The 70,440-nt window shown below is 39.9% G+C and overlaps 4 protein-coding genes, 1 long non-coding RNA gene and 1 pseudogene across 6 annotated transcripts in view; all 6 read left to right on the forward strand.

Moving 5' to 3' along the window:
- The window catches only part of LOC110066944 (gametogenetin-binding protein 2-like), a 12,060-nt gene extending 857 nt beyond the window's left edge, over positions 1–11,203 (forward strand). Inside the window, exons 3-16 of the mRNA XM_089280083.1 lie at positions 41–150; positions 1,598–1,674; positions 3,065–3,131; positions 3,612–3,662; positions 4,502–4,549; positions 5,784–5,832; positions 5,955–6,097; positions 6,649–6,771; positions 7,343–7,388; positions 7,950–8,078; positions 8,550–8,947; positions 9,132–9,336; positions 9,894–10,004; positions 10,677–11,203. Coding sequence (XP_089136209.1) covers positions 41–150; positions 1,598–1,674; positions 3,065–3,131; positions 3,612–3,662; positions 4,502–4,549; positions 5,784–5,832; positions 5,955–6,097; positions 6,649–6,771; positions 7,343–7,388; positions 7,950–8,078; positions 8,550–8,947; positions 9,132–9,336; positions 9,894–10,004; positions 10,677–10,847 — 1,728 coding nt within the window. The 3' untranslated portion in view covers positions 10,848–11,203. The remainder of the gene's footprint in view (positions 1–40; positions 151–1,597; positions 1,675–3,064; positions 3,132–3,611; positions 3,663–4,501; positions 4,550–5,783; positions 5,833–5,954; positions 6,098–6,648; positions 6,772–7,342; positions 7,389–7,949; positions 8,079–8,549; positions 8,948–9,131; positions 9,337–9,893; positions 10,005–10,676) is intronic.
- Positions 11,204–12,755: 1,552 nt separating this feature from the next.
- On the forward strand, positions 12,756–27,997 carry LOC149097042 (uncharacterized). The gene is made up of 3 exons (XR_016204259.1): positions 12,756–12,908; positions 14,983–15,025; positions 27,935–27,997. It is a non-coding gene; the product is annotated as an uncharacterized LOC149097042 (long non-coding RNA).
- On the forward strand, positions 18,741–24,699 carry LOC110066184 (E3 ubiquitin-protein ligase RNF181-like). Its single transcript, XM_089279999.1, has 5 exons — positions 18,741–20,461; positions 20,829–20,859; positions 22,497–22,578; positions 22,903–23,018; positions 23,706–24,699. Exons 1-5 carry the CDS (start codon positions 20,424–20,426, stop codon positions 23,745–23,747), a joined length of 309 nt encoding a protein of 102 aa, XP_089136125.1. The 5' UTR covers positions 18,741–20,423; the 3' UTR covers positions 23,748–24,699.
- Positions 27,998–31,477: 3,480 nt separating the features above from the next.
- Positions 31,478–53,052, forward strand: LOC110066953 (glutathione hydrolase 1 proenzyme-like). Of its 2 annotated transcripts, XM_089279532.1 has the most exons (11): positions 31,478–31,711; positions 34,108–34,150; positions 37,823–37,882; positions 41,559–41,725; positions 42,482–42,778; positions 43,857–44,055; positions 44,764–45,068; positions 45,676–45,812; positions 48,485–48,675; positions 49,531–49,771; positions 50,652–53,052. In XM_089279532.1, exons 2-11 carry the CDS (start codon positions 34,131–34,133, stop codon positions 50,916–50,918), a joined length of 1,884 nt encoding a protein of 627 aa, XP_089135658.1. In that variant the 5' UTR covers positions 31,478–31,711; positions 34,108–34,130; the 3' UTR covers positions 50,919–53,052. The 2 variants fall into 2 exon arrangements, with proteins under 2 accessions (XP_089135658.1, XP_089135657.1); XM_089279531.1 differs by lacking the exons at positions 31,478–31,711; positions 34,108–34,150 and adding an exon at positions 37,440–37,644.
- A 2,905-nt stretch (positions 53,053–55,957) lies between these two features.
- LOC110046320 (BTB/POZ domain-containing protein 6 pseudogene) lies at positions 55,958–57,880 on the forward strand (annotated as a pseudogene).
- Positions 57,881–59,479: 1,599 nt separating this feature from the next.
- LOC149097043 (uncharacterized) lies at positions 59,480–62,704 on the forward strand. The gene is made up of 2 exons (XM_089279831.1): positions 59,480–59,542; positions 59,827–62,704. Exons 1-2 carry the CDS (start codon positions 59,480–59,482, stop codon positions 60,748–60,750), a joined length of 987 nt encoding a protein of 328 aa, XP_089135957.1. The 3' UTR covers positions 60,751–62,704.
- The last annotated feature ends 7,736 nt before the right edge of the window (positions 62,705–70,440 follow it).

A 70,440-nucleotide genomic window follows, 5' to 3' on the forward strand; every position in this document is an offset into this window, starting at 1 on the left:
GTGAGGAAATTGTTCTGATCAAATTTCGTCCCATCTGCAGCGATTCCAGTGTCTCAGTCCCGAAGATTTAGCTGTCGCTACGATGGTGCGGCAAAAAGATGTTCTCTCGTTCCTCTCCCACTCCGTTCCGTGCGTTGGTTGTCGGAGAAGGTATCAAAATGTTTCTATTTCCATCTTATTTCCTCATCGCCTTGAGATTAATTATTCACTATTCCAAACGAAATCTCAGTAACGTTTACAATTGATTTCCAAATATACATGTTGTTAAATGGTTTCATTTAAACCTGCAAGTGTTGTTTCCTGATTGTACCTGATGGGTTTTGTTTTAAAAAGTGTAAATATCTTGTTGTGCATGTCTGAAAATTGTAGTTGAAAGATTATGATATTGTGCCTTCGTTTATATCCAGCAGTTTTTATCAGCATTCAATTTATAACGTCTTATTATGACAAACACATGATATCCTGTGATTTCTGTTTTGCAGTAGTTTGTCAAATATATTTTTTCTGTTAAGGTCTAGTCTGTCTCACTTGTAAGAATAGATGGATGTTACATAATATGGTAACATTTTATTTGGCATCATCCATACTAATGCATTTTCAGAATGAAACCGTTTCAGTTATGTTTTCCCATACTGAAAATGCATCAAAACCTTTGAAGCCATACTAAATGTGCTGTTTTTGTAGCATCTTTCTCATTCAAATGTAAACACTTGAAAACGCTGATTGGCTGTGTGGATAATACAAAAGGCTCTATTTTCAATTGCTTTTCCTCTGGACAGCATTTTCTGATGTAATTAAGAAATAGAAAACGTGTTGTCTATTGAGTTATGGAAACAAGTGGACATTTGGGAGAACAAGAAATGCTGTGGGAACATGAGCTGACAGGCAAGTGTTTCCACATCTTTTTCAAGGTCTCCCAAACTTTCATGAATGTTTAAGTAACTTGATAGCATCACAAAGAAAATGTTTTCTATCTTTTTTAGGAAACAGCCCAAAGAAAATAATGAACTACATGACCATGATAAGTTTTCAGTGTTTCTATCGGGTCCTGGTATAATCCTACTATAAGCATTCTAGATCTATCACAAATGCCATTCTCTGATTGGAAATCAGGCTTCTACATGTGTGTGTAAATGTTGTGGTGAAAGTGATGCAATTTGCATTTCTTGAGATTGATGTATGAATAGTCAGCGCAAGAAAGATGCGACATTGAGGAGATGCTCAATCTCCCAGGCTCTATCTGTACTCTGTATATATGCCATTCTGTGTTTTCCAGAGTGGAAACAAGGCTTTGAATGGCCTTGTGGCTTTATTTGCATAGTATACAGAGAAGATTTTTTAGTTTTGATTGGCTGGTAAATAAGTCACAAAGCCAGTTTTCCTCGCCATCCCATCACTCCATAGAGCCAGGTTATGTTATGGTGACTCTGCAATGCCTCTACTTGACTAAAGGACTGTGTTTATACTGAAACAATATATGTGACTTGTGAAATATTCAATGGTATACCCTCAAAAGCATTGGATGAGTCAGCAGGGTGACTATGAAATTCCCCTGGATTGGTCATAATCTTAATCTTTTATAATCTTCCCTACACAGTGTGGAGCGATTGTACAACCAGTTAGTCGAGTCAGGTCAGCCAGCACTGGAACCTCTGATTATCACAAATAGTGGAGGTGAGTGCAGTCTTTCATTTACATAGAAACCATCTGACATTTTAGTAATAATTAGGTGACATTTTAGTAACAAACTTGTAATGGTGACTGGGATTGGAAACACCCCATGGAAGGAATAATATTATAATTGGATGGTCAAGGCTGTGGTCTAATTAAGAAATAGAAAACATGTACTGTGTTTCTATCTAGTTATAGAAACACGAGTGGAAGTTTGGGAGAATGAGAAATGTTGTGAGAACATAAGCCGCAGGCGAGTGTTTCCACAGCTTCTCCCAGAGTTCTCCCAAACTTTCATGAGTGTTTCTATAACTCAATAGAAACACAAAGAACATGAACACCGCAACGAAAAAAAGAAAAACAGCTTGTTTACTTTGATCATCAAAATGTAAATTCTCTTTGCTCATGCCATCATTATGTCAACAGCTCGTGCTAGTTCTGTGTTTCCATCGAGTTATAGAAACACGATTCTTAACCAATCAGCGCACATAGTTTCTAAGGACTGTATTCTAAGAAAAATTATGAGGAGCCCAAAGGTTTCTAACCACTAAGCTTACATGAGAAAAGTAAGTTTTTCCAGTCGCCCAAAGGCAAAAGTTAGTCACCTGCGGTACCTGGGTGCTTCTAGAGCTCTGCCCTGATATTAATAACTAAAGATTGGGTTGAATACAATATTACATATTACATTAAAACCATCAAGTCTTAACATCACAGAGATTAGCTTTGCAAACATATGGTTTTTGATCAATTTTGCTTAGAATAATGTGTTTGAAATGTCTGCACTTGCCATAGTCTGTGAAATGCAATCTTTTACAGACTGTACATGTGCATCAGTTTAGTTTTGATATCTGGGAAATAAGCATGCCTTTTATTATTTTAATTTCTCCCTGTAATCCATTCATATTTTGTGTCTACCACAACATAAGTATAAGGTTGAATATTATAAGTTTGTGTGGAACTACAATAGGCACTTTGCAGGATCCGGTCACATGGTACTGAATTAATTACGCTGGGGCGCAAGTTACACAGTGGGACTTCCAAAACAAAGGAAAGTCGGGCTGGACTGGTACAAGTTCCTTCGTTTTGGAAGTCCCACTGCCTAACTTGCATCCCAGCATAATTAATTCCGTACCATGTGACCGGATCCTGCAAAGGGCCTCTTGTTTGCCAATCTCTAATCAGATAGTACTTAAATATCTTCTCCTCCAGTATTTTGCTTAGAAGTGGAAAGTTTGTACATGCTGGTATAGAGCATCATGTAATGGGTGGTTGAGGTTTTAAAAAAATGATTTGAACCCTGTTTTCTGCTGGGTCACTCATCAAGTGATTCATTTTTTTAGAAAAAAAAAATGATTTAATGTATCCTAAGTTATATTTCATGCATTTTCTTCAGTTTTGACAATTGATGATCACTTCCTTCAAGACCCAAAACTGGTGTATGCTCTGTTCTATGTACATGGGTAAGTATTCAAATTTACTGTATGTAGCATTAATTTGATCAACTGATCACTTGTGGAGGTATTGTGGTGTTGATAAGTTTAGAGGATTCAAGATGAGGAGATTTTGAGAGCTCAGTCTTGGTCTGATGCCTTGTGAAGATGTGTTTGTGGTAAAGACACATCTCATAGTCCCACTCTTTGAGTAGCAATTGAACCATTTCAACAGCCTGACTACGTGGCTGGCAACTGATAGCCTACAACAGAAAAGAATTTGAATTCAGGCAGAGTTGCAATACTTGCTGGTACAGGTAGCTACTTGCTGCAATAGGCATTCCCCATTACTGGCAATGGTGTGCTTTCAGGCTCATCCCACTCTTAGAATTTTACCAGATTTGCCTTTGAAGGAGGATCTCTTGTCCAGAACAGCTCCTTAAATATGTTTGTTTACTGTTGCTTGCATAGATATGAAAGAACTTTTATTAAATTGCACTTACATTCTAGATCCAGACTAAGTGAGATGGTGGAGGCAATTCCTAAGTGCAGAAGAAACAGGTATGAATTTTGATGTTACTTAAAACTTGTACCCAGTTACTGTGACATTAATGGAGCTCAGTCACAGTATTTTAAGTTACTTTTGCCACAAACAAAATTACCTTTAAATGGTAGGAAACCTGTTTAATAAGATAGAAAAATACCAAAGACATAGTGATAAACCATAAAGGAACAAGGATGGCTAAGGATGGAGAAGATTAACACGGATTACAAAGGACAAATTTAAAAAATTGAGGCTAAACTTTTCAATATGTGCAAACCATGACCTAGCTCCTTTAAGGGTGTTGTCACTGTGCAATGAAACTTTACCATCTGGCTTTTGGAGGTACCAGTGCCTGTCTATAAAAGGTGACCTCTGAAAAATTTACACATAACTGACAGTTTTGCTTTGCTTTGCTGTCAATCATAGTTACAACACAACCAATTAACCTTGACAAGAAGAAGCACACAAAATAGATCTAAAGTAACCAATGACAGCCCGCAGAAGTAACAATGATTTTAAAATCATTCAAATGGACTTCTGTTTCCTGTGAGGTCCACTCTGATGACTGACAGCAGCAAAAAACACAACTGTTGATTCAGCAGGGTTCATATGTTACTGAAAGATGCAAGTGTTAAATTATGCTTGCCCTGGGATGTCTGACAAGACCTTCTCTGGTTTATACTGAAGGCTAATCTCAATAAAAATTAAGCTTGATGCAAGTTCTTTAATGAGATTCGTCCTTCTATCATGTAAGATAGAAAAGTGGATTCTTTTGTTACAGTATTTCTATTTATAACAGTTGTAAAGTGACTGTCTTGTCTAGTGGTAATTTTTTGTTATCTGTATTATTTTGTAGAAGGTGCCCTTTGCATTCCTTGGAAACACACAAGTCAAGACCATCAGGGTAAATCTATGTAAATTAATCTCCTGCAATGAAATAATTCAATGAGTAAAATCAGTCAAACATTCCTTATTATAATAAAGAACTGAACGTTTTAATTAAGATTTAATTTCATTCTGCTTTCTTCAAAATATATAGTATTTGATGGGTTATTTAATGTCAAAAATAGATACATTATTTTGTTATCTAAACACCAAAGAAATACCAGGTGAGCTTTTGCATGAAAACATGATCTTTCACATGTGAAAAGATCACCTTGCTATGGTAACATAATTATAAATTGCACCTTTCGCAGCAAAAGTTAAATGGTTTGTTATTTCATTGGTGTTTATATAATAAAAAGAACATTACATGGCCACTTGAAGATTAGCTTGCGAACAGGCTCCTGGCGAGCAAAGCGATCAGGGTGAAATAGGGGAGTCTGTAGACTTTGTTTTTGATTTGCCTATCTGCTCTTGGTGATAATATAGAGTGCAAGTAAGTAACATGTTCACAGAATATTTCAAACTTTGTCCCTCCAGAGCCAATACTTAGAGAGCTTAAAACATATTTTGTAATACTGAATTGAGCCTAAAGAAATTATAAGCACAGGATAGAGGTGTCAGACACTGCAAAGCGACATGCAATGAAAAGCAGAAAGTCTGGAAGCCATGCCTTTGACCTCTAAAAAATTTGCTCTAGCACAGCCCAACGGCTCCACTCTACTAGTTTCCACTTAAAATTCCTCCTCATGAGAGAGCATAAAGTACCCTTAAGAATCACTTGTGAAACAACAAAAGGTTGAGAGACCAAAAATTAAAAGAGAACGACAAATGCACAATATTGCCACGAACGTGTAGGGCGGTCGACCGCATTTAACAAAGACCTGTCAAGTATTTATCTCAAAGATGTCAACAATCATGGATTTAACCAATCATATCATGATACCAGGAGCTGGTATCATAGAACAGTGGCATCAATAGAATGTCTACAGGCTCCCTCGCTTCGTTTGGGCTCACTACACTGGGAGCCTGTTCGCAGGCTACTTGAAGATACGAAATTTCTCTTCTCATGTTGAAAAATATTTCGCTCATTCGCTGCGCTCACTTGTAAAATATTTTTCAACACTCTAGGTAAGAGAAATTTCGTATCTCCACGCGGCCAAGTAATTTCCTCTATTTATTGTGCAGTAAAAAGTAATTTGCTGTTTCAACATACTGTGTATTTTCATGCTGAAAGGAGTTCTTCTTATGTTTAGAAGCTGGATAGATGTGTGGGATTTATTGTCTCAAGAATGCCGTGATGAGGTATGGTATACAGTTGTAGTATGACAGCTGTATCAATATTAAGTAAGTTTTTGTTGAACCGTTTACTCTCTTTTGTTTACCACCTAAAACTGTACTGTGATAACATCTTGTTTTCAATTTAGGTGGTGTTGATTGACTCTGATTCTCTTCTGGACACACTAGAGAATTATCTAAGAAAGCACCGATTTTGCACTGAATGTAAATCAAAAGTTCTAAGAGCTTATAGTATTTTGGCTGGAGATTTAGACGGGCCAAGTGAAAAAGGGTGAGTAAAAATATAAATGTAGTGTAGGATTTACATGTATCATATTATGGCTTTTACACAGTGGCCACTAAATCTGGTGCCACTTAGATGATGACATTCATCCAAGGCATTGAAGAAGAAAAGTAAAATCATATAGCTTGCATGGGGTTTAAATGGTTATAGTTGCACATCTACCAGTTGACTTTCTGTTTGGTCAATTAGCAAAAGTTGAGATGCTGAATGAATGTTAAATTAGTTCAACAGTGATAGTGGCTTTTGTTGCTTTAGTATTGGATGCACTTGGGATGTTTGGAGTGTACTCAAGAAGCTAGAGTTGCTCTTGGCTATGCCCCAAGCAACTTGAACTCTAACGCTTCTTTTGTGCTCTGCAGACTCCTGTTTGTATCCATAATTTGATAGATGCAGCTTTAAAAAAGTGTTGATTGTCAATAAAAAATGATGATTTTGTAAATTCTCTTCCTTCATCTGCTTGACAGTGTATTGGTATTTGTGATGATAATTGAATAGACCTAGACGTGTAAAGTTTTCTGTTCCATTCATTTATCCTGCAGTTATTGTGCTGCTTTGTATGATGGTCTCAAGAGCTGTCCTCAAGAGCGGCATATCCATGTACTCTGTGACACAGACTACATTGCGCATTTAATTGGACGGGCAGAACCGGAGTTAGCTGGAGGGTGAGCAGTGTAGCAGTTGCATTCTTGTCAAGTGAAAGCTCTACGTGCTTCATTCAGGGGTTTCATAAGAGCTGGGCACTGGGCAAATTGTCCAGCGATGAGGACGATTTTGCTCACATGGTTTGACCATCTAGCTGAAAGTTTTCTTGTAATCAAGTTTAGATCAAAACGTTTTGCCCTCCTGTGAAAACCAGTGTCCCTCCTGCTGTAAACGTCAATGAAAGCCTTCGTATGTGTAGGCCCTGTACTTGTATCTCTAACAATTGTGCTAATTAAGGAAATTGATTTAGCTGAGTTTTGGTATGGGTTGGAGTGTTAGAACAAATTGTGCCAATGTTTTTCTCCAGTGAATTAAGACAGAAGTTAACTGGATTTTTAAATAACTTAACTTGTTTTATCTTTAAATAATTAAATCTCCTCGCCATGATGACGGCATTTGGTATTTCACTACACCCACTGATAGCTTATTAAAGGGTTCTTTGGCTTATCTCCAGGTCATGGGTCTGATTAATTTCATGTATGTCTTGATTTATTGCAACCTGACTGCATTTGCATTATTGTTTTTCTACAGGAGAAGAGAAAGGCATGCCAAGACACTAGACATTGCTCAGGAAGAAGTAAGGAAATTCTGCTTTAATTAAATGTTAATTGATGTGTTTATCATGTTTACTATTCTGCTTGGACAGAGGCGAGAGGGCATCATCACATGCAATTGCTCTATCTTCTATTAGCCAACTCGAAGAGAAAGAGAAGGAATTTTCTACCTTGTAGGGTATACGTTGGCAGCCCCCCACCCCACCCCCACCCCCCCCCCCCCCTCTCTCTCTCTCTCCCCTTGCTACCTTTTGGATTTCTCCACTAGGAACAGGCGTGACACCAGACCCAGTTTTTTGTTGTGTGAAAATCGCAAGATGCTGGCTAGAGGCTGATGGGAAGGAGCCAAAGAACACCTCAAAAATACTTCCCGTCACCTTTTGAGACTTCATTTTATCGCAAAAGATGACTGGAAACCACTTACTCTCTTGAAGCGAAGGATGAACCCAATGGAAAAGTTCATTTTTTTCCCCGATTGTTACCAGTCCTTGGTTCCTGGGAGCACGTGAAGGTTAAGGTTTCACTACAGTTTGTTTTGTGGCAGTACTGTATGACATTTGTTTCGGTTTGTGTGAATTTTTTAGGTGTTGACATGTCTTGGTATTCACCTGTGGGAAAGACTTCATCGGTTGTGGCAGAAACTGAGAGCTGAGGAACAGACCTGGCAGATGCTCTTCTATCTGGGAGTTGACGCTCTTAGGAAAAGTTTCGAGGTGAGAAACTAGGCGACTACAACTTTGTTGTGATTTTGCTTAGGGATAAATATTAAATTAGAAAAAAGCTTGGCACTGAATGGGAACCCATTAAGATGGCACAAAAAATGATGAAAACCTGAAGACTTCAAGAGGTTTTCAATTGAGTGTCGTAGAACCAAAACGAAGAATCGCATGAAAGCTCGAGCAAATAAGAATTTACATTACTCTTGGTACCTGAAAATTCTGTTAAATCGCACTCGCCTGGAGACTAAATTTAGTGAGATTTTCAACTACCACTCATAGTGGAAATCCTTAATTGCACTTGGGCACATTACAATACCCCCAGTTCAATACAGTGATTTTAGTATTAGTATTTCTCAACAGGGAATTTCAATACCTATTTACATTCGCGCGATAACCTAAACTTATCGGCAGTTTACAGATACAATGTTTTGTATACATGTTATTGAGTATTGTTCCACTTCACAGGTGGCAGTGGAAGAAAAACAAGGCATTTCTCGGCTCGAGCAAGTCGTGGAGGAGATATCAGAGGCAGAGAGAGCCAAGGAGCTGAGGAGAGAGCAGAAACGGTTGAAAAAGAAAGCGAGACGTAAAGAGAAATGTAAATGCGATTCACAATCGTTAACAATCTCCACGAACATTGAACTGAAAGAAGAGGAATCTAGAAAAGACGAAGAGGAAGCAGGGGACGTGGTGTGTGTAAATGGAAGCGTGGAAGAGACGGAAGAAATAAACGGGCACGGGGATAGCTGTGAAGACGATGATGACGATGGAGATAGCGGCGGTTCACCCTGCAGCTGCGAGGAAAATGGCAAAGATCGGGAAAGCAAATGGAAAAGATTGGCTTACCGAAACGGGGACTGTGGGTGAGTGTTTCTCAAAGGAGCAGCAGCTGCCTCACGGTGTGCGCATCTTGAAAAGTTTAGCCTGAATTTTTCAAGTTCGTCTTTTGTAATCCCTGTCAATCTTCTCCATCCTTAATACCATTCTTGTTCCTTTACGGTTTATGGTTTCATCTTTTTGCGTTGGTAACACCTTGATCTCTTCCAGATACGTTGCAGAACACAGTAAATGGACCGGAATAGAACACAAGGATGGGGACACTTGTAATCATGTCAAAGATCCCTCTACAATAGGGACTGAGGAAGAGGACACGTGCGCGGACTGTTTGTCTGGGAGCCCCAGCAGTGGAGGTTCCTCACAAAGTACTAATAAGAAGGGGAAAAAGAAGAAGGGAAAAAATAAAGACAAAAAGGTAACCAGCGAACCGCTGTAAGGCCGGTGGTTAGTGTCCTGTTGCCTCGTGTCATAATTGTCTTTTGTCTCATTATGTGCAATCTTTCCTCTTTTGGTTTATGTAATGTTCCCCTTTTGGCTCGTCACGCAATGTTGTTTTGTGGCACGTCACGCACTTTGGTGTATGTTGTCATTCAATATTTCCCTTTTTGTTCGGCGCGCATTTTTACCGCCTTTACTTTACCTCATCACTCATTTAACGCCGGGCTTTTCTCGCATTCTTTCCTTCTTCTTTTCCCTTTTGGTTTTCATGCTGTTTTTTTGGCTTATTGCGGAATGTTTTGGGCTAGTCACGCAATGTTCTAGGGAGGGGGGAGGGGTGAAGTGGTGTCGATCGTTTCTATTGGTTTATCACACAGTGCTGTTTCTTTTACTAATTTACGCAGTTGTGGCTTATTACCCAGTCCCATTTAGCTTAAAGAGATCGCGTGGTAAGCCAAAAAACACTCCATTGTACCCTTCATTCCACTGTCTGCAAACTGTGAAAAATGACTAATGATTTACCTGATTCTACAGCAAAATTCACCTAGGCACGAAAAACAAGTTAAACCTGTGGAACGTATTGACGATGAGGAAAAACGACTGTTGAAGTTAATGGGATGGACGGACGGTGGAACAGAGTCAACGGTAAGTTTTTCCCCCTTGTTTTCTTCTCCCTCTACGCAATGGGAATTTTCGTTTTCTTCAGTATTGCCTCCTAAATATCTGGCGTCTGTCACTCATAACAAGCATGCAGACGCTATGTTTCCCAACTTCGTACCCGGACTCTTCGTTCCGCTTGACCAGCAATTGAGAAACGCGCGACCCTGGAAAGTCCGGAACTATCGGACTTTCGGTTGAATTACGCATGCATAACGGTCAAAATCAAAATCCATCCTTTAGCGGAACTCGCGAGAGTCGCTAGTTTTGTCAAGCTTGGGCAGTAACTAACAACCTCTCAAAACTCGTACCACCAGAAATGGCCAAAATTGACACTCCATTTCTGACCTAAACGGCCAAAAAGCATACCCTTTGGGGCCGCACATACCTATATAGCCCATGTAAGGGAATAACTCCCCCCCCCCACCCCCCGCCCCCGCCCCGGGAGCTCGCCACGCAATCAAGAAAGAATGCGTGCGCAGTCGTCACGCAACTCTTCCTAATTGCGCGTGAGAGGATCCCTACTCTGGACTGTGTTTGCATCCATGACGCCGCCCATCTTGTGTTTTGTTCGTCGTCGACGACGATGCCCTCCCTCGCGTTCCACGCGTCCCACGCGTTATATGCAACTAAATTTCTACCTTACGTCTCCTTCCTCAGGAGTGTATTTCGTCAGAAGAAGAGCTGTGCATATCAGAGCAGGACATTCTGCGGTTCAAGGCGAACCACTCATCCGTGTCACAACAGCGACGGAAACTCAGAGAGAAACTCCGCCAACAGTTTGACAATATGACGCTAAAAGACGGCCTCAATGTAGGGGTCGTTCACTAGGGGGTGTGGTGGGAATAGATGATGGTTATTATTGTTTGTTAGAGTGACTTTTCAATTAATTTTTTACTGGGCGGAGAGCACGCCCCGACCCGACCCCCATTAGGTCAAAGAGGTTTAACGTGGCTGAGGTGAAGCAAACAAAGAGTCGGGGATGTTTGGAATTTGGCTGTGTAAGGCTTGAAGTAGGCTCCTAAGCAGACATCTGCGTAGGAGGCTAGGCTTGAAGCTTTGCGTACAGTTGGTAAATGGGACTTTTGAGGTCTCCCTCATTGAGTTCAGTGAAGTATTTTACATCCTGTTATGCCTTAAATCACAACGTATGTAATGTGAATTGAAAATAAACCTCTGGAATCATTGTACGGCGACAATATATTATCTAGTTAACATCGTTATACGAATGAATGTCACACAACGCTTATCTTATAATTTTATTTTATTTCCTGACCGTTACGTGACCATCTAGGGGAAAATATTTTTTCCCCTCAACACTGCCGGTTCCGAGGAGGTATTCAAGAAAGAACTCCTGGGCTACTACTGTATTTGCTTCGACGAAACTGGACGAAAAGAAATGTAAGGAAAAGTTCAGTCGGGTTATTGAATATTTGGTTGGAATTCTTCAAAGCTGTGAACCTTTCCAAGCACTCGCCTCTTGCTTGCTTCGGCCTGATGGCCTAAAGCGTTTGATTTGTGTTACTTCAAAATGACGAGAACTCGTCAAATTCAAAGCGTCAGTGTTCATGAACAGTGATTTGGTGATATTACATGAAGTACATCGTAATCATCAAATAACAGCTCTTCGCAAGAAAGTGAAATAAACTGAATTCGAAATCACGGGCAGAAAATGGTTGAATAATCAAAAAGCCGCCACTGTCTATTTTGCTTTCTAACCGATCTACACTCCACCCAGTCCTCCGATATTCTCGTGCTCCGGGTGTTTTTAATCCCCTACACCTTACTCCGTAAAGGCTTGGCACACTTTCAGCCTATGCTGCAATCTGTAGCAAAATAGACCGCTTTCGTATTCTCGGTATTGGACTGGAACTAGCTTGCAACTGAGGCTAATGCGGGGGGGGGGGGGGGTCTTTTCAAATGCAAATGACATTGATCTCTTTTTAATGGTATTCCCTGCGTGAGCCTCCATTGCAAGCCGAGAATACGAATATTTATAAAACCAATTGAAAGGCTGACCGCACGGCTGAAAAGGGTTAACTTAATGAATATGACCTGTTACAGGAGAAGTGATTTCCGCGAATGTTCTCTGGTTGGGCTGACTGCCTCGGAATGCCGGAAACCCCATTCCGGGAACTTCAAGTTTAAAACTTGTTAGGAGGAGGATGCCCCCAGAGCCCCCTACAGGGGACCGCCTTCCGTGGTCCGTATCTCGAACCCCCTTCTCCAAAATCCCCCTGTATCCGCCCCAGGAAGGGAAGGCGACTGTTTTCGCAGTCTCCGCTCGCTGCGCGATTGGGCAACCTACACTAGGAGGCTAAAATATCAGAATTAAAAGAAAACAAACAGCAGTTACAAACATTACAAATAGTCAACGCAACTTGACATTTTGTATGTTACAACATACATCTTGTAATTAACCGCTGTTTGTTTTCTTTTCCTTCTGAAATTGTAATGGCCCAAGAACAATAATATTTGTGAGGTTAATATATGTTGGCATTCTTGAGCTAGAGGTAACAGAACTAACTGGCTAAAAAAATATTCTCATTTGATCATGCATAAGACTGCTCAGACCAGAGAGAGCTCCAGAGCACAAAACCCAACCTTGTCCCCATCCCAGGGGGTTTTTGCCTTCAAATGATGACATAAGCCCCCTGGGTACGAGTTGCCGGGGTTGCACATTCCCCGCCTGTAGCTATGACTCTCAAACGCAAGACGCAAGTGACTACATGAATGTCTAATCAGCCAATCAGAATGTCTAATCTAATCTTGGCCAAATGACAGAGCCGGGTAGGTTATACTTGCCATTGTAAACAGAAGTTTCGAAACTCATCGACGGTGGTACTGCGAAGTTGGGAACCGAATACGTCGAATCGCTGCAAGTAGTTTAAGGTAAGCAGAGGCATCGAAGTTACACCGATTTGTAAATCCTTGTACTGTTAACAGGCCTACTTGTTGCATCATTGTTATTTGTTTCCACGAGAAAAGTATAACAGGAGAACTAGCTCTCGGCTTTACATGTAAACACGAAAGTGCCTGGTGAGTCTGGAACAAAAGTTCTGCCGCAAACATCACAGATTGGGCATGTTAGATCGACTCAGTTTTAAACCGAAATGGGCTAATTAATTCTCATAATTATTTGCTGTAAATGTCGACAGGGTTGGTATTCACAGCTGTGGTAACCGCGTCAATTCCCAATTTATCCTCAGACAATATGCGTCTGAAATGTGGCGTACTTTTTCCGCATTACTTATTTGGGAAGCTTTTAAAACCCATTGCAAGGCATCTTGTGTGAATCGAGTTCACCGTTTGGTTACTAATATCCATGTCATTCAGAGAAGTGTTCGATGAAAATTAATCCCATTACAAATATTGAATGGTATTTCATGAAAAAAATTGTCAATAGTTTTAAAGTGAAACACGCAATTTTGAAGAACATTGTTGCAGACCCACCGGAAAGCGCAGATCAGGACGTCACAAATTTCCAATCGTTTTAAAGATGTTAGCAGACTCGGCAGCTTTCCCGGAAAGGTGGAATAATAAAATTTTACTGCCCGATATTTGTCCTTGAAGCATTCGTCTGCTGAAAGCGGATATGTCGTTTGAAACGGATCATGTACGCGCTAAATCACGCTAACTGGGTTTACAAAAGCAGAAAAAATGGCTGTAACAATAAAGAAAAAAGAACGTGTTGAAAACGTTTCTTCAAGTCGTTATTTGCGCGTTTCTTGCAGGAACCTCTATTATCATTATATTCGGTCGGCACTGCAGCCATTGTTGTTTGTTTGTTTTTTTTTTTTGTTTTTGTTTTGGTTTGTTTTTTTTTTTCTTCTCAGTGTTTCTTTTTATTAAGGGTTAGGGTCATCCTTGTGTGACGTGTTACATGTTGTTCTTTTAAAATATCATAAATAAAGCTAATCCCAAGCCGTTTCGGTCTGAGAGTTACGTTAAATGGGTGATTGCGGGCTCTCTTCATCTTTTTCGGGCTTTTTGTCTAGATACTCACAGGCGTTAGTTTGCCAGAAAACGAACAGAAAACATAGTTGAACCGTCATGGGGCAGACCTCACAAGACGGCGTTGTTGAGGGGCTGCAGCCACCAGATTTTATTGATCGGTGTATATAATTGAATATAACTACAAACGTAAAAAAGTATAAATTGGTGCACGGACGGGACAAAAACATTCTGACCGTTGTGAAGATGTGGTCGATCGTTAGAGAGAGTTAATGGTCGTTAGTGGAGGTTTAACTACAATTAAACCTCGCCTTGCGGATACTTTCATAACATGGACACCTCTTTATTGTGGACTCTTGTCTTTGTCCCAGAGAAACTGGCAGGTCCTGGCATCCATAAACAGTCGGATTTCGGACACATCCATAAAATGGAAACTTTTATATATATATATTACAGACAGTTTACTTCGTCCTGCAGAGAAACTAGAATTAGTAATTAGTTACCTCTATGGTGTAGACCTCCTTAATACGGACACTCAGCCCTGCCCCCTTAGTGTCCGTATAACTCCAGTTTACCTAATCAACAAAACAAATTACAATGGAACCTCGATTTCACGAAGGGCCATATGGACTGGCAAAAATTGTTCGATATAACGAGGTTTTGCTGTACAGTGGAACCTCAATTTAACGAACCACTATGTAAACGAAGTCCTCGGTATAACGAACGATATTCCTCGCCCCAGTGATAGTAAAATATATAGAAAATAGCCTCGATACAACGAAACCTCGTTATAGCAAACATATTTTGCCAGTCCGCTGGCTCGTCGTTAAATCGAGGTTCCACTTTACCGGCAGCGAGATAAAGAGGTCTAGAGGCAAGGCGGTTTGTCAAGTTCGACTGCAAACCTGCCAGTGAATGAGTTACGGAATAATTCGTTAAAAAAAGAACGGTTTGCCTGTCATTATCCAGTTTAACATCATTAAAATGCCGGCTGTTTTGTGTTTTTTCTTAGGTTTGAGTCTGTTATCTTGAATAATGAAGGGCGATAAGTCAAGGTAAGAAGTCAATCCTTTGTAGCTAGTGTTTCCGTACGAATTAGACTTTTCTGTATATCGCATTGCGCGAAACATTCTCGTCCCAATTGCGCCCTAAAATGCGGAAGCTCTTTAATTTCTACGCACGTTATAAGAAGTTATGCAAGTTATAAGAAGTCCTACAACAACATTTGAGCCAAATATCTTCTAGTTTTAACTTTACGTAGGTAGATTTTTTAGGGCTTCCGATGACATGGATAATGTATGAATTTTACCACTTGAAAGTAACAAAACGGCAGAACAGTGGCCCTAAGGCTTGTTTCAGTCTTAGCCCGGTTTTTGAGCCCTACCACTTTCAAATGGTCCCCGCGGTCCGTGAAGTGAATCAAAGTGTTAAAAGCCCCACCTGTATCTTTCTTTAAGAGTCAAAACCCATGAGCTTACATTCGGAGGGGAGGGGTGGGGGCTATAAAATATAGTATTACAGTATTTAAACAGCTGCATGGTGAGGGTTTTCACCAGGGACGGGTGCCAAATGGGAATGAATGAGCAGGTTCAGACAATTGCTTTATAAATCTTGGTACATTTCCCTCGTGTTCTCTGCGAAACAGCAACGTGAAATGGCCGGATGCTTGTCTGATGGAGAAGGTGAACCTCTAAGGTAATTTGTTTTGCCCAATATTCAGCTACAGGGTAGTTGTGGACTAAAAGACAAGTTTAATGAATGGATAGCTCGCGCGAGAGACAGAGGACGTCTGCGGTTTCACGCCGAAAGATCTCGTATTTTGCAAATGGTAATACCCAACTTTATTAGTTAATCATGTTTTCTTTATCTTTAACCGCTGTTTGTTTTCTTTTCCTTCTGAAATTGTAATGGCCCAAGAACAATATTTATGAGGTTAATATATGTTGGCATTCTTGAGCTAGAGGTAACAGAACTAACTGGCTAAAAAAATATTTCCATTTGATCATGCATAAGACTGCTCAGACCAGAGAGAGCTCCAGAGCACTATACCCAACCTTGTCCCCATCTCAGGGGGCTTTTGCCTTCAAATGATGACATAAGCCCCCTGGGTACGAGTTGCCGGGGTTGCACATTCCCCGCCTGTAGCTATGACTCTGAAACGATCTGTCTCCTGTGTATTTAATCCCTCGGCGGTGTGACCGGGCAGTCGCTCCAAGGGGAATAAATTATCCTACAAATCTGGGAAACACTGGAAATATACCGTGACTAGATGAATGTCTAATCAGCCAAGGGTTATACTTGGGATCGTAAACAGAAGTTTCGAAACTCAGCGACGGTGATAGTGCGAAGTTGGGAACCGAATACGTCGAATCGCTGCAAGTAGTTTAAGGTAAGCAGAGGCATCGAAGTTATACAGATTTGTAAATCCTTGTACTGTTAACAGGCGTACTTGTTACATCAGTGTTATTTGTTTCCGCGAGAAACGTACAAATAACTAGCTCTCGGCTTTACATGTGAACACAAAAGTGCCTGGTGAGTCTGGAACAAAAGTTCTGCCGCAAACATCACAGATTGGGCATGTTAGATCCACTCAGTTTTAAACCGAATTGGGATAATTAATTCTCATAATTATTTGCTGTAAATGTCGACAGGGTTAGCATTCACAGCTGTGGTAACCGCGTCAATTCCCAATTTATCAGACAATAGGCGTCTGAAATGTGGCGTGCCTTTTACGCATCACTTTTTTGGGAAGCTTTTAAAACCCATTGCAAGGCACCTTGTTTGAATCGAGTTCACCGTTTGGTTACTAATATCCATGTCATTCAGAGAAGTGTTCGATGAAAATTAATCCCATTACAAAAATTGAATGGCATTTCATAAAAAAAAAATTGTCCGTTAGTTCAAAGTCAAACACGCAATTTTGAAGAACACTGTTGCAGACTCACCGGAAAGCGCAGATCAGAACGTCTCAAATTTCCTATCGTTTTAAACATGTTAGGAGACGTGCTCTACTATACTCTACGCTACACAGTACTGTGCTACACCCTCAAACCATTTAAACGCCTTTATTACCACTCTAGCTTACAAGCTCTACTATACTCTACGCTACACATTACTGTGCTAGACTTTCAAACCATTCATTAGGAGAACTACCCTAAAGAAATACTTTTAGGTTAGTTTTGATTTCCTTCTGTTTAAAATATTACAATGAAATTGTTGTTCACCTCGGACTCAACGCACTATAAACGCACTACTGAGCACTCATTTACAAATTTCTCCATTACTCATTTGTAAACTTTATTTTTGTCATAAATCATTAACGGAAACACCGAGTTTTATAAACCTTGTATAAATCTAACTAAACGAGTTTATAATCGCTTTTTTATTCCAAATCGTCTAGTACTGTTACTTTTTAGTTCCTTTACACTTGGGGCATGTGTATCCTTTATGTTTCAACTCCGTAAAAGTTTTTCCCACGCACTTTGCATGCTCCCACTGTCCACATATTTTGCACTTTACGTGGCCTGATTTTGTTTTTGTTCCGCAAACATCGCAAACATCTTTCTTTGTTCCTCGTCTGGTCTCTTTAGTATTCTTCTTTTTTCTTGCCGGGACTTTTTCCTTCACTTCTACACGGAATGGAATTCCTGTAACTATAATAGAATTTAAACGAGTTTGTTTTCCTTGTTCAATCTCTTCTCTTACTTTTAATTTGCTATTTCTTATTCTTTAGATTTCTAACCTTTTTTCGCACGCTCCAGTCCACTTTGAATAAAGGGAATCTCTATCGATCCTTCGCTGGATTCTCCTGCCGATTAAGCGTATAATTAAAGGTTATAACTGCATTTATTCAGGTTCAATCTCTACTTTGGGCAAGTATCATTTTTAAAAGATGTATCACCTCCCTCATCTTCGCCATTGTTATCTGTCCGTCCTCTCTTTCTACCTCCGATGCTTTTCCTACTTCTTGTCGTTTTTGTTCCTGCCTTCTTTCTGCATTTATCAAATGAAATCAAAATTTGCTTAACATGCTATTCCCTTTTTCTTACTCATTTCTGCTGTTTCTATCTTTCCATTCTCACCTACTGTCTCTTGCTGACTTTTTCCTTCCTCTTCTTCATTTTCCATTGATTCTTTTTCCGATTGTCTCCTTACTGCTAGTAAGTCACATGTTAATTCTATGCAAAGGATACCATTTTTTTTTATTTCTATAAATGTAATGTTAGGATTTTTTCATATTTTAATTTTTCATATGCTTGTTATTTTGTTACCTTCTTCTGCATCGCTGCTTCCCACAACACAGCTTTGTTCTTTCCCCCTTTCTTCTTCTTGGCTTTTATTTCCATCTTCATTTCCTCTTTCTTCTTTCCCTTCTTTTCTTTTTCCTTCCTCTTCATAACCTTCCATTGATTCTTCTTCATAGTCACGTTTTCTTTCGGCTACTAACATCACTTGGTGTTTCTATCCAAAGTGTAATGTGATATTATTGTTTTTTTGATTTAATTATTCATGCGCTAATTGATGTTGTTACCTTTATTTTCCGTACTCTATACCAAATCTCTCTTTTTCCTTTTTTTTTTTTCATCCTCTACAGAAGACGCCATACATACAAAAGACGCCATTACAATTCATCTTCTTATTTTTCCTTCTTTTGAACCTTGTTAAATTCGTTGATTTTTTCTTCATTCTATTTATTTAATTTATAATTAATAAGTAATTGAATACCTTCGTCGCTCTACATCTTGGGTTCTTCTGTTGTTTTTTCGTCTTGTCCATCGTTGAAATCTGTTCGATACCAACGTATTAATATTAGGTAGTTAGACAGCATATTTTCCTTTTTATTATTATTTTTCTTCCTTCTTGTCAATGTCATTGCCTTTTTACCCTTTATTTTTACTTCTTCTTTTTCACTGTTTTAACTGTCTTAAATGTCCTCTATGCTTTCGTGCAATTTACGCCATTGCTCTTACTATTTTTTACCTACCATTTGCAATGGACTCTAGAATTCCAGGTCGGAAAAGCTCTCTTCACAGCATGACACATCCCTTTGGCATATATTTCTGCTTCTTAGGTGAATAGAACTTCTGCTGACCGCTTCTTTTTCCTGCATGATTATAAAGAAATTGTCCCCCTTGTTATTTTTTGGCTTCCTTCTTTCTTCGTAACATTTTTATTAGTTTCTAATCTGTCACTTACCTAAATCGAATTTTTCTATGCAGTCCCTTATAACCTTTCCGGGCTTTGTGTTCACTCCTTTTTTTTTGGCATAACATTTCCAGATTTGCTAATCGCACTGCCACTATTTGCTGCTCGCCATCTTCCATTTCCGTTGTCCTTAAAGACATCACCTGTGATAACTACTAAAACAGGTTAGCCTATATTCCTTTAAATCAGTATGAAGTCTTAAAACTAAACTGTTCATTTTCCATCCCTTTTAAAGCCTACTTACCTGTTAAATGAAGTTTTATTGATATTCTATATCATTACGTGAGAAGGCGTCAGATTAAATGCTCTACACTGTCACACCCAGCCTCTCTTAGACGACTTGGTTCCCCGTCTATTTTAATTTTCCTCTTTTCAGTCTGCATACTATTTTTTTCTGCACCCTCTACGTGGCTTTTAATTATGACTTGTGTAAGCCAAGCGCCGTGCTATCTTTCTTGCAGGCTTAGTCCGTAGTTAAGGTTCAAGGTAAAATATGCGCTTCTTACATTCTTAGTTTCATAGGGGCACTTTGAAATTAACACGTTTTTCTCTGAACACAACTGAATCATAGACAGGGCTTTAACCCATACAGCTTCATTAAGAATCAAGCGCACGAACGATTAGCCCACCTCGTCTACGAGACGTATAAATTAACTACCTGTTTTTTGGTCAGGCCCTCTAGTCCCCTTTCCAACATGTCTGTGAACTCATCGATGAATTCTTGGCCTGCTTGAAATTTTTCACGGAAGGCTCTTGGGACTTGAACTTTTTGATTGCAAGTTGGAGATATGTTACTGTCTATGCCAGCTGTAAGTTGTGTTTCAATTACGTATGGGGCCAGAACGCCAGAACTTCTTTGAAGTGCTTTACAACCTCTTCATCTTCAACGGCAGTCGTTGCTTGCGCCTTCTTTAAAATAAATTGTCAGTTTTTTTATAGTCTCTTTTAACTGCTTTCCAGAATGAAAATTTTAACTTAAATACTAACTTAAATACTATTGACGACTATTCGTCACTATTCGCCACTTTTCGCGACTGTTCGCCACTATTCGCACTATTCGGGACTATTCGCTATTCGCTATTCGCGACTAATCGCTATTCGCTATTCGGGTTTTCCAGACACCCTCCAAGTAGCCGTTTACAAAATGGACTCTAGTTAGCAGAATAAAGGGAAAGAGTTACTAGGCGATGAGTAACTAAATTAATAACTAAGTGCAACGAAGAACTAAAACAAACATTTCTTTTCAGAATGGAGGGTGTGACATTAGAAGAAGAGGAGGAAGAGGAGTAAGTGGTAATTCTGGTTAACAATGATGAACCTGCCCAAACTAACCCTACGAAAAGGCCAAAAAGATGTGATTCTGTACATGGCGAAATAGAACAGAAAATAAAAAGTGCTTTTATTAATTTCAATTTATTGAGAAACTTTTTCTTGATACTGTTTCAATGAAATTAAAAAAACACTCCCTATAGTGTGCAAGATCTTCTAATAGCAGATCGAGTAAAGGCAAGGGATTACTGTTTTGTAGAAGTACTGAGTGTAGCACGATATTACAACCAGCGACGGGCAAGAACAGTTATCTACAACTAGGGGATGAGTAACTAAATAATTAACTAAGTGCACTGAAGAACTAAAACAAAGATTTCTTTTCAGGATGGAGTGGGAGACAACTGTTGTGGAACAGGTTAGTAAAAATTGAATTGCACCATATTTCCGTACACGAGGCAGTTGTCTCCATCATATGCTACGAGCTGATGTTGTGAGCTGTTAGGAAGAGGAGCTTAGAATGGGAGCTTTCGTTAAGATCTTTAGGTAACATATTGTCTTAAACAAATAGTGAAATTTTCCTCTAACTTCGGGACGTTGCTTCCTTTGGAAGCGAGGGAGGGGGAGTGCAGGTAGTAGTTAATTTTGAATCTTTACGTTTTATCTACACTTTCTCCCTGATTGCATGTAGGTCTGCCTACGGGGATATGTTAGCGATTAAAGAGGCGCTGTATGAAATTGTAGCCGTTGTGTTAGGGACAGTTGATAACCTTGTTGGGAGTGTAAAAGTTTATGGAGACTGACCAATTTGTGTGGGTGTAAATTGTGGATTTTAAGAGGTCAGGGAAAGAAATGTAAACTGGGTAATTTACAGCGTATGGTTTCCATATCCCTTAGGAAAGTTATAAATAACTTAAAAATTTTGACACTCCCCAGGCTGGATAGGGAGTAGACTTGGTAGGGAGGAGGGATTGGGGGGGGGGGGGGTGGTGGGGGGACAGTGATACATGTTTAAATCTGCGTTAACGAACTCTTGAACAGAACAAATCATCCAATCCTTTCCTTAGCTCTTTATCTTGTTTTTAGCAACTGAATTCCCGGGCTCCACCAATTGCAATGAGTTCGATGGGTGTAACGTCTGCAGCGACTGGCAAATTCCAAAACGGGACGAAACAAAACGAGCTCTAGGCGTGTCGCGACAAACTAGTGGGTGGGACCACTTTACAGGTCGTCTTCAAGGATAGACAAGTAAACCACGGAAAACCAAAGTTGACGGTTATCGGCGATTTATTGCATCAACATAAACGATCGTAAACTGAAATAACAATATGTAACGAATTTCTATCAATTTAGCGAAAAAGTTGCGTAACAAATAGTCAAAACTTACACGAGACAAACTAACGATTTGGAATCGATAACATAACGAAATTGAATAACAATACATCAAAAAATAGCCAGCGTAAATACTACGCTAAGATACTAAATAAGATTCGATCATAGAAGTACACAACAAAAGGAACTAATTAACAGCTCAATGCTTTCGAGCCTAAAAGGTGGGCGTTCACTCTAGTAACGTTCAGAACACTTTCTAATTTAGACGATTATAAATCAACTAACATTGTACAAATGTTCCTTTGTATTCCTTCACCCATAGCTATCAAAAACGTAACCTAATCAAAATGACAAAGGTACTCACATATTGGTCCCGCTTGAGCCAAGGGTTAGGAAATCAAAAAGCATCAAGAGTTTAAGGTTGACAAGACCACGCGAGATGGAAAGAAAAACTACTTTAAAGGGACGCTAACTAAGCTTTTATATGCGCGTGGTGACGCTTAAAGGTCCGATTACAAAACCAATAAAAAAGAAGAAAACATTGTAACTACGTTCGTAACTAAGATAAAGAGACAATTATTAACTAATCAAAATTGACCTTTGTCTAGTGTCCTTAACAATGGGTTTGGCTCGGAACGTGAGGCGAGTAAACAAGGAACATCCCAAAGACTAAGTTTTGTACTGATGTATTTATATTTTAAGTTTTTTACCGCTCATCCCCAGGACGCCAATGAGGGTTCCCGTCCAGCTCTTCCGGAGGTCATTGCTTCTCTAGTAACAGTTACAATGACTCCAGAAAAAGTGGGTGAGTCTTGGCTTTGTCTGCTGAGATGACGAAGTAGTTCTTTTCTCTCTTTTCACCTCTTTTAATTGATAATTTGCTCCAAAGTTTAAGAGTTGTGGATACAGTCCTGTCATTTTCTGTTTATTAGATAATTGTCTGATCCACCTTGATTGATCTGTATGTTTGCGTTAACAATATTTTTGTGGTCACTTCTAACCGTTAGTGAAACTCGCAACCTTTTCCTGTGTCGTTTGATGGTAAATTTGCGTACTTTAAAAGTAAGGTTGTAGAAGGATGTTTTTATTTGACGTTTTCACTGATATTTTCTGGTTAAATTACCTACAGCTCTTAAGTTATGCTGTGCGGTGTGCCTGAACGACTTTCAAGAGGGTGAGCAATCAACCCAACTGCCGTGCAGCCATGGATTTCACCCTCACTGCATCACAGAATGGCTAGAAAGGGTAAATGCAATAATATTTGCGTAATTAACAGACAAACAGGCAGACTGACAAACAGACAAACAGACAGACAATTTATTTCAACACAGTATCTCTTCAATTGCAAAGAATTAAAAAAAAAAAGATGATTATTACTCGGAAGACTTGTTACAGTCAAGTTTTTAATTGTAACATTTCCTGACTGACTGACTGACGACGAGCCACTAAGCTAGTTATATTTGTAGCCTTAAATTTTTTTCTTGAAAGAAAGCTACAGTCGATTTTGTGCATTCTCGTGTAAACAAGTGAGGCGAAATACAACCCTTTCGCAGATTATCAACAGACTATTTGAATGTAGTTTGAGGTTCCTTGGCACTGTGCGAGGTTTATATAAATTAAGTACTAAAATAATGTCATGCGAAGAAAGTAGTGTTGATAAGGCACACTGAAGCGGCGAGTCTTAACTTTGTGGCAAATAAAAGTTGATTAAACTTTTTGGACTTTTGTTGTCAATACAGTAAGTGTCGTCTCCGCCGCTGTTATAGCGGGAGCATCTATTGTTAAAACTCCTGATAACGGCCTTTTTTCGTGGAATGTAGCGGAAAAAAAGTTGAAGGACTAGACAGGGTAAAATTTCTGATGGCTCCAAATTCAATCTCTATAAGGAGGAGAGTTGTATTTAAGATTAAAGATGCTTTCTTTTCTTTGTAGGACGCCACTTGTCCAACATGCAGACACGAGCTGCCGCATTGAAGATGAATTGTAAATTGTAAATTGTAAATAATGTTAGAAACAACTGTAAATTGTAAATAACGTTAGCATTGCAAGTTTTGTTAGTATCGTTAAATTGTAAGTTACGTTAACATTGTAAGTAGTAGGCAATTTTTGTATGTAATATAATGTAAGCTATTGCATTAATAAAATTAAAAAAAAACTGTAAATTTAATTTTAACTGTAGTTTAGGAAGTTAGTTAAAAATTAAAGTACTAGAAGTAATCATAGATTATGAGTGCGTTCGTGTAAAGGTGTTTAGGCAAGGTTGACATTCTGGTCTATTGGAAAGGTGTAGAGGTACATGCAAAGCTAATGAATTTGGGTAGGCCATAGGAACAAATATGTTGTGTAGCATATTTGCATATGTTTACTTTAGAAAAGGGTACTGTTAGATTAGTTTAGCTCTGGTTCGTCATTCGTGAGGTACCACGTGTAGTTTGTTTTGTGGTAAGTTTGTCAGGGTATATGGCAAATTGTTGTACATACCTGAAAGATTGTTATAAGGACAGAATTGGTTATTAATGGTAATTGTAGAAGAGCAGTTAAGACAATTATCACAGTCTAAAAGTGCAGTTAACGAGTATTTTTAATTGTGAATTTGAACTTGAACTGAGCAACTTAAACAAAATAACGAACTGTAGAGTAGTTATCACTGAGGGTGAATTCCAAAAGTATTTGTATAGTTTACATTGAACTATGACACAACAACTTCAACAAAACAGTATGTATTATGTTTATTTTGTATGGTGGAAATTGACTTGTTGACAAGTCAGGTTTAGTTTAAAAGGTAGCAGAGAAACCTTTTGCGATATATAAAAGTGTCCAATGAATATCACTGTTTGCTTTTTCTCATGATATGTAGTTGATGCAGGATAAATAATTGTACCATCAGGTTTATTAAAATTTAAAAATCAGACTCAGTAACATGAATGACACATTTGTGTGAGTTTGCTACTGCCTGAATAATTACATTGTGCCTGCATTTGACATTTGTTTTACATAATTTTCCCAATTGTCATCAACAATACTTTCAACATACAACTTTGGGTGATTAATTGAATGGGCTATTCCTGACAAACGAATTTGAAAGTGTAAATCAGCAGTTCCATAAAGCTGATAAGAAACTGATTTGAAAAAACAATCACCACTGCCACCAACATCACGTGGCATTAAACTGATGTGTTTAAGTTTATCAGATAGATGATCCCAGGGCAAGTTGCCTCTAACATTCTCATCGGGAAAAACACCTCCTTTTAAAGTAGACGTAACTGTCGAATTGACATGTAGCTGTCAGCAGCGTTTTGAAATGCTTGTGCAGCCTCCATTCAATGTCCACTAGAGTGCTTGAAGCTAACTTGCACTAGACCAACAGGATGTGGTTCGTCTGTCCTGATCTTATACGCTCTAAAAGAGTGCTGTAATAGCAAATCAAAAGTATGTTAAATTAATTATTATGAAATATTGAAGCAAGTAAAAAACATTAAATGCTTTAAACCAAAATTGCTTCTCTCTCTCGCGAGATACTGGGCCATTTTTTTCCCTAAGTTTTTTTTTTAAATTCAAATTGTTTTCTTGAATTTTAGAGTAGAGTAGAGAAGAGTAAAGTAAAGTAGAGTAGCGCAGCGTAGCGTAGCAAACGTAGGGTACCGTAGCGTAGCGTAGCGTAGAGTAGAGTAAAGTAGAGTAGAGTAGAGTAGAGTAGAGTAGAGTAGAGTAGAGAAGAGTAGAGTAGAGTAGAGTAGAGTAGAGTAGAGTAGAGTAGAGTAGAGTAGAGAAGAGTAGAGAAGAGTAGAGAAGAGTAGAGAAGAGTAACGTAACGTAGCGTATCGTAGAGTAGAGTAGAGTAGAGTAGAATAGAATAGAGTAGAGTAGAATAGAGTAGAGTAGAGTAGAGTAGAATAGAGTAGAGTAAAGTAGAGTACAGTAGAATAGAGTAGAGTAGAGTAGAGTAGAATAGAGTAGAGTAGAGCAGGTTAGAGTAGAGTAGAGTAGAATAGAGTAGAGTAAAGTAGAGTAGAGTAGCGTAGCGTGGCGTAGAGTATAACAGAGTAGAGTACAGTAGAGTAGCGTAAAGTAGAGTAGCCTAGCGTAGCGTAGGGTAGCGTAGCGTATAGTAGGGTAGAGTAAAGTAGCGCAGCGTAGCGTAGCATAGAGTAGAGTAAAGTAGAGTGGAGTGGAGTGGAGTAGCATCAGTACAGTAGTAGAGTAGCATCAGTAGAGAAGAGTAGAGTAGAGTAGAGTAGAGTAGAGTAGAGTAGAGTAGAGTAGGGTAGAGTAGAGTAGAGTAGAGTAGAGTAGAGTAGAGTAGAGTAGAGTAGAGTAGAGTAGAGTAGAGTAGAGTAGAGTAGGGTAGCGTAGAGTAGCATTTAAGTACAGAGGAGTACAGTAGAGTAGAGTGGCGTAGAGTAGAGTAGAGTAGAGTAGAGTAGAGTAGAGTAGAGTAGAGTAGAGTAGAGTAGAGTAGAGTAGAGTAGAGCAGAGTAGAGTGGAGTGGAGTGGAGTGGAGTGGAGTGGAGTAGAGTAGAGTAGAGTAGAGTAGAGTAGATTAGAGTAGAGTAGAGTAGGGTAGAGTAGAATAGGGTAGCGTAGAGTAGCATCAGTACAGAAGAGTACAGGAGAGTAGCATAAATACAGAAGAGTAGAGTAGAGTAGAATAGCGTAGCGTAGCGTAGAGTAGAATAGAGTAGAGTAGACTAGAGCAGAGTAGAGTAGAGTAGAGTAGAGTAGAGAAGAGTAGAGTAGACTAAAGTAGAGTAGAGTAGAGTAGAGTAGAGTGCAGTAGAGTAGAGTGCAGTAGAGTAGAGTAGAGTAGAGTAGACTACAGTAGAGTAGAATAGAGTAGACTAGAGTAGAGTAGAGTAGAGTAGAGTAGAGTAGTGTAGAGTAGACTAGAGTAGAGTAGTGTAGAGTGGACTAGAGAAGCGTGGAGTAGAGTAGAGTAGAGTAGTGTAGAGTAGAGTAGAGTAGACTAGAGAAGCGTAGAGTAGAGTAGAGTAGAGTAGAGTGGACTAGAGTAGAGTAGAGTACAGTAGAGTACAGTAGTAGAGTAGAGTATAGATTAGAGTAGCGTAAAGTAGAGTAGCGTAGCGTAGCGTAGGGTAGCGTAGCGTATAGTAGAGTAGAGTAGAGTAGAGTAGCGTAAAGTAGAGTAGCGTAGCGTAGGGTAGCGTAGAGTAGAGTAGGGTAGAGTGCAGTAGAGTAGAGTAGAGTAGAGTAGACTACAGTAGAGTAGAATAGAGTAGACTAGAGTAGAGTAGAGTAGAGTAGAGTAGAGTAGAGTAGTGTAGAGTAGAGTAGTGTAGAGTAGAGTAGAGTAGACTAGAGAAGCGTAGAGTAGAGTAGAGTAGAGTAGAGTGGACTAGAGTAGAGTAGAGTAGAGTAGAGTACAGTAGTAGAGTAGAGTATAGATTAGAGTAGCGTAAAGTAGAGTAGCGTAGCGTAGCGTAGGGTAGCGTAGCGTATAGTAGAGTAGAGTAGAGTAGAGTAGCGTAAAGTAGAGTAGCGTAGCGTAGGGTAGCGTAGAGTAGAGTAGGGTAGAGTGGAGTAGAGTAGCATCGTACAGAAGAGTACAGTAGAGAAGCATAAGTACAGAAGAGTAGAGTAGAGTAGAGTAGCGTAGCGTAGAGTAGAGTTGAGTAGAGAAGAGAAGAGAAGAGAAGAGAAGAGAAGAGAAGAGTACGGCTCTGCTGCTCTGCGGCTTTTTTACTTACAGAGTAGAGAAGGCAGTGATAAATGGACGGAGTAGAGGCTCTAGAGGCTGAGAAACTCTACGCTTTTAGTCGATCATTTTTTTAGGACACATTTGGTATTACAGTATTTAAACAGCTACATGGTGAGGGTTCTCACCAGGGACGGGTGCCAAATGGGAATGAATGAACAGGTTCAGACACTTGCTTTATAAATCTTGGTACATTTCCCTCGTGTTCTCTGCGAAACAGCAACGTGAAATGGCCAGATTCTGGTTTGATGGAGAAGGTAAACCTCTAAGGTAATTTGTTTTGCCCAATATTCAGCTACAGGGTAGTTGTGAACTAAAAGACAAGTTTAATGAATGGATAGCTCGCGCGAGAGAGAGAGGACATCTGCGGCTTCACGCCGAAAGATCTTGTATTTTGCAAATGGTAATACCCTACTTTATTAGTTAATCATGTTTTCTTTATTTGCAGGGAACTAGAAGATCCCGTAGAGGTCGGAAAGCGGGACGCAATGTTTAAGAATAGCAAGTTGTAAGTATCTATAGATTCACTAGTTATAACAGCACTGCTTTGGGTAAACACGTGTTCTTGGTATAAAAGCGATTTAATTTACAAGTCTGAATTTGTGGAGAGAATTTACATGTGAGCCCAGTTAAAACATTGCGCCTTCTTCTTGTCGAATGTAAATCTATAAACTGTATCATACTCGAATAGTTAGTTAAACTGGTTGTCGACAGTTTATTTTAAGTCTTTATCTCAAGTTCATTGTCGAAAACACCGTCTGGAATAGCATTCACTTGCAAATTACTAGGAACAACCACCAGCCTTTCGTCAGGTTGCACATCAATTCGCTGGTACCATTATTTTATAAAATACTACTTTGTGGCAAGGGCACTGTGTAACTTAAATGTCTTAAACAAGAGTATAAGGCAAAGTTGTTTTCGAACTTGTGTCACAAGCAATGCTGTTGTATCACCTGGCGTGCCAGGTGGTACCCTAGGGCCCTGTCCACATTACGCCGGAGAAATTTGAAAACGGAGCTTTATTTCTACGGTTGAATCTATCGTCCGCACTAATCCGTGACGAAAACGGAGCTTTTCGAAAACGCTCTTCAAACCGGAAGAATTTGAAAACGCCGGCTTTGCGTTTTTGTGTGGACGGAAAACGTTTTAAAAATGAAGCTTTTCGAAAACGATGACGTCACGATAATCGTGATATTCCCCTGCCCGAGTATTCCTCAAACAGAAATCCACAACGACCGGGCATTGTTACGTTTTCAAATTTCTTCGGCGTAGTGTGGACGGCCGGAAAACATTTGATGCGTTTTCCGAGTGAAACCTCCGTTTTCAAATTCGTCGACGAACAGGCAAGATTGTCCGATAAACTCACAGCTCACCGTGCTTGTTAATGACATTGGTATAGCCATGAAAAGGCTGGGCTACGCTTTGTATGGTGGGAAAGTGTACAAGAAATGCGACAAGGCAAAGTACACCTATTCCTATAAGTGCGAGGTGGAGGCGTTAGTTAATAGTTTGGCGGCTAACGAATCTTTCAAGGCGCGACTTCTAAAGGACATGAAGAAAGTCATCGATATCCTAGCCAACTCGCACTGCGAGGTCATTCGACCACTTTGCGTAGATTATAATTTGATTGAGGTTAACGATGGCAAGTGCTGGTCAATCAAGGAGCGTCGCTTCCTGGAGAATGTGATCGCGGACAAGGACATTGGTCATGTTACACCGCGAGCGTTTCCCCGCACGATCCAACAAGAGAGCCAGAACCGAAGTATTTCAAAGAAATTTTGGAAAATAGCCTCACAGAAGCTGAAATTGAAGAATTTTGCGAAGATTTCTTGAGGCTCTTGAATCACAATCAAAACAGACACAAAGACAAAGTTCCTTGCCTAATCGGTCCGCTAATTGTGGAAAGACGAGTTTATTTCAACCAATTCTAGGCCTGGTTCATCATGGCATCACTGACGCCGCCCAGCCTGTGTTTTGCTCGTCGTCGACGACGATGCCCTCCCTCGCAATCCATACGTCCCACGCAATCTTCCTCCCCAAATCATCCTCGTGGGGGAGGAAGATTGCGTGACAAGAACAAAGAGCGTCTGCGTAGGAGACTAGGCTTGAAGCTTTGCGTGCAGTTGGTAAATGGGACTTTTGAGGTCTCCCTCATTGAGTTCAGTGAAGTATTTTACATCCTGTTATGCCTTAAATCACAACGTATTTAATATGAATTGAAAATAAACCTCTGGAATCATTGTACGGCGACAATAGAGAGTTTAAACATGACGTTCACGGCAGACGGCAAACGGCAAAAATAAGTTCTGATTTTTTATTCTTTTCCTCTAATCCTTAAATAAATCACACAAAAATAGAAAAATGTCTCCTACTATTCACCGCGAATACAAATATTTTCACTCTACTGTACAGACAGGTGAAGACAGACGGCAAAACTTTCATTTTTGCCGTTTGTCGTTTGCCGTAAACGTCATGCTTCACCTTTCAAATATATTATCCAGTTAACACCGTTATTCGAATGAATGTCACACAACGCTTATCTTATAACTTTATTTTATTTCCTAACCGTTACGTGACCATCTTGGGGAAAATATTTTTTCCCCTTAACACTGCCGATTCCGAGGAGGTATTCAAGAAAGAGCTCCTGGGCTACTGCTGTATTTGCTTCGACAAAACTGGACGAAAAGAAATGTAAGGAAAAGTTCAGTCGGGTTATTGAATATTTGGTTGGAATTCTTCAAAGCTGTGAACCTTTCCAAGCACTCGCCTCTTGCTTGCTTGGGCCTGATGGCCTAAAGCGTTTGATTTGTATTATTTCAAAATGATGAGAACTCGTCAAATTCAAAGCGCCGGTGTTCATGAATAGTGATTTGGTGATATTGCATGAAGTGCATCGTAATCATCAAATAACAGCTCTTCGCAAGAAAGTGAAATAAACTGAATTCGAAATCACGGGCAGAAAATGGTTGAATAATCAAAAAGCCGCCACTGTCTATTTTGCTTTCTAACCGATCTACACTCCACCCAGTCCTCCGATATTCTCGTGCTCCGGGTGTTTTTAATCCCCTACACCTTACTCCGTAAAGGCTTGGCACACTTTCAGCCTATGCTGCAATCTGTAGCAAAATAGACCGCTTTCGTATTCTCGGTATTGGACTGGAACTAGCTTGCAACTGAGGCTAATGCGGGGGGGGGGGGGGGGTCTTTTCAAATGCAAATGACATTGATCTCTTTTTAATGGTATTCCCTGCGTGAGCCTCCATTGCAAGCCGAGAATACGAATATGTGTAAAACCAATCGAAAGGCTGACCGCACAGCTGAAAAGGGTAAATTTAATGAATATGACCTATTACAGGAGAAGTGATTTCCGCGAATGTTCTCTGGGTAGGCTGACTGCCTCGGAATGCCGGAAACCCCATTCCGGGAACTTCAAATTTGAAACTTGTCAGGAGGAGGGTGCCCCCAGAGCCACCTAAAGGGGACCGCCTTTCGTGGTCCGTATCTCGAACCCCCTTCTCCAAAATCCTCCTGTATCTGCCCCAGGAAGGGAAGGCGACTGTTTTCGCAGTCTCCGCTCGCTGCGCGATTGGGCAACCTACACTAGGAGGCTAAAATATCAGAATTAAAAGAAAACAAACAGCAGTTACAAACATTACAAATAGTCAACGCAACTTGACATTTTGTATGTTACAACATACATCTTGTAATTAACCGCTGTTTGTTTTCCTTTCCTTCTGAAATTGTAATGGCCCAAGAACAATAATATTTATGAGGTTAATATATGTTGGAATTCTTGAGCTAGAGGTAACAGAACTAACTGGCTAAAAAAATATTTCCATTTGATCATGCATAAGACTGCTCAGACCAGAGAGAGCTCCAGAGAACAAAACCCAACCTTGTCCCCATCCCAGGGGGTTTTTGCATTCAAATGATGACATAAGCCCCCTGGGTACGAGTTGCCGGGGTTGCACATTCCCCGCCTGTAGCTATGACTCTGAAACGATCTGTCTCCTGTGTATTTAATCCCTCGGCGGTGAAATACTGGAAATATAGCGTGACTACATGAATGTCTAATCAGCCAATCAGAATGTCTAATCTAATCTTGGCCAAGTGACAGAGCCGAGTAGGTTATACTTGCCATCGTAAACAGAAGTTTCGAAACTCATCGACGGTGATACTGCGAAGTTGGGAACCGAATACGTCGAATCGCTGCAAGTAGTTTAAGGTAAGCAGAGGCATCGAAGTTACACCGATTTGTAAATCCTTGTACTGTTAACAGGCGTACTAGTTGCATCATTGGGGAGTTTACGAAACAACGACGGCGACGCCGAGGACAACACCGATTAAAAAATGAATCATATTTTACCTACTAATCTCGCGATACTCTTAAGTCATTTACTTTGTTTATCACTGTCAAAACTATCGGAAAACTAAATTCGAAACACAGCGATAAATTTGAAATAAAAAATTAAAAAATTAGCCGTTTTGGTTCACGTCCTCCAGACAATGCAGAATCTGGTCATTTCACGCCGTTGTCTTGCAGAGGACGGCCAAGAAATGTACCAAGAATTATAACGCACGAGCACAGCCTTTGTACTGCTCATTAATTCTTTTGTTCAGTGACCTTCCCGTCGCCTTTGCCGTCGTGGTTTCGTAAACTCCCTATTGTTATTTGTTTCCGCCAGCAAAGAACAACGGAAGAACTAGCTCTCGGCTTTACATGTAACCAGAAAAGTGCCTGGTGAGTCTGGAACAAAAGTTCTGCCGCAAACATCACAGATTGGGCATGTTAGATCCACTCGGTTGTAAACCGAATTGGGATAATTAATTCTCATAATTATTTGCTGTAAATGTCGACAGGGTTGGCATTCACAGTTGTGGTAACCGCGTCAATTCCGCCCCAATTTATCCTGAGACTATGCGGCTGAAATGTGGCGCACCTTTTCCGCATTACTTTTTTGGGAAGCTTTTAAAACCCATTGCAAGGCACCTTAGGTAAATGGACTTCACCGCTTGGTTACTAATATCCATGTCATTCAGAGAAGTGTTCGATGAAAATTAATCCCATTATAAATATTGAATAGCATTTCATAAAAAACATTGTCAATAATTTTAAAGTCAAACACGCAATTTTGAAGAACACTGTTGCAGACAAACCGGAAAGCGCAGATCAGGACGTCACAAATTTCCTACCGTTTTAAAGATGTTAGGAGAAACGGCGGCTTTCTCGGAAAGGTGGAATAATACAATTTTACTTGCCCAATATTTGTCCTTGGGGAATGCGTCTGCTGAAAGCGGATATGTCATTTGAGACAGGTCATGTACGAGCTTAATCACGCTAGCTGGGTTTGCAACAACAGAAAAAATGTCTGTTACAATAACAAATAAAAAAGAACGCTTTGAAAACGTTTCTTCAAGTCGTTATTTGCGCTTTTCTTGCAGGAACCTCAATTATCATTCGGTCGGCACTGCAGCCATCGTTCATTTTTGTTTTTGTTTTGGTTTGGTTTTTTTCTCTGTCTTTTTATTAAGGGTTAGGGTCATCGTGGTGACGTTTTATGTGTTGTTCTTTTAAAATATCATAAATGAAGATAATGTCAAGCCGTTTCGGTCTAACGGGTGATTGCGGACTCTCTTCATGTTTTGCGGGCTTTTGTCTAGGTACTCACGGGCTTTAGTTTGCCAGAAAACGAACAGAAAATATAGTTGAACCTTCATGGGGCAGACCTCACAAGACGGCGTTGTTGAGGGGCTGCAGGCACCGGATTTTATTGATCGGTGTATATAACTACAAACGTAAAAAAGTCAAAAAGTATAAATTGCTACACGGACGGGACAAAAAAATTTTGTTTGTTGTGCGATGTGGTCGATCGTTAGAAAGAGTTAATGGTCGTTAGTGGAGGTTTAACTACAGTCAAACCTCGCCTTACGGTCACCTTCATAACACGGATACCTCTTTATTGTGGACTCTTGTCTTGTCCCAGAGAAACTGGCAGGCCCTGGCATTCATACGCAGTCGGATTTCGGACACATCCATAATATGGAGACCTTTAGATATATTTCGGACAGTTTACTTCGTCCTGCAGAGAAACTAGAATTAGTAATAAGTTACCTCTATGGTGTAGACCTCCTTAATACGGACACTCAGCCCTACCCCCTTAGTGTCCGTATAACTCCAGTTTACTTAATCAACGAAACAAATTACAATGGAACCTCGATTTCACGAAGGGCCAGATTGACTGGCAAAATATGTTTGGTATAACGAGGTTTTGCTGTACAGTGGAACCTCAATTTAACGAACCTCTATGTAAACGGAGTCCTCGGTATAACGAACGCTATTCCTCGCCCCAGTAATAGTAAAATATATAGAAAATAGCCTCGATACAACGAAACCTCGTTATAGCGAACATATTTTGCCAGCCCGCTGGCCCGTCGTTAAATCGAGGTTCCACTGTACCAGCAGCGAGATAAAGAGGTCTAGAGGTAAGGCGGTTTGTCAAGTTCGACTGCAAACCTGCCAGTGAATGAGTTACGGAATAATTCGTTAAAAAAAGAACGGTTTGCCTGTCATTATCCAGTTTAACATCATTAAAATGCCGGCTGTTTTGTGTTTTTTCTTAGGTTTGAGTCTGTTATCTTGAATAATGAAGGGCGATAAGTCAAGGTAAGAAGTCAATCCTTTGTAGCTAGTGTTTCCGTACGAATTAGACTTTTCTGTATATCGGATTGCGCGAAACATTCTCGTCCCAATTGCGCCCTAAGGGACCGTTCATTTTTTATGAGGGAGGGGGGGCTGGTGGGATTTGGGAAGCACCATTTAAAAATCGCATGACCCCCCCTCAGCTTACCAATTTTTTCATATGGCCCCCCCCTTATAGCGGTAATTTTTTGGGATGACCCCCCCACAAAAAAAAATTGAACAAACAATATTTAGATTTCAACTTTCTTAATATTTCTCTATTATCCCCCTACTTCACGTTATTGTGCTCACTATGAAGACAAAATTAGAATCCCTATACTACAGAGAGCTGTTGTTTAAAAAACAAATCAAAAGAAAGAGAAGTCAATTTCGGATCTCCTATTTATGGCTCGCCCTGAGCGTGTGGCATTTGGCCTCTCATTGGCATCTTCCTCATCTGAATTGATGAATGCAAGAATGACGTCACTTGAGTCATTTTCTCCCCCAGAGTCAATGGCATCACTGTCATACTCATCATTGTCACTTCCATCTGTTTCACTGCTGTCAGCACTTGCCTTGTTGTCATTTTGTGTCAATGTCCTGGCATTTCTCAGTGTTGGTTGGCCAGCTCTGAGAGGACTCTTCTGCTGCAAGCATGAATTTCTTACAATTGCCTTTACTTTCTCACTCTTGCTGCGTTTCAAATGCTGCTTCAGCCCGTGGTGGTTCAAGTACTTGTTTAGTTCTGGAACACGGAGCTTTTTAAGCTTGGTTAGATCTTCGCACAACTCAGTCCAAGGATAATCCTCCTGTGATTTATCTTTTGCGTCCCTACTTAACTTTGCCTTTTCTCCTGCTCTCTTTTTCCTTTTTAATTCCAGCACTTCAAGATGCTGAAGATAATCCACCACAAACTTTGATTTGACAATAAACTTATCTCCAAACAGAGCAACGCTCTCTGGGTCGAATAAAACCAGCCTGCCACTTCCATGCCCTTTCTTCGCTTGGACCCTTAGCTGCCAGTCATCTGGATCACGCCCTTCTTTTGGGGTCTTCTGGTAGGAGAGGTAGTGGTATTCCGATAGGCAGGAATGGTCAGGGACTGGTTTAGGGTATCTTTCTATGGGTGGTCCAGTCCATTCACAACAAAGAGAACAAATTTCTCCTTCCTTTTCTTGACAGGACAACTTTAGAAACTCCCTGTAGTTCTCCCCCTCCTCATAAGTGCTCATTCATAAACTTCTCAATCTTACGGAAGTAACAGTGGCCTGGAACAGAGTCTTTCCTTGCTCCTGCATTATGATACTGAACCAAGTACAAAGTGTTGTGAGAAAACTGGAAATCTGTTGATGTGTTGTGTGAAACACATTGTTACATTTAATTTACAGATGTCTTTATTTGGAAGGTTTTCCCCTCTACTCTAGTGACAGTCATGTATTAATGTTGCCCTGTGCAGGTAGAACAAAAAGCTATGAGTGTTCTCAAATCTTGCAAATAGTGGATTACTTTTTATAAATTTTAGCATACTTGTTATGGTTTTAATTTATCTATGGTTTAAAATTCTTAATTTTCAATGTCTCAAGTTCATTGTCATAATTCAGAACAAAGAGAAATGAAAATCCAATTGGTTTGAAAATTTTAGCCAAAACTAAATTTAAACCATAACATACCCATGAAGGGCTTTTCCAATCGGGAAAAGAGTGCATTACTACATGAGCATCATGAAAGAGGCTCATTCCAAAATGCGCAATAATGGCGAAAGCGACGAGTCGTTTAAGAAAAGGTTTACAGCTGAACGATCCAGGCAGTTTGACATCTTACAAGCAAAAGAGGCAATCTTTCTAAGTGCGGATGGCTGTTCAGAAAGGGCGAGTGAGTTTTCCATGCCAGGGTACCAGTTGAAGCCCAGTGATGGACGAAAACTGAACTTCTCCATCAAAGAGCACAGAGCAATGGTGGAAAAATTGAATGTCATATTGAAAGATGTAAAGGAAGACGATTCCACACTCTTTCAGTCCAATTGGCTTGCTTTGAGGCAGGGCGAAGAATTTGCCCACAGTTTTAATGTAAAACAGATCAAATGTATAGAAGCTAAGTTGACGAAGGTCACGCAGGACATGGAAGCACTAGAAAATAAGAAGAGCAATTATAACAGCATATTCAAAGGCATACTCAAACAGCACATCAACAAAAGGAGAAGGAAAAAAGAAAACCGCAGAAAGTCAAATGAAAGAAAGAGGAAGCGGACTGAAAACAACGTCCAACGAGTTTATGGAATCTGTGTTGGAAACCTGCTAGGAAATGATTTTCCAAAATGCCTTGTGTACCCTCCTAGAACGGCCGTCCCGGAAGAGTGTATTAAAGTTGTGGATGTTGCCACGTCGTTATTTAGAAGAGATGGGCCATACATCGCACAGCTCTTGGAAGGGAATTATTTCACCAATGCTGCAAGAAGCAGAATCACCACAAACCTTGAGCAGGAAGTCAGAGATTATGTTTACACCTTCATGTACCCTGAAGAGTACACTCTGACGGAAAGTATTGCTGCTTCTTGCAGCATTGGTGAAAGAGACTCCCATAGCAGCATAAGAGGCAACGAAGAACTCGACGACAGCGAAGATGAAGATGAGTGCCAGTGAAAGTTACATTCGAAAATAAGTGTTAAATACTTCTTTTCAGTAGCTACAAATGCTTTTTGTCGCCAAACGTTTTTTTAAAGCAGAAGGAGAGTTTGTAATAAATTTGTATTCTATAGCAATTTTTTTGATATTCAAACATTATGCCATTTTAAAGTTTTACTAAAATATTTCACATGACCCCCCCTTTTTCCCTTATTTTTTTGGGATGGCCCCCCTCGAAAGCCATTTTTTTTCGCATGCCCCCCCCCCCAGATCCCACCAGCCCCCCCTACCTTATAAAAAATGAACGGTCCCTAAAATGCGGAAGCTCTTTAATTTCTACGCACGTTATAAGAAGTTATGCAAGTTATAAGAAGTCCTACAACAATATTTGAGCCAAATAGCTTCTAGTTTTAACTTTACGTAGGTAGATTTTTTAGGGCTTCCGATGACATGGATAATGTATGAATTTTACCACTTGAAAGTAACAAAATGGCAGAACAGTGGCCCTAAGGCTTGTTTCAGTCTTAGCCCGGTTTTTGAGCCCTACCACTTTCAAATGGTCCCCGCGGTCCGTGAAGTGAATCAAAGTGTTAAAAGCCCCACCTGTATCTTTCTTTAAGAGTCAAAACCCATGAGCTTACATTCGGAGGGGAGGGGTGGGGGCTATAAAATATAGTATTACAGTATTTAAACAGCTGCATGGTGAGGGTTTTCACCAGGGACGGGTGCCAAATGGGAATGAATGAGCAGGTTCAGACAATTGCTTTATAAATCTTGGTACATTTCCCTCGTGTTCTCTGCGAAACAGCAACGTGAAATGGCCAGATTCTTGTCTGATGGAGAAGGTAAACCTCTAAGGTAATTTGTTTTGCCCAACATTCAGCTACAGGGTAGTTGTGGACTAAAAGACAAGTTTAATGAATGGATAGCTCGCGCGCGAGAGAGAGGACGTCTGCGGCTTCACGCCGAAAGATCTCGTATTTTGCAAATGGTAATACCCTACTTTATTAGTTAATCATGTTTTCTTTATTTGCAGGGAACTAGAAGATCCCGTAGAGGTCGGAAAGCGGGACGCAATGTTTAAGAATAGCAAGTTGTAAGTATCTATAGATTCACTAGTTATAACAGCACTGCTTTGGGTAAACACGTGTTCTTGGTATAAAAGCGATTTAATTTACAAGTCTGAATTTGTGGAGAGAATTTACATGTGAGCCCAGTTAAAACATTGCGCCTTTTTCTTGTCGAATGTAAATCTATAAACTGTATCATATTCGAATAGTTAGTTAAACTGGTTGTCGACAGTTTATTTTAAGTCTTTATTTAAAGGCGAGTCTAATTCAGACTCAGCTGTGCTTTATTTTATCTCAAGTTCATTGTCGAAAACACCGTCTGGAATAGCATTCACTTGCAAATTACTAGGGACAACCACCAGCCTTTCGTCAGGTCGCACATCAATTCGCTATGGTTAGCCAAATGTTGCAAAATTCAACAACTTGGACCTTCATATTCAACAACTTATATTTATGTTCAACAACATATATTTATATTCAACATTTTATATTTATATTCAACGATACGCATTTTCTTTCAACTTCAACCCAAATTATTTTCATTCAACAAAAATATTTGTTCAACTTCAACCAAAAATAATATCATTCAACAAAAATATTTGTTCAACTTCAACCGAAAATAATTTCATTTAACAAAAATATTTGTTCAACTTCAACCCAGATTATTTTCATTCAACAAAAATATTTGTTCAACTTCAACCAAAAATAATTTCATTCAACAACAATATTTGTTCAACTTCAACCACAATTATTTTTATTCAACAATAAAGTTCCCGGACATTCAAAATAGTCATTCAACAAAATTCCCCGTCCCACCCCCTGAACTACCCCGAACGCTGTCACAAATCCCTAGTGTTTTGGGTACCCAAAACACTGAAAGCGTAAAACTGATGCAAGTGAAATCATCCACAATTCTGCTCAAAACCCATTTATCTTCTTACGAAGCTTTGTCTCAATAAATTAAAGCGTTCTTTAGCTTGATATAAACACAATACGTCTCTGAAAATAGTCGCAATTCATAACAGACTGTCTGATCCGAGTCCGCAGTTATAACGACATATAAAACCGAATTCACGCGCCAAAGATCCTTGTATGAACATGCGCTTGGTGCCTATTGATAACCCTTGAAATGCACGTTATTCAAAACGAGAAAGGCGCTTTCTAAACCTCCGATAGTGCGGCGATTAAAATCAATATGCGAACGAACGGCCGTCACGCAATATGCAGGTCTCAAGCTGTGACCGACCTCTGTATGTGTTGCCTGTCGGAAATAAACTCTGGCTTAGACTTGTTTGTCGCTCTTTCCTTTACCATCCCTCCTAGTATATGTAGATTTTACCGGAATATATAAGATGAAGATATAAAAGGTTTGCTTTGCCTTTTAATCCTCGGTCGATTTGGCTACCCTGAATTAAAGAAACGATAACAAACAAGCATATTGGAAAGGGATACCCATATATCACCAGGGATTTAAGTATCCCACTTTCCCAGTGTTCAAAGGACGTAGTCTTGTCTACTTTATTTGCATTTTTTATAGAATTGTCTCCGAAGAAAAAAACTGCTTTAATGGCAAAATCTAATAGGAGGGATGGTTAAGGAAAGAGCGAGAAATAAACAAGTCTAAGACTTTCCCTGTATCCAAGGATTAGCCTTGTATATACTTTATTTATATTTATTTTGGTTTTGTCTCCGAAGCAAAAAACTTATTTCATGGCATAGAGAACTGTTCCCCGGCAAAATCTACGTACACTAGGAGGGATGGTCAAGGAAAGAGCGACAAACAAGTCTAAGCCAGAGTTTATTTCCGACAGGCAACACATACAGAGGTCGGTCACAGCTTGAGACCTGCATATTGCGTGACGGCCGTTCGTTCGCATATTGATTTTAATCGCCGCACTATCGGAGGTTTAGAAAGCGCCTTTCTCGTTTTAAATAACGTGCATTTCAAGGGTTATCGATAGGCACCAAGCGCATGTTCATACAAGGATCTTTGGCGCGTGAATTCGGTTTTATATGTCGTTATAACTGCGGACTCGGATCAGACAGTCTGTTATGAATTGCGACTATTTTCAGAGACGTATTGTGTTTATATCAAGCTAAAGAACGCTTTAATTTATTGAGACAAAGCTTCGTAAGAAGATAAATGGGTTTTGAGCAGAATTGTGGATGATTTCACTTGCATCAGTTTTACGCTTTCAGTGTTTTGGGTACCCAAAACACTAGGGATTTGTGACAGCGTTCGGGGTAGTTCAGGGGGTGGGACGGGGAATTTTGTTGAATGACTATTTTGAATGTCCGGGAACTTTATTGTTGAATAAAAATAATTGTGGTTGAAGTTGAACAAATATTGTTGTTGAATGAAATTATTTTTGGTTGAAGTTGAACAAATATTTTTGTTGAATGAAAATAATCTGGGTTGAAGTTGAACAAATATTGTTGTTGAATGAAATTATTTTCGGTTGAAGTTGAACAAATATTTTTGTTGAATGAAATTATTTTTGGTTGAAGTTGAACAAATGTTTTTGTTGAATGATATTATTTTTGGTTGAAGTTGAACAAATATTTTTGTTGAATGAAAATAATTTGGGTTGAAGTTGAAAGAAAATGCGTATCGTTGAATATAAATATAAAATGTTGAATATAAATATATGTTGTTGAACATAAATATAAGTTGTTGAATATGAAGGTCCAAGTTGTTGAATTTTGCAACATCTGGCTAACCATAATTCGCTGGTACCATTATTTTTATAAAATACTACTTTGTGGCAAGGGCACTGTGTAACTTAAATATCTTAAACAAGAGTATAAGACAAAGTTGTTTTCGAACTTGTGTCACAAGCAATGCTGTTGTATCACCTGGCGTGCCATGTGGCACCCTGGGGCCCTGTCCACGCTACGCCGGAGAAATTTGAAAACGCGGCTTTATCTCTCCGGTTGGATCTATCGTCCGCACTAATCCGTGACGAAAACGGAGCTTTTCGAAAACGCTCTTCAAACCGGAAGAATTTGAAAACGCCGGCTTTGCGTTTTTGTGTGGACGGAAAACGTTTTAAAAATGAAGCTTTTCGAAAACGATGACGTCACGATAATCGTGATATTCCCCTGCCCGAGTATTCCTCAAACAGAAATCCACAACGACCGGGTATTGTTACGTTTTCAAATTTCTTCGGCGTAGTGTGGACGGCTGAAAAACATTTGATGCGTTTTCAGAGTGAAACCTCCGTTTTCAAATTCCTCCAGCGTAGTGTGGACCGGGCCTGGATGAAGCGGCCCTTGCTCGCTGTGACATACGCGTGTTTTCCCGCTCTGACAGGGCACTGGTTGCTTGTTTTCCCGCGCTTGGCACGTGGTGCAAGTTCTTCAGTACTTTGGGCTCTGATTGGCTAATTGCGTCACGTGGCTTTGATAAGCTAGACGTAACAGGCCATTTCCTAGATACCTTGTGTATCTGTTTCAAAACAGTCTTCGAGCTAAACCTTTCACATGAAAATAAGTTTGATTTGCATAAAAATGAACCCGTAGGGGGAACACATTTTCATATGAATGGTTTTGCACGCAGACTAGTTGTGACACAGGAGCAAAAGACAACCTCGGAAATGGTCGATTGCCTTGGTTTGGATTGGACTGTACCATAGTTATCAAAACTTTTCAGAAGATTCTAAGAAATGATGCGAAACACCATGTTGTCCGTATTATTTGCAGTTACCAAAAGCGCAAAATCATTGCCCTTGTCGTGGCGATCATTGTGATTGCGATCATTATAGCCGTTGTGCTTGTCTTGGTGCTGAGGAAAAGCAAGGAAAAGGAAGATGAAGACAAAGGAAAGACTGGAAAGACTGAATTTTCCATCCCACCACTTCCCACAGGAGGTAAGGTTTTTATTCTCAGTTAGTCCAACACAATCAATGTTAAGTCAAATTATCCATAGATTTTGCTTAATTCGTTAATTCCCTTAATTCGTTCGATTGTTCGTTTCTTCTGGCTTTCTTCCTTCCTTCCTTCCTTCCTTCCTTCCTTCCTTCCTTCCTTCCTTCCTTCCTTCCTTCTTTCCTTCCTTCCTTCCTTCCTTCCTTCCTTCCTTCCTTCCTTCCTTCCTTCCTTCCTTCCTTCCTTCCTTCTTTCCTTTCTTCCTTCCTTCCTTCCTTCCTTCATTCGTTCATTCTTTTGTTCGTTCGTCCGTTTGTCCGTTCGGTTTACTCCCTCACTCGCTCGCTCATTCGTTCGTTCGTTCGTTCGTTCGTTCGTTCTCTCTTTCGTGCGTTGATTTGTTCGTGCATTCGTTCGTTAGTTAGTTAGTTCGTTCGTTCGTTCTTTCAATTCGTTCGTTCGTTCGTTCGCTCGTTCTTTCGTGCGTTCATTTGTTCGTCCATTCGTTAGTTAGTTAGTTAGTTCGTTCGTTCGTTCTTTCGTGCGTTCATTTGTTGGTCCATTCGTTCATTTGTTCATCCATTCGTTCATTTGTTCGTCCATTCGTTTATTTGTTCGTCCATTCGGTCATCTTTACTCACTAATTAATCAATCAATTAATTTATTTATTTATCTATTTGTAAATTCATTTATTTATACATATTTTTGTGTGCTTTTTTAAATTTAAAATGACCATACATTCTCCTTTGTTACGGTAGCTCCCCCTGGGGCAGATGGGCCTTACAGTCGCGGAGTGGTCGCTGCAGATGCTCCCACCTGCTCAGAGGTGGGCCGAGATATCCTCAAAAAGAACGGGTCAGCGGTTGACTCTGCAGTTGCTACCCTGTTTTGTATAGGAGTCATCAATATGCACTCAGCTGGCATCGGCGGTGGTGGCTTTATGGTGATTTATAGCAAGGCAAAAAAAGAAGTTAAAGTGTACGACTATAGAGAACAGGCCCCTGGCAAGGCGAATCAAACAATGTATGTCAACAGCAGCCTCAGCTCCAAAATTGGTAAAGTTCTTAAAAATGTTCAAATGTTGGATGTTTGTAATGATCAATGACCTTAGCTACATCTAGCTTGTTAAACTGAAAGAAACAAATGTCTCAAATAAAATATAATAGGCTTAAGAAATTCCAACTGGCGGGAGGCAGACCAGTTGGATATTTAGAAACATGACCGAGGAGTTGAACTAGGGTCTACCAAGAAACAACTCCAGCTTAGTGGTCAGAGCGGGACTTGAGCCCGCGACCTCCGGCTTTCAAGTCCGGCGCCCTAACCACTCGACCACGCTGCCTCGACTAATATTTTTGTTTAAGTCGTTTCATACGCAAGAACGCTCACATTTTAAATATTAATTTTTGAATCGTTGTGGAGTTAAGCTAGTTTCTCTTTATCTAAACCATGATTTTCATTCAAATTATTGCCCGCGAAAGGTCTCGCTAAGGGGAGAGACTGGAGAATAACGTTTTGTATTTACATGTCATCGTTAGCTACAAAACTGTGTACAATTACTCAATTTATTACTCGTAATAACAGAAGTTTGCCTTATAAATTCAAAATCGTCGTTGTTTCTCTTAAAATTGTTGTCTGTAGATAAGTTAGAGTTTATATTGTCTGTGTATGATTTAGAGAAAGTTTACACCCCCTCTACATTACGCCGGAGGAATTTGAAAACGGAGGTCTTACTCGGAAAACGCATTAAATGTTTTTCGTCCACACTATGCCGGAGGAATTTAAAAACGCAGCAATCGCAGGTCAGTTTGGATTTCACGCACCGCCATAACCTCGAAATTTAAAATGCGCTGGTTTCCAAACAAAGAGCGCTACGGAGCTGGAAAGTTGTAAACAGATGTAAATTTAGTACCTCTTATGCCTGATGAGGATAAAAACTTTGGTGGCTCTTTAGTTTTGGATTTAAGAATTTGATGACGTCACGTGGAAAGGCTCTATGCACATCCGCTTTCAGGCTCGTTTGTATGCTAAAAATCAGATCACCCATGGGCTATTTCACGATATACAAATAAAAAGCATTGCACATCTAGTACAAATTTTACAACTGATAATCGTATTATTGTAACTCTGTCACAGGCCCTTCCGCATCGGGCATCCCTGGTGAGGTTAAAGGATTCTACGCAGCTTGGAAGGCATACGGTAGATTGCCATGGAAGGAACTAGTGCAACCTGCTATCGACTTCGCAAAGAATGGATTTCGATTTGGGCATGCTGCATTTTCGGCTGCTAGCAGGAGTTCAGTTCTGCCAGCAATCAAGAAAGATGAAGGATTAAGGTGTTTATTACAGAAGCTATTTTACGGTAACCGTGCCGCAGCTTTTATTCATCGGAAGCAGAAGCATATCACCTAATAGGTGATATGCTTCTGTTGGAAGTGATAAAGTCAGTTTTGAATGTTTTCCGGGGTTTTCGGATCACCTTCGTCAATGTTCCACAATTTTCGGTCATATTCGGCAATCATTGGAAATCTTCGGTTCAATACTCGTCGGATCTCAGGTTAACTTCGGCACTGTTAGATAGAGTAGACAACTTTACCTAATCTTCTTAACTTCATTTTCTTTTTAATTTATTCATTTCACCGTAAAAGTTCTTTCAACCGTGGCCATGGTTGGATCATTTCTCCCTCGATGTAAAGAACATTACTAATTCTCAACTCCGGAGACGTGGTGGCCTCATGGTTGGTGCACTGGTCTCCGGATCGAGCAGTTCGGTTCGAGCCCTGGCCGAGGACATTGTGTTGCGTTCTTTACTCTCACGGTACCTCTGTCCACCCAGGTGTATATATAAATGGGTACCGGCGAATTTAATGCTGGGGGTAACCCGGCGATGGACTAGCATCCCATCCAGGGGGGAGTAGAATTACTCCTAGTCGCCTGATGGGCCACTTGGTACGTATTCAGACTTTAATTCTCAAAGCCAGTACAGATGTATTAAAAGGAATTTGAGATAGTCAGTGAGGAGAATTATTATTATTTCTTTGCAGTCAATTGCTATTAGACGCAGAAGGGAATTTAAAGAAGTTGGGTTCTGTTTTAAAAATGCCCAAGTTTGCCAGAACCTTGGAGATAATTCGCGATAATCCAGAGAGCTTCTACACCGGTGAATTGGCCAAGGACATAGTCAAAGACGTCCAGGGGAACGGTGGCATAATTACCCTGGAGGACATGGAACAGTACAACGTGACAGTCCGTGAGCCGCTGACAGCAGAAATGGGGAATTACACATGGTACACTAACCCTCCTCCCGGCAGTGGGGCTGTTTTGTCATTAATACTTAATATTTTAAAAGGTAATTATCATGAGATGTTGATGTACTTGTGTGCTCAAATCAGCCTTATATGTTAAGGAATGTGACACGTGGTTCTGTTTGATTATTTGCTGCGTAATTGTGAGTCGTTTGCAGTGCAGTAAGTCCAATGGCTGTACAGGAAAGACCCAATAGTTATGTTGACGGTTGACGATTACGTTCTCTTACCAGCTTGCACAGTAGCGGCAAGGGTCTCTAAGAGCTGCCAAGAAATCTTGCTTGCAGTTTATTCTTGAGCAAAACACCTTACTTTTGCAATAGCCTGTGTAGTAAGAGCTCCCATACGATTAGGAGTGTTTTCCGCATTTTAATTTGGCCGCGCGAAAATTGGAGCGCGTTTTCCCTCTTCTCCTCAATATTAATTGTTCTCGCCTGAATTTCTGTGCGCCCCAAAATGGCGGGAACGCTTGCTACCCAGGGTTCTTTCGCTATGCTTTCTCTGGCACCAAAGGTGTACAAATGTAACGTCAGAATGAAGTTACTTCTACGAGTCGCTTTAAACCAAAATACTGCAGTTACTGAAACTACATCTATCGAAGAAAATAAATAAATAAATAAGTAAATAACGTGGTTATTTCATATCTTGCAGGTTACAATATGACTGGAGCTGACCGCAAAGATATCAACAGCTCGGTGCTGACTTACCATCGAATAGTGGAAGCTTTCAAGTTTGCTTATGCTTACAGAGCACTTCTTGGGGACGAAGATTTCTGGGACGTTGATGAGGTAAGCCCCTCATGTATGGATACTGAAAAGTCTCTGTAGCAATGTTGACACGTTGCCTCAGTCCAAGTGTTATTCTCCAGTGCTGTTTTTGCTAGTCTTCCCTGGAGGACTGGTAGAACGTCCGATTTTCATTATTCAATCGATCGTTTAAGTCGAAGCTAGAGGCACGGGCTTAAGAGGCCCTGCGCCTAAGAAACGACCGATGATTTCCGGCTAAAAAATAAAATCGGCCGATTTTTATCTCCCAAGTAGAGGTTACCGAATACTATTTAAAAATGAATTTCTTTTGTTTCAGTTTAGCTTTAAACCAAAAATATCGAGCCGCAAACTTTTTCCGTCTGATAGCAGCAAAATCAGGCCGAAAATAAGCCCCCGCAAAATACTGTTCAGAAATTACTATCGCAACGCAAAATAATGAGAAAACTACACAGTGTTGAAGAAAAAGGCCTTTTAATGCAATATCATTCGATAAACATCAAAAAACTGCCGAAGCGATTAAAAAATAACGTTTCAAATGTTGCATACTAAATTAGATGGAGCGTTGGAGCTGATTTTAAAATAATTATTTCTCAAAAGTCCAACGCTGTTGAAAGCAATCACAGTGATGAATTAGACATTGGAGGGATACACATCACGTTTCTGGAAAAACATTTTTCGGCCAAAGTATATTGACCTTGTACAAAGCGTTCAAAGTTACCGTGTTTACCGTTATCCTGCTACTTCGGCGAAACACTTTTCTTTTGCCAATACGGCCGTGGATAGCGTGTTAAACGTCACTTTAAACCTTGCTAAGCATTCAAAGACCATCCTGAGTAGAAGGATGTAGAATTGAAAGAGAAAGGAAGATGAAAAATACGCAGAAAAAGAAAATAACTCGAAATTACCGTCTGCTAACGAAAGTTGAATCTGGAAAATGTCGTCGTGTGACAGCGGCCATTGACGTCATTTGTCACGTCAAGTCGCAAAAGCGTGGGAAAACGAGTCTGCAATGTCCTTCGGGCGGTCAGCGGCTAGGGATCCAGTCGTGACCCCATAACTCAGATCACGCTGCGGCCAAAGCGGTGTGGCGGTTGGGGAAGTTTTTCTTTTTGAATGACCATCATTGGTGAAAAATAACATAACATTGTTCCACTAAACGTTTTCTGGCCGGGAAAAATTGTTTCCCTATTTGTGCATTCGTTTGCATTGCGCCGCTATTTGTACAAATGACGTCAATGGCCGCTGTCACGCGACGACATTTTCCAGATTCAACTTTCGTTAGCAGACGGTAATTTCGAGTTATTTTCTTTTTCTGCGTATTTTTCATCTTCCTTTCTCTTTCAATTCTACATCCTTCTACTCAGGATGGTCTTTGAATGCTTAGCAAGGTTTAAAGTGACGTTTAACACGCTATCCACGGCCGTATTGGCAAAAGAAAAGTGTTTCGCCGAAGTAGCAGGATAACGGTAAACACGGTAACTTTGAACGCTTTGTACAAGGTCAATATACTTTGGCCGAAAAATGTTTTTCCAGAAACGTGATGTGTATCCCTCCAATGTCTAATTCATCACTGTGATTGCTTTCAACAGCGTTGGACTTTTGAGAAATAATTATTTTAAAATCAGCTCCAACGCTCCATCTAATTTAGTATGCAACATTTGAAACGTTATTTTTTAATCGCTTCGGCAGTTTTTTGATGTTTATCGAATGATATTGCATTAAAAGGCCTTTTTCTTCAACACTGTGTAGTTTTCTCATTATTTTGCGTTGCGATAGTAATTTCTGAACAGTATTTTGCGGGGGCTTATTTTCGGCCTGATTTTGCTGCTATCAGACGGAAAAAGTTTGCGGCTCGATATTTTTGGTTTAAAGCTAAACTGAAACAAAAGAAATTCATTTTTAAATAGTATTCGGTAACCTCTACTTGGGAGATAAAAATCGGCCGATTTTATTTTTTAGCCGGAAATCATCGGTCGTTTCTTAGGCGCAGGGCCTCTTAAGCCGGGGTCGTCGTCATAAAAAGTAGATGTAGAGAGATGATAAAATAGATAGCTTGGAGCAATTCCAGCAATTGTTCAGAATTGATTTAGATCCTTCTCTCTATGGCGACTTTTCGTTGCTATTGCAGCAGTAGTTTGCCGTAGTAGTTCCCTAGCTACGTCACGGTTTGCGCGCCTTGAGAAGTTTAGCTTAAATTTTTCAAGTTCGTCGTTTATAAACCGTTTTAATCTCGTCCATACTTAACCATCTTTGTTCTTTTATGGTTTATTATTATCTCTTTGGTGTTCTTCTATCTTAGTAAACTACTATTTTAAGGTTTCCTTCAATTCAAAGGTAATTTTGTACATGGCCAAAATACCGTGACAGAGCTCCTCGAACCTGCACGTTACCAAATTTAAACACGCTGTTCTTGCGTGATCTGTATGAAAATTACTTTCCACGTGTGGAATTTAACACTTGAAGGTTTAGGACAATCACAAAATTATTTGCGTCACTATCGTAATGCTTGTTTTAAGTTTTTGATTATTAACAGTTTTGTCCAGCGTACTACCGTTTAATTTGGCGAAACCTTCCACTATTTCTCCGAGCTCAGATTTTCGTTTCACGCACTCAAAATTCTATTAAAAGTTTCATTCAAATTCTCGCTCTTCTAAGGTTTTCTCTGATGTTTTTGTTTTTGTTTTTGTTTTCAGATTGTCGTAAATATGACTGACACCGCGTTCGGTGAAAGTCTTAGGCAGAAGATCCACGATAACCGAACCTTCCTCAACTTTACATACTACGGAGATTTCTATTCGAGCATCGGTACCGGAGGGACATCGAGCATGTCCGTTATTTCCCCGGACGGCGATGCGGTCGCCGCCACCAACACGATAAACCTTTAGTATGTATCATCGAAAGCTTGTTTGACGGAAGTCTGGGACCTACATAGACGCTCTCTGAGCTCGTGACGTAATCTTTCTTTGGGGAGAGTTACGTGACGCGATTTGTTTGACAGAAGTCTGGGACCTACATAGACTCCCTTTGTTCTTGTCATGCAATCTTGGCTTGGGGAGGGTTGCGTGATGAACGATAAGAACGCATGCGTAGGAAGCTAGTGGGTGTATGGTATGCGGAAGGGTTGGAGAAGGAGTCCTTCATTTACTCAAGTCGTTCTAGAGTGACTTTATCTTGAGAGCAAGTCCGCTACTCCCACTAATGGAGAGTTGCCTCGTAGGCTGGAATGACTTTTCCTCGTATTTTGCTTATATTTCACTGCCTTTTCTATCGTTATGTAAAGGAAGTGCGTCACGGTTTGTGCAACTTGAAAAGTCTAGACCAAAGGCTTCAAGATCGTCGTTCGTAATCCGAGTTAATCCTCTCCATCCTTAATCATCCGTGTTCCTTTATGTCGGGTATATTATTATATTTTTAGTGTGTTTTTTCCTATGTTCACTATTCTTTTCAGGTTTTCTTCAACTTAAAGGTAATTTTGAAGGTGGCCAAAGTACCTCAACTCTGACTGAGCCCTTTTAAGACAGTCATTTCTTAAGTCATATGCCTCATCATTTAACATCCTTCCCTCTCTAAAACGCACCAGTTGTCCGTGTTAGGACGTTTTTCGCCTTCAGAATAGCGACACATCAAATCTACATACCAACACACAGCTATCCTACAATAACAACCTTTTAAAATTAAATTTATTCCGAATTACTATTGTCTTCTCGTAGTAATTTTACATTTTTGTGTTAACTTTCAGCTTTGGCTCAAAGTATCGCTCTACGCGTACTGGTATAATTTATAACAACGAAATGGACGACTTCTCCACTCCGGGTAAAAAGAACGCTTTTGGCGTGGAGCCCTCGGAGAGTAACTTTATTGAGGCTTTTAAACGACCCATGTCTTCAATGTCCCCTACCATATTTCTGGACAAAGAAGGGGTTCCTCGTTTAGTGGTTGGGGCGTCGGGTGGCACGAAGATAACAACTGCCATATCCCTGGTGAGGTTTTGTGTTTTATTTTATTTGATGTTTTCTCTCCCTCGTACCCAGTGTCCTCGTTCCCACTGACCAGCGGTCGGAAAACGAGCGTCAAGCCAGCATGAGCAGTAAGGAACGAAGACTCAAGATACGAGATTGCAATTTCTAACAAGACTTTGATCGTTAGGAGAATAAGACAACGAATGTTTTTTTCATTGCTCTCCTTAGATACAGAATTCTTTCTGTATGGCTAGCTATCAAATTTTTCTTGTTTCTTGTTTAATCAGAGGACGTTTCAAGTTTTAGAAGAATTCTACAAAACGTTAGCTATCGTACACCATCGCGTTCAAAGTAACGGGGTAATCTATGAATTGAAACAAGATGGCGTAGTAAGAACGTGATCACGGAAAAAATAAGCAATTTTACTTGATGTTCACACGCGTTATCAAATGGTGACCAGTGAAAATATTTCTTAATTTCACGAGTAGTATCATCGGTAATGAATCAAGCTTTAGTTTCGCGCCAAAATTAAGGAGTAAATTGCCACCCATGATATTATCTTCGGAGAAGCGAGAAGATATGAGCACAAGATACACGTTGAATCAAAATTGTGATTATACTCTTGAAAATACGAAATTCTGATTGCCTTCGGAGGGAAGCTTACATGTATAGCAGAAGCACAGAAAAGTTTAACACACAAACGAAATTGTGATTTGACTTCAGTGCAGTTATAAGTCTTGTAACAATTTTTAAAACACGAATGCCTTCCTTTGCTCGACTTGTTCTTTCTATTAAACCGAAAATCCTTCTCAGATACAAATATACTCATTATTATGCCTTACGTTTTCTCTAAATTGCACTTGACAATATACCTGTATCTATATATTTTACACTGATTTAGGTTGTGATGAATTACCTCTGGTTCAACCAAACTCTGTCACAATCTGTCGTTGACCCCAGGCTCCATCACCAGTTACTTCCGATGTACATTCGTATTGACGAAGATTATCCCATGTCCCTCGCCATCCAAGAAGGCCTCCAGAGGCTTGGGCACGAGGTCAGGAACAAAACCGGTTACGCAGTCGTGCAGGCTGCAGCCACAAATCCTGATGGGAAACTTTACGGCAAAGCAGACCCTAGAAAGCGTTCCTGGGCCGCGGGATTTTAAGGCATTTGAAGATCTGTAAATGATCTGTTTGTTAGTAAGTAGGTTGTCCCGTCTTAGATAGGTTGAAAGGAGATTTGTTTTAGTATGTAATATGTCGTGAAAGCTAGAACAATTTTCAGGCAACAGTCATGCTGAGCTCACCAAAGTTACTATTAAAGTAACATAACGTTTACCGCTTATACTTTTTTTTGTTGATGATAGTGATCGGAATCTCTTATTTAATTTGAGATGTTCCGTCACTGAAATTCTATCAAAACGGGAGTTTAAGGCTGGCAATGATATTCCTGCGCTTAGTGGAATGACTAATTGAATTTTTTAAAAAAAATAAGCAAATCAATTGATTTTTAATTAATTAGTAGATAATCAATAAATAATTAGTAGATAATCAACTAATATATTGATTTAATTGGAAAATCGCTTAGTTGAATAACGAATTGATTTTTAAAACTAAACAAATTAATTGATTTTTAAATAATTAATAGATAATCAATTAATATATCGATTTAATTCGAAAATCGCTTAGTGGAATAGCTAATTGATTTTTGAAAAATAAACAAATTAATTGTTGGTAGGTAAATAATTAGTGGATAATCAATTAATATATTGATTTCTTTCGAAATTGTTGCAGTTTACATGATCTGATTTAGCTTACTTTATTCCAAAGTGACACCCAGTAAATGCACTAATTATTTCTAATCCAAACAAACCTGATATGCTGCCGAAACGTAAGGTACGATCAGTTTTTCAGCGACTTGATATCCAAACCAGGTGATGGGCTCCTGTCCAAACTTGTAATCCATTAAATATTTTCGCTCGCGTGCGATTGGTCTAAACGGATCACGTGACTGAATAGTCCCCAGCTAAAACTGGGGAACATCCAGGTGATATTCCCCAAATTTCAAAACCACGCGTATTGCGAAAACTATTTGAAGGATAATAAACACAAAAGCCTCCATTTGGCGCGAAAATATGCTCCGATATTTGTCCTTGGACATTATCTGTTCCTCGAGACTCACAATTTCCCTCAAACTACGCTCTCGGGAAAATGTTCACTTCTCAAAACAGATAATATCTGCGGAACAAATATCCGAGCATATTTCCGCGCTAAATGGAGGCTATTGTTTATATATCATGACAGTAGTGAGCAGTAGTGAGCAGTGAGACTTTCTCAGTTTGGTACTTTGGCACCTAGCTGGTAGTGACTCCCTTACGTGGTTGTGTCTTAGTATAATACTACAGAGATCATTTTTTTCTTGTTATATTTCTCTCTCGACATTGTATGCTAACCGGATTTTTGAATTCAAAAACGTGTGTTTTTTTGACATCCTAAAACAAACGGTTGTACATTTTTCGTTGAAGTAGTTGTTGTATTTTCCACGCATATTGCATCGACTTGGGACGCTTTACCTTCTTTTCCCACACGGTAGCGTTTTCTATTTAGCATCTTAGTTTTATATCATTTATCTTGACGATAAAGGCCCGAGGTTAGCGTATAATAGTTTGTTCAACTAATGAACCGGTGGCCTTTGAATAAAGAACAATTAAAAATTAATAAAAAGCCTAATTATTTAAAACACTGATTAAGTATTATCGCGAATTTTGATTTCCTTTTTGTAACATTTTTTAACGTTTCGTGCGTTTTGCTGTTTATATCAGTTGCCCTTAAAATGCGACTTTCACCAACATAAGACTCCCAATAGAACAGAAATTTGTTCAAAACCTCAATTCAGTTCTAATCCCAACCAATAAACGTTAATCGGCACCTGTGCAACTGGCACTTGGATTAAGCAAATTTGATGGCTCAGTAATAAGACAATAACGTAAAGTTTTGAACTTCGATTCTAAGACTCAATGCCTCGCGTTTTGTGCTATTATTGTCTTTCTCCATAAGACTTATCCCAGTCCTTCAGTCGCAACTTAAAGCCTGGCGCACAAAACCTTGGGAGAAGTCATGACTCCTCAGGGAGGCGGGGGTGTATGACGAATGCAAGACTAAGATGTAGAGGGACTCTTTACTCACAGTGCACTAACCCCGGGCACTAACTGTGACTCAACATACGATGAGTTAAATTTACTTTTGTGTACTTCCTAGCTTGTAGCTGAATGAATGTATAATAAATACACGAAGATTCTAGTCAGTATTCACTTGACTGAGTTATTGATGCTGATAACAATAGGGTGACAGATCAACACGACTCTTATCTACGCATAATTAGCCACAGGCAGTCCAAGCTCTCTCTATGAACCACACAAGCAACACAATATGACATCGAATTATAAGGGTTTATATGGGATTTTCTACAAGATATCCTTGGAGGTAGTTAAAAGTGAAAATTCTCAATAAAAATGGCTTCCCTTGTTCCATACATGTGTTGTTTGCTCCTGGTGTGGTTATTTTACCGATTGAACTTGATTTAAGCGACTTTTTTGAATTCCGATTTTCCCTTTATAAAGAGAGGACAAGGCGAAACACCTCAGTCGGTACAGCCTGCCGAACGAAGTCACAAATCCCAGGCTAAAATGTGGCCACGGCCACAAATTCACCGCAGAGTTCAAGGGCAAAGGTTGATCTTTCATTTCAATCCTCTAGCCACACAATTGCAGCCCTGCGAGCGACGCCAGGCGGCTCTTCGTGTCTCCAGTGAAACGATAAAACTATGGAAGAGCTCCGTGTCGTTTGATCCGCGACCGTTGAAATCGGCTTGGTAGCCTCGTCATGTTGGCAAACCAAGACTCGCGGGGGTACTAGACCGCAATTTGTCAAATTTGTCAAACGTAAGATCAACGGCGAAAGCTCCGTAAACTGAGATCATTTTTGAAGTGGAAGTCATGGTAAGTTTTCACGTTTACGCACCTTTGAATTACTTGGTCCTCGCCTCACCAATTTAACTTCATCTCCCCACAATTCGTTCAGAATTCTCCCGAGCAAAAGAGAGTTCAATTTGCTTACGGCAATTTCTTTCTCTTCGTATGCTCTAGACAAAATTTTGCTGGCTTCCATTACAGTTTCCTCACAATATTCGTAATTCCACAATACCCTAAGAGAAGCAAATTTAGTTTATCAGCTCGGGAATATTTTATACAAACAAATCAAAGGTGCATAAACGAGAAAACTTACCACCACTTCCACTTCAAAAATGATTGTATCTCCTCAGTTTCTACGGAGCTTTCGCCGTTGATCTTAAGTTTCTTTGGTTTTGAAGCCATTTTGCAAAAGCGTTCTGTACGATTTTTATTTTGCATTGTAAATTCGACCTGAGGGGATTACAAGAAGTTTAGTTGACAAATTACGGTCTAGTACCCCCGCGAGTCTTGGTTTGCCAACATGACGAGGTTACCAAGCCGATTTCAACGGTCGTTGGGTCGCGAATCAAACGACACGGAGCTCTTCCATAGTTTTATCGTTTCACTGGAGACACGAAGAGCCGCCTGGCGTCGCTCGCAGGGCTGCAATTGTGTGGCTAGAGGATTGAAATGAAAGATCAACCTTTGCCCTTGAATTCTGCGGTAGATTTATGGCCGTGGGTACATTTTAGCCTGGGATTTGTGACTTCGTTCGGCAGGCTGTACCGACTGAGGTGTTTCGCTTTGTCCTCTCTTTATAGAGGGAAAATCGGAATTCAGAAAAGTCGCTTAAATCAAGTTCAATTGGTAAAATAACCACACCAGGAGCAAACAACACACGTCTGGAATAAGGTCAGCCATTTTTATTGAGAATTTTCACTTTTAACTACCTCCATGGATATCTTGTAGAAAATCCCATATAAACTCTTATAATTCGATGCCGTGTTGTGTTGCTTGTGTGGTTCATAGAGAGAGCTTGGGCTGCCTGTGAATTAGCCAGCCAATTTAGAGCTTTGCTCGAGCGAGTGTACCTTTCAGGGAACTTCCCCTTCAGTATGGCAAATAGAGGGAACGATCTTTGAATATTTTGCTAAGAAATATTTGATCTTGGGTTAAATTAAATCTTTTATTTATTTACTTTATTTTGTTTTGAATTTCGATCTCTTTTTACACTTGTTTCTGAAGGGCACTTTACGCTGTGTCAGTTAAAAGGAGGACTTTAAACCAGAGGAGGGCCTTACTACTGTGGTTTTAGTTTAGACTGTGATTGTGCGTCCTGCTTTGATAGTTTTGTCACTAAACACGGATTTCGTGCAAGCAAAACCCGGGAAGGGAACTCAGGACAAAGCAAAAACAGAAGAATACCGATCAGTCACTAAGTCACTCTGCCAGACCTTGCGTGACTCTTTAGACTAGGCCCACATTTCTCAAGGGCACTAGAAAAATTGCATGACGAACGCAACAAGAATGTGATTACATGGGAGATAGCTATGAGAAACATTGCCTAGCATATGAGAAACATTGCCTAGCATATGAGCATGTTTGCATGGAAAGTGGCCCAACTACAATCCAAATGTTTTAAACGTAAACTAAATGTAAAATTTAAATCTCAATTGTCATGAATTAGATTCTAGTCTCCTTCGCAGTCGCTGCAAGACCCAAAGTTTACCTGGTTTCCAGGCTCGCTCTTCTTTTCCCCTCATGGAAGGCAGAGAGACTTTGAAGAAGACTAATTAGCTCCCTGTCCCTTGACGGTTGAAACATATTTTAATTTCACGATCAGAGTTGATAAAGAAACGTTCAGTCCTCACTTGAATACACCGAATATCACTTCGAAAACCATGTCTCTAGTCAGAGAAAAGTGGCAAACAAAAAGAACCACCATGTACATTAGAGAATTGAAAGAAACAAGTTTATGTTCAACTGAACGGTTTTTTCAGTAATGTAAAGTCTGATGCTTGAGGGGAGGGTTGCAGAATTTATTGCTCTGACAAAACGCTGAATATGCCCGTATTAAAGCTTGAACCAGAAGAAAAAAAGAAAAATCTATCTTGTAGTCTTTTCCTGCTGATTTTTTTATAGGTTGGATTTTCAAATTTTCACCCCACCACCACCCCTGTGGGCAAACTAGAGTGCGTGATGAATTCTTGCTGAGTAATTTACATTCAAATTGTCTTAAAATACCGCAGGTTAAATCTACACCCGTCTAATCACGAATGCGACAAGGCGACTTGAGAGATCGAAACTAAACCTTCCTTCATCAGTTTTCAGAGTGAGGATTTCACAACAGAAACCATGTCTGTCGTCAAGGAAAACTGGCAAACTACAAGACCCACCATCAGAGAAAGAAGCAAGTTTATGTTCAACAATGATCTCTACAGCGATGTGAAGTTTGTTGTACAAAAGGCCGCTCAAGGGGAAAGTGAAAGTAAACAAGCGATTCCTGCTCACAAGTTTGTGCTGTCGATTAGCAGTCCTGTGTTTGAAGCCATGTTTTACGGTGAGCTGGCGGAGACTACAGACTCTATTGAACTGCCTGACTGTGAGTACGACAGTCTGTTGGAGTTGTTTCGTTACATGTACAGCGATGAAGTGATCTTGAGCGGAAGTAATGTGATGGGAGTGTTGTATTTGGCGAAGAAATACATGGTGCCTTCACTGGCTGATAAATGCACCGAATATCTGCAAGATAACTTAGATCCATCAAATGTTTTCAGTATCCTGCCATCTGCTCAGAAATATGAAGAGGAAAGCCTGGTGGATCGATGCTGGAATGTGATAGATGAACAGACTGAAGATGCAGTGAAATCAGATGGATTTGCGACAATTGAGAGATCCTTACTTGAGGAAGTAGTTGAAAGAGATACCTTGGGCATTTCTGAGGTGGAATTATTCAAGGCTGTCATGCAATGGGCGACAAAGGATTCGGAAAAGCAGGGTTTGGTAGCGGATGGTCAAGAAAAGAGAAGAATTCTCGGAGAGAAGATCGTGAAGGAAATACGTTTCCCAGTGATGACGCATGAAGAATTCGCCAGTGTGGTCCTTGACAGCAAAATACTCACCCTAGATGAGGTTAGTGGCATTGTCAAATATTTGAGCTCAGTTAAAGGCGCTCAAGTTGGATTTCCGGTATCGAAGAGAGGTGCTAGTTCCGGCGTTGAGCGATGTCTCAGATTTGGCTCAGTAGTGTGAGGTTGGGGTAATAATGTTAGTACGTTATATTTCTCTGTAAACAAAAACATACTGTTGCACGGGGTCTACTTGTTTGGTAGTGAGGGTAATGATTACTATGTGAGCCTGACGATACTTAATATTCGTGATCGTGCTAATGCTGTATCTACTGAAGGTACATTTTCATCTTTGCACAACAAATCAAAGAATTATTGGGGCTTTGATGTTTTTTTGGATCCCCCTGTTTCTATAATTAAAGGCGACAGTTACGGTATTGGTGCTGTCATAAGTGGTCCTGACTCTTTTGGCGGAAGGAATGGTAATAGCCATGTTGAGAGTTCAGGGGTTACATTTACGTTTGAAGATTGGACTGGTACAACTGGAGTAAAACAGGGACAATTTCCTGAAATTATCTTTAGCCTACAAGAGTAAATATTACAACAATGGGGCAGTGCGTTTGTTTTTCTTTCTTTTTCTATAAATAAACAAGAACGAGAGTAAAAAGTACAATTAATTTTTCGCTACCACTTCTACAACATTTCTGCGTTTAGTTATCATTGTTACTCTAAATAACAGCTTTGTTTGCATAGGTAATCGTATGAATACGAGCTCAATTATGGATTTACACTGCGAGTGATATTTAAATATTCTCTTAAAATTGCACGAGCCTTTAGGCGAGTGCAAGTTGAAAGAATTTTCAAATAGTACGAGTGGTGTAAATCCTTAAAGGAGCTCAGTCACGATTTGCACAATTTGAAAAGTGTGGTCTAAATTTTTCAAATTCGTCGTTTACAATCCGTATCAATCTTTGCCATTCTTGATCATTCTGGTTCCTTTATGGTTTATTAATATCTCTTTGATGTTTTTCCATCTGAGTAAACTATTATTTTCAGGTTTCCTTCCATTTAAAGGAGATTGTGCACGTGGCCAAAAAAAAAAAGACAAAACACCGTGACTGAGCTCCTTTTAAAATTGCTTGAGCTTTCATACGATAAAGCCTGGTTCACACTAGCGACATAACAACATCGACATAACGACATAAGGAAAAGATCAGTTTTATCTTTATGTCGTTATGTTCATGCTGTTATGTTGCTAATATGTCATATGTCTACATGTTCACACTACAAACATAACGTCCTTTTTACGTTGAGATAATGTCTTTTTTATATCGTTCGTGACGATGTCGTTATGTCCTTAGGGACCGTTCATTTTTTATGAGGGAGGGGGGCCTGGTGGGATTTGGGAAGCACCATTTAAAAATCGCATGACCCCCCCTCAGCTTACCAATTTTTTCGCATGCCCCCCCCTTATAGCGGTCATTTTTTGGGATGACCCCCCCCCACAAAAAAAATTGAACAAACAATATTTAGATTTCAACTTTTTTAATATTTCTCTATTATCCCCCTACTTCACGTTATTGTGCTCACTATGAAGACAATATTGACAATCCCTCTACTACAGAGAGCTGTTGTTTAAAAAACAAATCAAAAGAAAGAGAAGTCAATTTCGGATCTCCTAGTTATGGCTCGCCCTGAGCGTGTGGCATTTGGCCTCTCATTGGCATCTTTCTCATCCGAATTGATGAATGCAAGAATGACATTACTTGAGTCATCTTCTCCCCCAGAGTCAATGGCATCACTGTCATACTCATCATTGTCACTTTCATCCGTTTCACTGCTGTCAGCACTTGCCCTGTTGTCATTTTGGGTCAATGTCCTTGCATTTCTCAGTGTTGGCTGGCCAGCTCTGAGAGGACTCTTCTGCTGCAAACATGAATGTCTTACAATTGCCTTTACTTTCTCACTCTTGCTGCTTTTCAAATGCTGCTTCAGTCCGTGGTGGTTCAAGTACTTGTTTAGTTCTGGAACACGTAGCTTTTTAAGCTTGGTTAGATCTTCGCACAACTCAGTCCAAGGATAATCCTCATATGATTTATCTTTTGCGTCCCTACTTAACTTTGCCTTTTCTTCTGCTCTCTTTTTCCTTTTAAATTCCAGCACTTCAAGATGCTGAAGATAATCCACCACAAACTTTGATTTGACAATAAACTTATCTGCAAATAGAGCAACGCTCTCTGGGTCAGATAAAACCAGCCTGCCACTTCCATGCTCTTTCTTCGCTTGGACCCTCGGCTGCCAGTCATCTGGATCACACCCTTCTTTTGGGGTCTTCTGGTAGGAGAGGTAGGGGTATTCCGGTAGGCAGGAATGGTCAGGAACTGGTTTAGGGTATCTTTCTATGGGTGGTCCAGTCCATTTACAACAAAAAGAACAACTTTCTCCTACCTTTTCTTGACAGGACAACTTTAGAAACTCCCTGTTGTTCTCCCCCTCCTCATAGTGCTCATTCATAAACTTCTCAATCTTACGGAAGTAACAGTGGCCGGAACAGAGTCTTTCCTTGCTCCTGCATTGTGATACTGAACCAAGTACGAAGTGTTGTGAAAAAACTGGAAATCTGTTGATGTGTTGTGTGAAACACATTCTTACATTTAATTTACAGATGTCTTTATTTGGAAGGTTTTTACCTCTACTCTAGTGATAGGCATGTATGAATGTTGCCCTGTGCAGGTAAAACAGAAAGCTGTTGAAGTACAAGAAGATGAGCCGGTAAGTGTTAATTTCTTGTCAGTGTTCCAATTTTTATCTGGACATTAAAAACGCATGTATGCTTCACTTTTATAATGAGAAACGTCTGTATTTTCCTATTGTAAAGATAGCACCTAAAACTGTTTGAACATTTTTAAAATAGTATGTGTCTTTTAATATATCGTTTGACTTAGGTCTACATTTCACTACACGAATACAACATTAAATGGTTACACGAACCATGATCATTCGATAATATCAGTTCAATATAATAAATAAAAAAATCGTCTTTCCTTTTCTGGTAGGTCACTAGTTCCTCCTCTGCTGATGATACAACCATACCTCAGGGTCTCCGGAAAACAAGCCTTGGCTATATTGTTAATCCAATCGGGAAAAGAGCGCATTACTACATGAGCATCATGAAAGAGGCTCATTCCAAAATGCGCAATAATGGCGAAAGCGACGAGTCATTTAAGAAAAGGTTTACAGCTGAACGATCCAGGCAGTTTGACATCTTACAAGCAAAAGAAGCAATCTTTCTAAGTGCGGATGGCTGTTCAGAAAGGGCGAGTGAGTTTTCCATGCCAGGGTACTGGTTGAAGCCCAGTGATGGAAGAAAACTGAACTTCTCCATCAAAGAGCACAGAGCAATGGTGGAAAAGTTGAATGCCATATTGAAAGATGTAAAGGAACACGATTCCACACTCTTTCAGTCCAATGGGCTTGCTTTAAAGCAGGGCGAAGAATTTGCCCACAGTTTTAATGTAAAACAGATCAAATGTATAGAAGCTAAGTTGACGAAGGTCACCCAGGACATGGAAGCACTAGAAAATAAGAAGAGCAATTATAACAGCATATTCAAGGGCATACTCAAACAGCAAATCAACAAAAGGAGAACGAAAAAAGAAAACCGCAGAAAGTCAAATGAAAGAAAGAGGAAGCGGACTGAAAACAACGTCCAACGAGTTTATGGAATCTGTTTTGGAAACCCGCTAGGAAATAATCTTCCACAATGCCTTGTGTACCCTCCTAGAACGGCCGTCCGGAAGAGTGTATTAAAGTTGAGGATGTTGCCACGTCGTTATTTAGAAGAGATGGGCCATACATCGCACAGCTCTTGGAAGGGAATTATTTCACCAATGCTGCAAGAAGCAGAATCACCACCAATCTTGAGCAGGAAGTCAGAGATTATGTTTACACCTTCATGTACCCTGAAGAGTACACTCTGACGGAAAGCATTGCTGCTTCTTGTAGCATTGGTGAAAGAGACTCCCATAGCAGCACAAGCGGCGACGAAGAACTCGATGACAGCGAAGATGAAGATGAGTGCCAGTGAAAGTTGCATTCGAAAATAACAGTGTTAAATACTTCTTTTCAGTAGCTACAAATGCTTTTTGTCGCCAAACGTTTTTTTAAAGCAGTAGGAAAGTTTGTAATAAATTTGTATCCTGCCTTCTATGTTTATTCTGTAGCAATTTTTTTGATATTCAAACATTATTCCATTTTAAAGTTTTACTAAAATATTTCACGTGACCCCCCCTTTTTCCCTTATTTTTTTGGGATGGCCCCCCCTCGAAAGCCATTTTTTTTCGCATGGCCCCCCCCCAAATCCCACCAGACCCCCCTACCTTATAAAAAATGAACGGTCCCTTATGTCGCTAGTGTGAACCAGGCTTTACTCAGATATCATCTGACTGAGAAAATTGCGAACGCGCGCGCTTTTATTTGCACTGCAGTACAAATTTAAAATTAAGGATAAATTGACCTACTCTCAGCCAGTCACAATGAAGAAATTTTCTCAGTCGTAAAATAAAGCTAGTAATTCCATGTAATGGCTTTAACGTACCTTCAACAAAGATTTTTCTAGCACTATCCGTCAGATCTAAAATTTAATAGAATTACAATAAATCTAATTAATACCTTATAGTGCACAGTAAGGTGCAGCTAGAATTGGTCAGATAAATTAAGAACGGTGGCAAGGGCAGTTGCGGGAGAGGAACCAAGTGCAAGGCATATCAATATTACAAGTAGTGTCCTGTAAGGTAAAATAAGTGGAGCGCAGAAAATTGTTAAACGTATTTAGACTAGAAAACTTGTCATGAAGGGTGAGATTGCAGATATTGTTCCAGGGTTTTACAATTCTATTGTAAAAGGAGGACTGAAAAGTTGTGGTTTTGCAGGAAGCAGGTTTTAGTACGGGGGTAGGGCTCTTAGAGCGGAATCAGCCATGTGTGATAAAAGTAGCATATCGACCGATATTTAGATCAGTATATCCGGAAATACAATTATAGAGGAGAACAAGATCTCTAAGTTCTCTCTCTTAAGTTAGTGGTGGTAAGCGAAGAGTCAGCAGTCGTTGTTTATATCCTCATGTTTTATGACCGTGACTTATCACAGAACCATTCTCGAGTTGAAGGTCAGAATGTAATTTGTACCTCTTTTTTTAACTTTTATTTTCGCCCCACCCGTTCTCCCTTTTCACTCCTTTTTGCACCCGGCATACTACGATTATCAGTTGAGTAAGGCGCGACGAAATTTTGGTGACTAGGTTTTAACGTTCAACTTGTGTTGTTGTTACGGGCAACTGGCTCCGTTTCCAGTGGCAACTTGTCGGCCGTTGACGTCATTGGCAGCAAAGCGCGCGAACTTTCAGGCGACAATACTGTTACCAATGGACGGTGTTGCCCGTGGCAAGACCGTAATTTTAAGTCCAAAACTTCGTCATTTAAGCTCCGTCGCTCTTTACTCAACTGATAATCGTAGTAGTTTCAGAAGTCAACATTTAAGATCATGAGAAGCTGATGGCTTTTTCTCATCGCTACTAAACTAATCATTTCCAACTTATTAGTAGTGCTAGTGTTAGCGCGCCATAAAAAATCACCAACTACCGGTTGACTTGCGTTGTTCAGTCAGGTCTATGCTTTAATTGCTGCAAGCCGGCACTTGAAGTACTGGAAAGCACTTGAATTGCTACTGGCAAATAGCAGACAGTAGACTGCAAAGTAGCTTTGTTAAAGCACACAGTTTACGAAGTTTGGGAATTTGAATTTATTGTAGTGTATTTTACAGACGAGGCGCTTTTCATGGAATTGTTAATAATAATAATAATAATCGAATATTTCCTCAGGATAACCCTTCAGTACAAAGTACTGTTATCAACGGGGTCCTGCTAAGAATTAAAAACTAATAAACAAGAATTATTAAGATATATAAAATAAGATACATATTAAAAACCGTTAAAAATATAATAGAAATTACAAGTAATAATTGTCTAAGGCTTTCCTAAATAAAACTCTAGAATTAATGTTTCTTAAACTTAAAGGCAATAAATTAAAAATCGAGGCACCTAAAAAATAAAAGCTACGGCGTACAAAATCCAGTCTGACTTTTGGTAGTTTTGCAGTTTTCCCATTGTTGCGAGTGTTTAAAGCGTTATGATGTAATCGGTGAAAAAAGTCTTTAAATGGAAAGCATGCAGTTCCATTAAGGCAGTCAAATACAAAGCAGCACGCTCTTTTTTGTAAAAAGTTATCAACAGTTAAAAATCGAAGATCACAGTTCTGCGAACTGCATTTTGGGGAAATGATTTCGAGGCTTCGGGTCTCAATGGAGCGGATCATGCGTTTGCGGGACTCTGACCATCCAAGACTAGTATAGCCGCAATACGTAAATATTGGCATAATCATCGATTGGTAAATTCGTTGGGCAGTAAAAGTATCAATACTGGAACGGATGCGCCGTAAGAGGTTCACTCTTCCTGCTGCCTTCTTGTAAATTTTTTGAAAATGAGTTTCAAAATTAAGTGTCGGGTCCAGATGCACGCCGAGGTACTTATAACATGTAGTGGTGTTGATGGGAAAACCGTTGACTGAGAGCTTGACTTGACAGCCTTGAAACAGATTCAACCGCTTACCGGTACCAAACAGCATCACCTCAGATTTTCCTTTCTTCAGATTAAAAATAAGTTCATTATCACGAAACCCGTTAGAGAGATTATCTAAGTCCTGTGAAAGGCTGCTTTGTATCGCATCGATATCACTTGAGGATGTAAAAATCACCGTATCGTCAGCGTAAGTGATAATCTTACAATGACGAAGCGGACTATGCACATCATTAAAGAAGATGAGAAAAAGGAGGGGCCCAAGAATACTTCCTTGAGGAACTCCAGTGTTAATTGGATTTGGTTCAGAAAGCACACCGTGAAATTGAACGATCTGCTTGCGATGGAATAAATAATCAGTAAACCATTGAAGTTCCATATTATATACGCCATAACGGGACAGTTTACTCAATAAAACGGAATGACTGATGGTATCGAATGCCTTTGATAAGTCAATAAAAACTGCTCCTGTCGCCTTTCCACTGTCGGCCTCCTTTCTGATGAGATCAGTGAAGTAAGTAACAGCTAGTTCCGTTGAGCGGTTCGGACGGAAACCAAATTGGTACTCAAAAAGTAGATTATGACGCTCTAGATGAGCCATCAGCTGCTTGTAGACTATCCTTTCCAAGATCTTTGACAAAGTAGGGAGAATTGAGATAGGCCTGTAATTGTCAATCTCAGCCAGAGACCCTGATTTGTATAGGGGGATCACCTTTGCCACTTTCCACTCACTAGGCACAACTCCAGTTTTAAGAGATAAATTGATGATAAATGTCAAAGGCGTGGTTAAAACATAGGCAGCGTCTTTGAGCAATCCCGGGGGGAAATTATCCAGTCCAGACGCTTTTTTCCGCTTAAGATTTTTTAGCTCTTTAAGAATGTCAGATTCTTTCACAGCTTTAAAAGTAAACTGACTTTCCGTGAATTGCTTGGGAAGATTTTCTTCAGCAGGTTTGCTCCAGACAAAGTCACGGAGTAAGATTGATTTCCTTTTCAGACATCTGGCAATGGAACTGAAATATTCGCAGAAGCTATTTGCAATGAAGCTTTTGTCAGTTGACTTCGATCCGTTTATCACAAACGCCGAACCTTGATCAGAAGGTGACTTGGTAGGATAGAGTTTCTTAATGGCTGCCCAAAATTTATCAGGAGAGTCAGCACAATCTTTAAGGAGATCGCGATGATATCTGCTTTTACATTTTTTAACAAGGCCAGAGACTCTGTTGCGTTGCCGTTTATAAGAAGACCAATCGTTTTCTTGATTAGTACGGCGGGCTTTTCTGAGCAAACCATCCCTGAGATTCATCTCTTTTTTGACATCCGGAGTCAGCCAAGGACATAGCCGGCCTTTGACCTTCTTTAAGATTAGAGGAGCGTGCTTGTCGATACACTGTTGCAGTATGTCACGAAAAGAGGCCCATGCCTCACTTATGCTGACAGATGAATAAACTTCTGCAAAATTCGCAGAATTTAACTCTTCGCAAAATAGCTTAGGATCATAGTTAGCAAAATTTCGGCAAGTAATGATTCGCGGATTGAACTTAGCATTGTTTAGCTTGCGAGCACATCCAATGAGCTCATGATCACTCAGGCCAGCTGGAATTACTTTCACAGAAGAGATGTTATGTGGTACGTTGCTGCAAATAACATCAATTAGCGTCTTGGACTCACGCGTAATTCTCGTGGGGGTGGTAATGAGTTGTTTCAGACCAAAATAGGTGAGAATGGATTTCATTTCTTTGTGATCCGAGGACACCAAAAAATTACAGTTAATGTCGCCTGAGAGAATACATTCCTTGTTTTCAGCTGATATTGTCGAAAGCATTGATTCAAATTTGCAATTAAAATTTGCGCAGAGATGTTTAGAAGAATCCGGAGGGCGGTAAATAATTCCAACTAGAAAACTTTTGGTTTTAGGAAATAAAATTTCAATCCAGATGCATTCAATATCCTCTTGCTCGAGATCCATACGTCTTTGAAAGGGAATAGATGAAGAAATATAAACACCAACACCTCCACCTTGACCAGAAGCCCTTGACTTTGCAATAAACGTGTAACCTTAAATTTGAACCTCGGCTTCGCTTTCGGTGGATAAATGTGTTTCACTGACCGAAAAGATGTGTATGTTCCTAACGCCATCCAGGATTTGACAGATGATACTTTGTTTGCCAATAAACCTCTAATATTTTGATGCAGAATTTTAAGGCCCTTTTTAGAGAGAAGCTCGCTAAGTTCAGGGATGACATATCGTTGAGCATCTTGTTGATCTTGGTCAGCTCCATCTTGGGTGTTGTTGTTAAACAGACAAGAGTTGCAGATGACTCCGCTATCATCGGAGCAGAAGCATTTCAGGTGAAACTTCAAATGACATTGCGAACAAGCCATCCTGCTTTGTCTTTTCTTCAAAGCTTTTAAGCACGAGCCACACCTGTCGATCGGTCCAGGACAAGTTTCGATATCGCCTGATAGGAGAAGCAGGAGCTGAATTAGCGAAGTTCTCGATGTTCGATGCCCAATTCCGTTTATCTGGCGGTAGGACCAAAGCGAAGAGTAGATAAAGGTTTCTTGCAAACCTTGGCTTTGCTCCATATCGTATAGCGCGTTTGAACTGCAGAAGGCTTGCTTTTTTATGTAGAAAATAGCAAAAGTGAACAGAGCGAAATAGCACACAACCGCTCGTAACGACGCCATGAGTTGTTACCATTTCCTGGCGCGGCAGGCGTTAGATGCAATATTTCCAAAGCCAATTCATTCCTTGTAATAAATGTTCAGGGGTATACAGTAAGGGCGGTTGTTTATAAGGCTTGGTCCACACTACACCGGAGAAATTTAAAAACGCAGCTATATTTATACGGTTTGGCCTACCGTCCACACTTATCCGTCACGGAAACGGAGCTTTTCGAGAACTCTCTTCAAGCCGGAGGAATTTGAAAACGCTGGCTTTGCGTTGTCGTATGGACGGAAAGCATTTTGGACTAAAATTTTCGAAAACGATGACCTTACGATAATCATGTGATTTTCCTGCATGAGTTTTCCTCAAACACAAATAGAAAATGAGCGGTGATTGTTGCATTTTCAAATTTCTCTGGCATGGCGTGGACAGGGCCTAAGACTGATATCGTTTTAATTTATGGAAAAAGGTGTAACCAGTAAGCCGCTCTTCTTCGATTTTATCATGTTGTAGAGTTTTAAAACACTGCTTGCTAACCGTTAGCTTAAGTGTTTTTATACATTCTTATTACTTATGGCTAACTTTATTTTATCACAATGAATTAAGAAATTTTTGTATTGCTCTTCGGTGTTGTTTTATTTTGGCCAGATATTTTTAAAACGACAATGAAATTTAGAAAGAAAACGATTTCGGATATGTGTTTACCCTTTCGAAGGAATATATGTAAATATCTAATGCGCAAGCATCACTTCAAGTGAACTGCGCAAGTTCTTACAAGAGCGCATAAATTTCTAGATCGTGATGGTTCTATTCTGGTCATTATCAAAGAACGCTGGGAAGGTCTCAGGGCTAGAGTTGTTTATATCCATGTAATCGTAAAGATGTAAGAGAATAGAGAAGAGTAGAGTTGTAAGCTGATTAAAGTAGTTGAAACCTCACAAGATCCGAAGTGATATTCAATTTTTGTAAAGGGAAACAGAGTTAATCCTTAGCAAAGTTTTCCTTTTACAACATATATGTTTTTTCTTTTTTCAATTGCTACATCTTTTCTGTTTTAATCTCTATTGGGATATCTGTTTCTCTTTAAGGTTTGCGAAGTTCAAGTTCACCCAACAGCATCGAGTTAAATAGTGAGTGTTGCTGTTCAGCGTTGAATGACTGACACTGAACAGTCCCGTTCAGACCTGAATTCTTTTCAGGCTTTAATTTCACAACGGCTTAAGTTGGGTGTATAACGGAGATGAGCAATCATGTCTTCATATCTTTCGCCGCAGTTCAAATATATGATCTTTCATATATTCATTTGCATTCTTCATCATCTACGGGTATATTACAAACTCACAATGTGACCAGCTCCCAGTTGGCTTGATAGCGGAGCTCCGGCGGCCCGAAGGGCCGCCAAGCGGAGCCCCATACTTATATGGGAAAGAAAAGGAAACCCATGAGTTGATTTTCTCATGGTTATCATGGCTAGCGATATTGCTCGTGGGCGCGTACGCACGACGACGACGACGACGACGACGACGACGACGACGGCGGCGACGGCGACGGCGACGGCGGAGTTGCCCAACATGGCGGCCATACTCCAAATAATAGGTTGACAGAGACATGCAGCCTTGGTTTACCGTGTACTTCCTTGATATTGGACATCCATGTTATGATCAATTGACACCTGTCAATACAAGGTATCCGCTGACCAGTATCACGTGACCATATCGCGGGCTCAGGTTTGCAGCTCCTCGAGGTCACGTGTTTTCTTGAAGTTGACCGCTGACCAAGCGCTTGTTATCGATTGGATCGCGGGCTCATATTGGGTTAGCTTGTTGGAAACAGGGCAGGATTGCTCGGAAGCCAGTTTACGCTAACCCAGGATTAAAAGTTAATCGAATTATAACTTTTTCTTCTATACAAATGTGTTTTGCTGTTTTGTTTTGTGTATATGGTGATCATTAAAACTCAAAACAGAAGGCCAAACAATATACAGAAACCTCACCGCAAAGTTACAAAACTCAAATCAAAATTCTACCTTTTTCTGGGTTAGCTTAATCGGGCTTTGAACAACCCGGCCCAGGAGCTACGCTTTTAGGCTGGCCTAAATCTGTATATTAGCTCAGTTGGTAGAGCAGTACATCGGTATCGCAGAGGTCATGGGTTCGAATCCCGTTCGGGCCTGAATTTTTTTCAGGCTTTAATTTGTATATAACTGCAATGATCAATCGTGTCTTCAGATCTTTCTCTGCAGTTCAAATATATGAACTTTTATTTATTCATATGCACTGAGGACACTCTCCACCTCCTTTATAAAGTCAGTGTTCATGGAGCTACAATAGTAAATGCAGCCGAGTTTTCAATGTATTTATTTTGTTATCGCTGCAATCCTACTGACAAAAGCACCGCCAATAAACAATACGTGGCTACCTTGATTGTGCTTTCTTTTTTAGTACAGTCCGGAACGTATCGACACTCACCGAAGGAGAAATACCGCGTGTTCGTATTAGAGAAGATTTGGTATCATAGATGTAGAGAGGATATGAATTCAGTTTTCTCTGACACCAGGTGAACTGTATGCAACCATTCCCGGGAGATCCAACTGACAAAGAACCATGTTGGATGATAGGAACAATAAAGCTGAGAAGAATTATTTTGTTAATGATTATTGCAACATAGCGGCGATGACGTCATTTGCAATATATCTATAGAGATGTTTGTATCATGCAGATGTCCGTAAAGAGAGGTTCGACTCACTGTGTTATAATTAAAGAATAATTTACTTTATAATAATGTTGCAAACTTAGATTACATATAGTGTGATGTGATGGTTACGTTTCATATATTGTTCCTATAGTTTTGTTACATAATATACCGATTTGTTTCGATTCTTCGGTGAGATTTGCGACTTACATCGTGAGAAGACGCACACGGCTTGTACTGTAAGTATCCCGGAGAGCTCCATACAATTCCTTATACTTTTAGTACAAGAAATTGTTAAGCATTATCTTAGGGCGCTCCAGGTTTCTTCACCCTATGATACCAACGAGGTGTTATAATCTGTTACGCCGACGATCGTCTGTCAGAAAAATATTAATTTTTGAAAGTAAACCAGAGACGAACAGCGGCGCACACCGGCTTACATGTGTCAACGAGCAATTAAATGCAGTGTGCTGTGTGAGTCATTCCTGACGCTCTACACTCTGGAATAAAAGCATTATTAGATCATGTCCAAAAGAACGTGAGCAGTGGGGAAAGACATGGAAGGAAAAAAGACGTGAGAGAGGAAGGGCAATGAATGTTGAAACTACGGCGAGGGCGGAAATCCTGATAAAACAAGTATTCGCGCTAATGATGTACGAATTACCAGAATTTAATGCACAACACGAAATCATCCTCTCCTTCTCTACTCAAACCAAGATTTACGATCTGAACTAAAAGATAACCAGGAGCCTACAAACGCATGCTCAAGTAAAGAGACGCGCAAGGGCCGACTAACATTTCTTGCTTACTCCATCAAAGTCATCACGATCAACGCTGAGCTTGCATTGAGATGCTTGTCCGGAAGTAAAGGGACGTTTGATTCATCAATCTAAAACAGATCTTGGAATTAAGCCGAAATGATCTGGGAGCGAACTAAACTTAACAATTTTCTAAAAAATAACGCATCACACTCTTTCTTTTTTTCATAAGAATATTGTTTTTCCGGCCCAGGCTGAATACTCCTATTTTTCTGCTGATTTTAGGCTGAAAATATTATTGTAATATTCTTAACTTATGACATTTACGTATCAATTACAAGTGCTCCATTGCTGTTCATTGCAATCAGTACGGTCAAAATGTCATGTCATACGACAAGAAAGAATTTATCATGAAAAATTTTGCGGTTTAGCTCATGTCTTTTGCATTGTACATATTTTTTACTGCGCAAACACGTTACATGTACCGCTCATCATTAAACATTTGGCTATCGCTAGTGAAGAGTGTTTCGTTTGTTGGCTAGTTTTGCCGTTTAGAGAAAGGAATAATTTTATACAGTTAAGTAAAAACATCATTGTATTGTTTTTACAGATTTTCAACGCATGAAATTGTATTATTTTCACAATTTCAGCCTAAGGTTTATTCTTAAAATATTCTTTAAATTTCGCAAATTTCAGCCTCGATATTCTTATAAAATATATTCTTTAAAAAAGAAAGAGTGTATATGCACTACTTGATGAATTTCATTTATAGTCACAAACACCTTTATCTTGATTGTAAATAAATAATCTCTAATTTATCTGTAAATGTATCTTTATTTGAGTCTCCACAATTAGTTATCTAAGCTTAATACTCCGAACAGTCTTTTTGCCGTCCGCCATTGAGAAGAAATGTCACACA

This window comes from Orbicella faveolata, unplaced genomic scaffold, assembly GCF_042242905.1.
Source record: "Orbicella faveolata isolate gen_17 unplaced genomic scaffold, um_ofav_v1 contig_47, whole genome shotgun sequence".
In the NCBI taxonomy this organism is placed as follows: domain Eukaryota; kingdom Metazoa; phylum Cnidaria; class Anthozoa; order Scleractinia; family Merulinidae; genus Orbicella; species Orbicella faveolata.

What these genes read in the sequence shown, in the direction of transcription:
- LOC110066184 (XM_089279999.1), top strand. Translation starts at nt 20,424, where the DNA reads ATGGAGGGTGTGACATTAGAAGAAGAGGAGGAAGAGGA. An exon ending in GAAGAAGAGGAGGAAGAGGA is followed by an intron (nt 20,462 to 20,828) that starts GTAAGTGGTAAT and finishes ATTTCTTTTCAG; the next exon opens with GATGGAGTGGGAGACAACTG. An exon ending in TCACAGAATGGCTAGAAAGG is followed by an intron (nt 23,019 to 23,705) that starts GTAAATGCAATA and finishes TTTTCTTTGTAG; the next exon opens with GACGCCACTTGTCCAACATG.
- LOC110066953 (XM_089279531.1), top strand. Translation starts at nt 37,529, where the DNA reads ATGAGCAGGTTCAGACAATTGCTTTATAAATCTTGGTACATTTCCCTC. An exon ending in GGAGAAGGTAAACCTCTAAG is followed by an intron (nt 37,645 to 37,822) that starts GTAATTTGTTTT and finishes CTTTATTTGCAG; the next exon opens with GGAACTAGAAGATCCCGTAG. An exon ending in AATACTTAATATTTTAAAAG is followed by an intron (nt 45,069 to 45,675) that starts GTAATTATCATG and finishes CATATCTTGCAG; the next exon opens with GTTACAATATGACTGGAGCT.
- LOC149097043 (XM_089279831.1), top strand. Translation starts at nt 59,480, where the DNA reads ATGTATGAATGTTGCCCTGTGCAGGTAAAACAGAAAGCTGTTGAAGTA. An exon ending in AAGTACAAGAAGATGAGCCG is followed by an intron (nt 59,543 to 59,826) that starts GTAAGTGTTAAT and finishes CTTTTCTGGTAG; the next exon opens with GTCACTAGTTCCTCCTCTGC.